This window comes from Lepeophtheirus salmonis, chromosome 7 (genome assembly GCF_016086655.4).
Source record: "Lepeophtheirus salmonis chromosome 7, UVic_Lsal_1.4, whole genome shotgun sequence".
In the NCBI taxonomy this organism is placed as follows: Eukaryota; Metazoa; Arthropoda; class Copepoda; order Siphonostomatoida; family Caligidae; genus Lepeophtheirus; species Lepeophtheirus salmonis.
Window position 1 is genome coordinate 2,086,067 of NC_052137.2, and position 72,089 is coordinate 2,158,155.

The 72,089-nt window shown below is 30.7% G+C and overlaps 2 protein-coding genes and 2 non-coding genes across 5 annotated transcripts in view; 1 reads left to right on the forward strand and 3 right to left on the reverse strand.

Annotated features, from left to right (window-relative positions):
• The first annotated feature begins 6,555 nt into the window (after nt 1-6,555).
• LOC121121564 (4-aminobutyrate aminotransferase, mitochondrial) lies at nt 6,556-17,465 on the forward strand. Of its 2 annotated transcripts, XM_040716520.1 has the most exons (8): nt 6,556-6,634; nt 6,732-6,879; nt 11,115-11,276; nt 12,110-12,187; nt 12,566-13,104; nt 14,517-14,768; nt 14,833-14,999; nt 17,219-17,465. In XM_040716520.1, exons 2-8 carry the CDS (start codon nt 6,750-6,752, stop codon nt 17,373-17,375), a joined length of 1,485 nt encoding a protein of 494 aa, XP_040572454.1. In that variant the 5' UTR covers nt 6,556-6,634; nt 6,732-6,749; the 3' UTR covers nt 17,376-17,465. The 2 variants fall into 2 exon arrangements, with proteins under 2 accessions (XP_040572454.1, XP_071746055.1); XM_071889954.1 differs by lacking the exon at nt 12,110-12,187.
• A 4,675-nt stretch (nt 17,466-22,140) lies between these two features.
• TRNAW-CCA (transfer RNA tryptophan (anticodon CCA)) lies at nt 22,141-22,212 on the reverse strand. The gene has a single exon. It is a non-coding gene; the product is annotated as a tRNA-Trp (tRNA).
• A 5,756-nt stretch (nt 22,213-27,968) lies between these two features.
• TRNAW-CCA (transfer RNA tryptophan (anticodon CCA)) lies at nt 27,969-28,040 on the reverse strand. Its single transcript has one exon. It is a non-coding gene; the product is annotated as a tRNA-Trp (tRNA).
• A 35,816-nt stretch (nt 28,041-63,856) lies between these two features.
• The window catches only part of LOC121121166 (paladin), a 10,031-nt gene continuing 1,798 nt past the window's right edge, over nt 63,857-72,089 (reverse strand). The window contains exons 3-6 of the mRNA XM_040716032.2: nt 71,597-72,089; nt 69,985-70,080; nt 69,769-69,915; nt 63,857-64,500 (exon numbers count right to left, since the gene is read on the reverse strand). The exon at nt 71,597-72,089 is cut by the window's right edge and continues 6 nt beyond it. Coding sequence (XP_040571966.1) covers nt 64,331-64,500; nt 69,769-69,915; nt 69,985-70,080; nt 71,597-72,089 — 906 coding nt within the window. The 3' untranslated portion in view covers nt 63,857-64,330. The remainder of the gene's footprint in view (nt 64,501-69,768; nt 69,916-69,984; nt 70,081-71,596) is intronic.

Here is a 72,089-nt window from a genome sequence, read left to right on the forward strand (position 1 = left end):
AATCAAGAGTTAAATGTCTAATTTTTTTACATCACATTCTTGTGTAAAAGTTGTAACTTGTATAAGCAAATTGTACAAGATGCAACAAAAAATAAGATGCATCATATTAAATGAAGGAGTTAGAGTACTTGTGATGAGAATAATACTACAGGGGCGTCCGCAGGGGGTGCGCTGGTGAGCCTGTAAACATCTCCAAATTAAGGAATTTTTGCTTTTAACCAGAAAACTTAATATTTGGAATTATTTTTTAGAAATTTTAGTTTTTTGTGAATAGCTGTGAATTTTAGAGTTTTTTTTACTTAATTTTTTCCTTAATTTTTTTTACTTAATTTTTTCCTTTTTTTTTACAAAAAAATTAATTTCTCAAATTTTTTCAAATTTCTTTCAAAAAAAATTAAATTTTTCTAATTTCTTTCCAAAAAAAATTAAATTTTTCTAATTTAAAAAAAATCATTTTTCAAATAATTTTCCCAAAAATTTTAATTATTGGAATTTAAAAAAAAAAAAAAAACAAAAAACTTTCTAATTTCTTTCAAAAAATATTTAATTTTTCTAATTTCTTTTAAAAAAAATCATTTTTCAAATAATTTTCCCAAAAATTTTAATTTTTGGAATTAAAAAAAAAAAAAAAATCCAAAAAAACGTCCCTCCAAAAATATAATCCTGTAGACTCCCCTGTACAATAAATTGAATATTCCATCATGGATGATCGATATATTAATAATGCATTTTTTGGCCACTTTAATACAACTGACTAAAATATAAGTATTTTGTGGTGGATTATAAAGTTCAAATGCCCAAAGTTATATTGCTCATAAATAACATAGTAACTATGTTATTTCAATGGATGGTAATGAAATCATGTTGTGTTAGAATGAGCAATATTTTTTATTATATACGACATTTTAAGTAGTGATGGAATCACTTAATCAATTAATTGGAATCCATAATCGGAGAAGTTATGTTGAATTTGCGATTCCGATTCTTAATTATTATTATTTATTACTGGTATTTAGCTATTAATTCCTTTTATAAGTAAAGAAAAACAAATTAGGAATTTTTGCTTTTTTAAAGAAAATTTAATTTAATTTTTTAAAATTTTTTCCAATAAATTTAATATTTGAATTTTTTTTGAAAATTTTTTATAATATAATTTTTTTCAGAAGAGGTGGTGATTATAGAATTTCAAAAAATGTATTAGTTGAAATTTGTTTCCAAATTTTTTTATTTTTTGTTGCCAGCTGTGGATTTTGGAATTTTTTCACCAAAAAATTAATTTTTTTGTCAATAGCTGTGGATCTTTGAACTTTTTTTACAAAAAAATTAATTTATTGAGAATAGTGTGGATTTTTGAAAAAAAATTCAAATTATGTATGTGAATGAAAAAAAAATGGATTTTTTTCGCAAAGAAATCCAAAAACCAAGCCTGCCCCTACCCCACAAAAAAAAAAAAGAATATATATAATTAATCTTGTGGACATCTTAATAGCAAAATTGTATTTTTTAACTATTATTTAAAATATTAAAGAATCGGGAATTTTTACTAAAATCACATTTTTTTTTTTAAATCTTTGCATCACTAATTTTAAGAAGAAGGAATTACAACTTGAATTCAATATATATACTAACATTTTATAGGCCTTTTTGATCAATTAAGGGCTTTAATCTCAAATTTATGAGATGAGTTGAGATACCTAAGAATATTAACTATATTTGAGGCCCCTTGTTTAAGTTATGGTTGTTATATGATCCTGATATGGATCCTTTCAACCATAAAATATATTAATTTCTAATTTTGTAAGGATGAAGATGAATTTTGCTACTTTTATGTACAATTTGCGGTGCCTCTAAAGGATTTATCAAGAAAAATTGTTGATAGTATTGAGAATAATTTGTCGAAGAATACAAATACAAACAAGACTTAATTTGAGAAAAATTATTCAGGATGTGTAAGTCAAAGGTGGAGTCGTTGGAGAGTGCAAGGAAAATTGTAAAAGTACAGTTGGATTCAATCTGAAATTGCAATAGAACGATGATCTTCGTCTTTTCATAAACCTTCTTTCTTGTCATTGCGTAGTTACCTAAAGGTCTCAAACTCTCGAAGTTGTATATCTAGGACTAAGAATTCATACTTCCAATGTATCAACCCAAGTTATGAGAAACATAACTTGGGACTTGTAGGATCTTTTAATGAATTTTATGTGTATTTTTCTAGTATGATACAATAACATTTGAATATTTAAATATGTTGGTAATAAATAATAATAATGGTCTTCAGTGATATTTATCAAAGAATATGAATATTCTAACTCTATATATTCATTCATTTCAATTTAGAATGAGAATTTTATTAACTTTATTAACTTGATAAACAAATATTAATGTAAATTCCTTTGTCAATGGTTAATTCCATCAATTAATTTATTTATTGAATAAATGTATGTAAATACATATTTTATGAGGACAGAAACGGCTCTAAAAAAATTTATTCGACACACATGTAATTATCTAATTTGGTTAAATTTGGTTCGTATAGTAGGGGCCAACTCTATGAGAAGGTTTCAGGAAATCAAATATTTCAAGTCCCTGGTATTATTTCTCTTAACTTAATTGTAATTTAAAAGTTTTGCATTCGTGAAACTGTTTTGTCTATCTAAATCAAGGTTTACCTTTCAATTACAGATAAATACAATCTTTTTTATTTATTTTGCTCATGGTGGGTATGAGTCCATTTCTGTTGATCTTAAAAACACTAATAATCCATGGAAAAAAAATCAAAAAAGTTCCAAAAGAGGATTTACATAATCATAAAAGTCAATGCGTCAAAAAATTGATATATTGAATAGGTCAATGTCTAGTCATACGCCCTCTACCAGACACTACAATTCTAATGGAATAAAATAAGATACTTAATGTCGTTTATGTTAATATAATAAAGTAAAATATGTTTATTAGGATTATCACACCATGAATATGATACTTATTATCTTAATGTTCAAATATATCAAACATATTCCACACACACATTTGGAGTGACACATTTTTAATTTAGATGTGCTTTTCATATGCTTAGATCGATCTTAATTAATTAAATACGTACATGTTCTCTAAGACTTAGGACAAAAGAAGAGATTTGAGATACTTTATCTTCAACAAGAGATGCTCAATTTCTGATAGATACAGGGATGATGATGGAATGAAAATATATCCTAAAAAGCGAACCAAACCAAGCTAAGATTATTACAAAAGTAGAGTGAGTTCCTTTTTAGGATATGAATCTATTTATCTATATATAAAAATAAACATATTCAAGGGTTGAAACTATGGTGGGATCCATTCACTTTGAGTTTAAATACATATCATCAATATAATCCTACTCAGTTTTAAAATAATTTATGCCTGTGATGTATCTACGTCCTGCTTAGAAAAACAATGATAAAACCGCATTTATATCAAAAACAGAGACAAATACACACTTTAAACATAAAATAAAAGTTGATTAGAATTTGAGTTATCTACGTAAAGTCATCTTTAATTCTGATTAGGTCCGATCCCTGTGCTCTGGAGGGCAAGTTTGATTTTTCGCTAATAAGTTAATTTTTTCATAGAACAAGATCGATTCCCCGTGTCTCAAAGTTTTTTTAAGGTATGGGTTGTCGATTCGAAAATGCACACAAAAACAAACACACACACACACCACGAATGATTATACTAACAGAAAAAGGAAAAACGGATTTTAAATACGAATTAAAAAAGAGGATGGGCGAGTTAATCTTAGTATTTATCTTCAATCTTAATTAGGCTTGAAGAAGGAACAAGCAAGTTAGCAATGCAATGGCAATAAACAAATTACAGGGTGAAACATTTGAAAAATTTGGTTAATGCTTACCAAAATCAGTATTTTTCCATGTGTTATATTTTCAAGAGTTTCAAAGGGGGTGCAGGTTTGATTATATTTACATCTAATGGATAGACACAACAAAAAATGTTGTATACAAGGGGATTTGACTGTAGAAATTTACCTAATATATAATTATAGTTTATAGTGAATTGTTGTAGTTTAGAATTTTAACATAAATAAAATCTTTTTAATTTTGCATAGGCTATTTTTATGATAGCGTGTTCCTGCTAGTAAATATTAAAATAGAAGAAAAGTCAACCTATACGGCAGTGGTTTGAATAAAAGAAGTGCTAATCACTTAATTCTTTCGTTACTCATGGATTAATTAACAAGTATTAACATAATATTTTGTCTATTGATAAATAAAAAGCAATTTTTTTTGTGAGGTATTTGAGTATCAGTTTAAAAAAATCTTGCCATTTTTTCCACTTAGACACTTTTCTTTTTTTCCTTGACATTTTTTTCCCTTAGCATAATTTTTTCCTCTACTATTTTTCCAAAAATTCCTTGATGTATATGGACTTCAAAGACATTTCCCAAGTTAGATGGAGTGAATGTAAAACTATTATGTCTACTTACTATACTTAATCAATGCCATTCAATCTGACTAATAAAAGGAAAAAAGGCATATTTTTCAAATCAACATAAATTTTTCCAAAGAAGGGATTTATTTTGACGTGGATTATTACTTTTTTCTAACTCAAAAGTAAGCCAAAAACCTTTTAAACAAAACAAAAACATAAAAAATACACACTCAAAAAAATTCAAACCGACAATTCTTTCATGCCAGTTTTAATATGAACAAATCACTACAGATTCGTATCAAAGTTTCAGTGACTGTTGGAATCGAATATGAACTTAAAAGATCTATTGATTTTTTTTGACATCTGTAATTAATTGATGCAGTGAGTCGAAAATTTATTATCAATATAGTGTGTTTTTTAGTATTGTGTACCGTTATAATTTTTGTTGGGCCGAACTATTTTGGTCCTTTAATCCAGTTTGTTCTGGACTGGTTTCAAAGAAAAAATGGGTTTGGATCGCTCTATCTAAAAAAATTGGTCTTATTTATAATTCACGTCTAGACTGAAATCTATTGATGAATTTTTAATGATGTCATCATTTGTGTTTCAATCATGCATCCGCTATGAGATCGTTATGATTTATTGTGGATCAAAGTAATTCAGTCTAGACAAGTCAGAAAGAAAAATTCGGTCTGGATTTGTCTTGTAACATTAAAATCGGGTTCACTTAAAATTCAGTCTAGAGGGATTCTATAGATGAATAACTGTTGATGATGTCATTTGTGTTTCAAAATTATGAACATGAATCTACAATGACGTCGAAGGAAGTTAAATGTGTTGCATAAATCTTATATCTACAAATCAGGAATGGGAAGAAAAAAGTGAGAAATTTGTTAATATGGAAAATAATTAGTTAATGTGCATAATAACTGAACTAAACCGTTAATGTACATAAAAAATAAGTAATATGCAAAATAACTGAACAAGACCGTTAATGTGCATAATAACTAAAAAGGATAGATAATGTGCAAAATCATTGAAATCATAAATTTCACATGATCTTCCGAGACCCTTTCCAGAGACACAAATTTATGCTCGGCCCATTCGATATGCAGCATGTCCACAGGGCTTGATTAAGAGTAAGCACCCTTCGTCAATTCATGTATTACAATCAGAAATGCCATCCACTATAACGAAGGGTGCTTACTCTTAATCAATCCCTGTGGATATGTATCATATCCGTAAGCCGAGCATCAATTTGTGTCACTGGAAAGGGTCTTAAAATAACGTCATTTGGACAAATTATCCAGCAGAACTAAAAGTGTAATAATTGAAATTTACTTTTTGAAATGTTTTTTTCGAATTATTTAATTTTTGAATTTTTTTTTCTAAAAAAAGTATTATTTTGAAAATAACTGTGGCTTAAGTAAATGCGAACGGGTGTGGATTTTTAATAAAAAAATTTCCAAAAAAGTTTAATATTTGAATTTTTTTTTCTAAATAATGTAATATTGTTTGAATAGCTATGGGCTTTTGAGTTTTTTTGATAAAATTTAAATTTTTGTGAGCAATTATGAATTTTTGAAATGTATTTTTCGAAATTTTTCATATTTGAATTTTTTTTTAGGAAATGAAATAGTGTGTGAATAGCTGTGGATTTTTGAACTTTTTTCAAAAAATTTAAAATTTTTGTGAGCAGCTGGGGATTTTTGAAAAAACTAATATCAATTTTTGAAATTTTTTTCCAAATAATTTAATTTTGGAATTTATTTAAAAAAAATATAATTTTTGTCCCATAAACCGATTTTTTTAATTTTTTTCCAAATAAATTTAATTTTTTAATTTTTGTTCCAAAAATTGTAACTTTTTGTGAATTGTTGTAGATTTTTAAAATATTTTTTTGAAAAAATTTAATATTTGAAATTTTTGTACAAAAAATATCTCTCTTCTGTTGGACTGGAACAGAATATCCGTCTAAAAAAGTCACTTAAGACCGGACCGATCAAAAATGCAGACTCATATAGAGTCTCAACACTAGTGTTCGCACTCTTTAATTTTGGTTCAAGTTAGTACAGTAGAAATGTCGCTCAATGTTCAAACAAGTTTTCCCTTTTTTTTATTATTTTTTTTTTCTCGAACGTGTTTATCTATATACTTGCATTCAAAAAGTTTTTCATTTGTAATTGTTGGTTCAAATAAAAGATTTAAGGTTATTAAAAATTGCGAATATTTTCGTTCTTCTTGAATAAGAAAAATTGAGTCCTTACTGAGGCAAAAATTATATATATATTTTTTTGTGTTTTTAGCCTTGTTCTGTGCGTGTAATGGCATTTTCATTATTGAAAAATCGAGGAACATTATATACAAAGTGCTTGCGTTATTTTCACATTGGATCCGTGATTCATTCAGCCTCAATTAAGGAGCTGGAAATAAATATTCAAACAGACATTCCAGGTAAGGAATTTAGATGGGATAATTGTTCCCATAGAGAAAGTAATATATACAGGCACAAATTGGGAAATTTCTTGATATATAATTCGGCTCTTAAGAAAGAAGGAGTTAGTTGAGAAGCAGGGGCGTCCGTAGGATTATATTTTAGGGGGGCTTGGTTTCTGTATTTTTTTCAAAAATATAAAAATTACCATTTTTTCTCAAAAAATCTAAAAATTACAATTTTTTCCAAAAAAATCTAAAAATTACAATTTTTCTCCAAAAAAATCTAAAAATTACAATTTTTTTTTCAGAAACCCATTGCTATTAACAAAATATTTCAAAATTATTTTTTTTTCCAAAAAATTACAAAAATCAACAGCTGTTCACAAAAAATTTGAAATATTTAATTTCAAATACTAAATTTTTCCGAGAAAAAAAACTCAGACATCCATAGCTATTCACAGAAAATGTAAATTTTTTGGAAAAAATGAAATATCCCAAAATAAATTCTAGTAGAAAGTAAAAATTCCTTTTTTGGGGGAGGGGTACATCCCCTACATCCAACCCCCTGCAGACATCCCTGAGAAGATACGGTCTTTTGGGTCGGTCAAATGGGAAGTACAGTACCACTTGTTGATCCTTAAAGAAAGTAAAATTAATCACTCGTGACGTCATTGAGGATGTATTTCCTTTTTTGTTATTATTCTGTAGCAGGGGTGGACTTGATGGGTTTGAGCCCTCTAGAATAAAATTAATTACAGAACTAACTAATAATCGAATATGTTCGTATTAAATAGCATGAACATAAGGGCGTTTTTATTTTTTATCTATTGAAATGTCGGGGCCGTCAGGCCAAAATCCGTTCCTTTTGATAAATGAATACAATTGACAAAGTTTGACCAAAATTGAAGAATGTTTAGATATGGCTCAATCCCGACTTCTTTCTCGATTATTGTGAAAAAAAATCGCCAATCAGCTTTTTGTGTTTTATAACTTTTTCATGATAATCTAATTTACTCTGTAAAATATAAATATTCACAATGTGAATTACAATGCAGATTATTTGAAGAGAAAGCTATGTGTTCCGTGTAATGTTTTTGCATTTTCCAATCTTTCTCCTGCAAAACAATGATCTTTGTTTTGGTTCCATCAGTCCTTAGTTTCATTTATTGGTACTTTTCATAGTTGTCTCAAATTTCAAATTGCCCTCTATTGTGTCGTTATATTTATTTTATCACACAACCTTTCCTCCAAAAATAAACAGAACAAAGACTCGAAATTATCAGAGGATGTTAACCAAATCAGTCAAAAATACCAACTGTTACTTATCTCTCAAGTCCTCTCCAAGAATATTGTCATATTATTTATCTATAATTTTAAAATTGTTTATGATATCCAAAACTTCTTCATAAGAATAATGAGATGGCCAATATATATATATATATATATATATGATGAACAATCAACTAGAAATTGTGTTCGTTTCCCTTTGGAAACGGAACATTAGTATAAAACAGCTTATTCTTTCGTTTAAATTTCAACAAGAATAAATTATGAAATAACAATGACGTATCAAATGAATCAAGAGTAGACAAGAAAGTACATAGGGTATAGTTGTATTAGCGAGATAACAATGTGCTATGAAGCATAATTCCTTATATGCACATCTGGATTACTTTTTTTACCATTTAAATTGATTCTGTATATAACTATTCTCGTATTACAATGATTAATTATAATCGTCTAAGAATTTTTAGTAACAAAAAATACACGACAAGACTTTGTAGTTTCCTTACAAAATAATTACCATGGATACTAATTTGAACAAAGATAGAAATGATATAAATATCCAAAATATTTTTTAAATAGTATTAAAATAATTGTGTGATGTACGTACCGCTTATAAAAACAATGATAAAAACTTTATTTCCAAAACGGAGACGGATACAAACTTTATAAAAGTTGTTCAAAATTTTGAGTTACGTACGTAAGGCTATGTGTAATTCTGATCAGACCAGATTCCGCGGCTCAGGAGGGCTAGTTTGATTTTTCGTAAATGAGTTGATTTTTTTATACAACAAGATCAATTCCCTGTGTCTCTCAGTTTCTTTAAGACATGGGTTGTCGATTCAAAAATACACCAAAAAAAATAAAAAAAAAAAAAATGAATTATTGGTCAAAAAGAAAAACGGAAAACGGATTTTAAATACGAATTAAAAAAGGGAATTGGAAAGAAGATGGGCGAGTTAATCTCAGTATTTATCTTCAATCTTAATTAGACTTGAAGAAGGAACAAGGCAAGTTAGCAATGCCAATGAAAATAAACAAATCAGAGCATCAACCATTTGAAAAATTGCTTTATGCTTACCCCAATCAGTATTTTCCCATGGTCAAACATATGTTGCATTTTCAAGAGTGTCAAAAGGGTTTGATTATACTTACATCAAATGGACAGAAACAATGTAGTTTTCAAGTGGTTTTATGTACAATATAAACTTACATATTATATATTTATAGTAGATCGTTTCAGTTTAGAATTTTAACATAGATAGGGTGGGTGGGTGCAGGGTTTGTACACCCTTCAAATGAAGTATTTTTGCTTTGTACTAGAAAATTTAATATTTGTAAAAAAAATTAATTTTCATTGAATAGCTATTGATTTCTGAAATTTCCTTTCAAAAAATGTAATATTTGAAATTTCAAAAGACCTACTAAGCATTTAGGGTGTTTATCTCTAAAGAAAAAAATATTTGGAAAGAAAAATGAGTAAAAAAAAGACCAAAATTCAAAGGAAAAATTTATCCATACAAAATTAAAATACTTTGCTACGAACAATATAAAAAATATCATTCAGATGCTTAAACATTGCCTTTTATATGACAAATTCCAAGGACTGACAAAGAACTAGATACAGCCAGATAAAGAGTGGAGTTGGAAATTAATAAGTGAGTGCGTTTTCATTGACGTCATCATTTAAGGAGACGCCATCTTGGGAGCTCAAATTTGATATTCTTACTACATAAAATGTACTAATTCTGCAATAAACCTTGATAGAATTCCATCAAATGTCTTTATGAATAAAAAAAGTCATTAGAGCTGCTCCATTGAACACTACTTGATGCCAACGATCCACACGGACACTTTAATTAAAGCAAACGTTGATGTAATAAAAATTCCTCAGAAATGGTTAAATTTATACCAATTTTTTTTAGATGGATTAGGGATAAGAAAAGCAGATCAATTGAATTCTTTCCATTAAAATAGTTAATTTTTATCTACAATATGAAAGGAAGATATTGTAAGGATGTAATAGCATATTTTTAGTACATTTTAGTCTCAAATATATAATAAAACGTGGGAATAGAGGGATAGATTCTTAAAAGTACGTAAAGGCTTAAGTCCTTTTATTTGTTGGCTCCATTTTGACATCCCATAGTTCACCATTTTCCTTAATACTAATGAAAAAAAAAAAAAAAAGAAGGTTTTCATTCTTATAAAACTTGGTTGTTTAGCCCCAAAAATGGCCAATATCCAAATTGTGACGTCGAATGAGAACGTTCTATGAGTTTGGTTAAAAATGAAATTCTAACCATATGGAATAATCATCACGCATGCAGTTTAGCTTGTTTACCTTTCTTTTTCCCTCATGAGGGATGGAGTACAAAATGGGGTTGACTCATTTTTTCCTTTTTTTTTTTTAAATTTGGGAAATAAGCTTGATCTAAATTTCAACTGTTAATAAAGAGGGATTTAATAGCAGGGGTGTCTGCAGGATGATATATATATATATATGTTGGAGGCTTATTTTTTGGAATTTGTTTGAATTTTTTTTCAAAAATTCATAGTTATTCCGAAAAAATTATATACGGTTCTACTTTCTTTTATTGTTAACAGGGTTCCATGGTTTACATCTATTAGTGGGGGCTACTTTTTTGTGTGTGTTATCTACGGATAGTGTTAGGGCATTTCGGAAATAGCCATCACTTTGGGGTTGAGGCCGCTGTAATCGACATTATTGCTTCCATACTCTATTCAAAAGAAATGTGTAATATATATAAAGATCTTCATAAAATACATGGCCTTAAATTGGTTTTCCCTAATCTTGTTCAGTAACAAGTTTTTTTTCCTATTGTTATACTACCATAAAATAAAACACGTGCTTGATTATAAATAATTTTTTTTTTTTTTTTGTGACAGGTATTAATATGGAGTTGTAATTTTTGAATTAAATCTTTTGACTCTTTTTACGCCTATAGGACCAAAATCAACAAAGTTACGAAATGATCTTTTGGAATATCAACAAATCTCCTCTGTTTCTCTTATTTCCGACTCTCATAAATCTCTTGGGAACTTCTTAGTTGATGTGGACAATAACACCTACTTGGATTGCTTTATGCAAATTTCATCCATTCCATTAGGTATCTATAATCAATGTCAGGCTTGGACCCTTAGATATTTTCATTTCTGGATAAAATCCGTTTAAAACCTTGTGAATTCAAGGAATTTTCATAGTTAGCTATATAATAATTTAAAGAGTTGTATAAAATATTACCTAAAAAATAAAATAAACTGAAAATTTGACCATTTGAAGAATTTTGTAGAGGAGAGCAGCTGAGTTGTCATGACCTTCTATGAAATTAGCTACAAACAGCTGTTAGACAAGGAAATCAACACAAATTCCACTCCTTATATAATAAGGATATAATGTTGGTATTAAGGTGATGTGATCCTTTAATTTCAATAATAAAAGTCCATTAAGGACTTACCCTTATAACTCCGGAGCAAACCGTCAAAAAACAGCAGTACTAATGATTACTTCATCCTTAGATGTTCTCTCTTCAAGAATTAAATAAAAATGACGACCTCTTTAAAAAACTAAAAAAAAAAGAACTGTTTAGTTGTCAACAAAACAAAAAAACAAAATCATATTTTATGCAACTCTAATATGTCAAGATACCCTCAGTGCCCCTAACAATCAATTCAATTTCAATAAAAAATGATCACGTGGTCGTAATTTCACCAGTTCCTTTCAGCTTTTCTTTTGGAGAGCAATTAACAAAAATTAGCAAAGAAATGAGCGTCATTTAATTTTTTTCCCCATTAATTGTTCAACTTTTTTCCGTTCAAGCACTCCAAAATGAAAAGGAAAGCATCAACGTAGCTCGTTTTTTGCTTAATATCCAAGCCTGACTAATGTTGTTTTTACTAAAGACTGTGTGAATTGAAAAGATTGATTTATTTGTGTTTTCAGGTTATAATAATCCCGAGTTAATTGCGGCATTAAGCACACCTGCAAATATTCATCAATTAGTTAATAGGCCTGCTATGGGTAAGAATTCACCTTTACAAGACATAAGCATATCTTATCAGGGGCAAGGGGTGGGCTGGAGAAACTGTAGCCTCACCCAAAATTAAGAAATTTTTGCAAAAAATTTAATTTTTTGAGAGTAACTATGAATTTTTAAAATTAAAAAAAAAAAATATTTATATATTTCTAGAGAATAGCTTAAAATTTTTTGAAATTGAAATTTAATTTTTTTACATTTAAAGTGGATTTTTTAAATTTCTTTAGAAAAAATTTTGTTAAATTTTTTGAAAAACGTTTTTTTTTTCGAAATAAAATTAATTTTTGATGTTTTAAAAAACCTAAGCCCACAAAAAATATAATCCTGGGACACCCCTGCTTATTTATTCAACTTTATTCCAGGATGGTTTCCAAACGAGGAATGGATTGAGTATATAACCAAAGTTTTTATGGCCGTGGCTCCTTCTGGCATGGATCAGATCTTTCCCATGATGTGTGGCACATGTTCGAATGAAAATGCTATGAAACTTTGTTTCATGAAACACATGAGTAAGGAAAGAGGAGGTCGTACAGAGTTTACGGAAGAGGAACTCAATTCTACGATGGCCAACTCTCCTCCAGGATCTCCGTCACTATCCATTTTATCATTTAAAGGAGGATTTCATGGACGAACTGTGGGACTACTAAGTGTCTCAAATTCCAGACCTATTCATGGAGTAGATATTCCTACTCTGAAATGGCCAAAAACGGACTTTCCCAGATATAAATATCCTTTGGAAGAAAATGTAGACTTTAACTTTTCAGAAGATAAAAGATGCCTAGAAAATTTGGAAGAAACTATTCACACTCAGAATAAGCTTAGTGCTCCTATTGCTGGAATAATCGTTGAACCTATTCAATCCGAGGGAGGAGATTACCATGGGTCAAAGTTCTTTTTCCAGGTATAAGTGTGTTTCATTTCTTATACTGAGAGTCCATTTTCTTATGACCCTTCTTTCGATTAATTAAACATTTTTGGACTTATCTCTTAAACATATATTATGATATTGACAATTGCTATTTAGACACAACGTAAAAGAACACAAAACACAACTTTGATTAAATCATTTTGCCCTCAATAACGCTCTTTAATTGCCCTAGTGACGAGCAGACCTTAATATATTAGCCAGGGTTAACTTTTGTCAATTCTTCAGTTTTTAGCTACTTTGTTCATCAAGTGAAAAACTTGCTAGCTGGACAAAAGCTTGAACTGAGATATTTAACTAAATATTTGGTTGACTATATCTTTGCAAATATTGAAGCTAAGAGTTACAAATTTTGATATCCTCATTAACATCTTAGTGACTAGACTGTCAGTTTATTCTAATTATTTAGACCTGCTGTAAATGGCAAATTTATAAAATCCATTTACCAGATAGTGCATTTTCGCAAGCTAAATATCTTACATTAGGTGCTAAAATATGTTATCTGGTTTGTATTATTTAATATAGTCTATATTTAAAGGATATATAAGTATTATATTGAATTTATCTTACTATATAAATTTGGAGATTAGAGATACCATGTAGTGCCTGTCATTTCCACTCATGTAAGACACCTGACTTTTTAAGTCTTTAGCTTTTGACACTGAGATATTTCCACTTGCATTACAGATGACTGATGCTGCCGGTGTCTTTATTCGCCCGTTTCGGAGATTACATTTGGTTAGCCATTAGCAGTTTGAAGATCTTGAGAATTTTTTTTTAGCAGGTTTTTTTACACTGAATAAATTGATAGCACGTTGAAGAATCAATTTTTTGCAGATTTACAGCTTCAGAATCTCAATATGCGGTTACCCCAAAAAGTTATTAAACTAATTATTTCATATTTTGCTGGTTAGTATGTTTTTGCACTGGGTCAACGAGTTAAGGACACTCAAATTTTGTTTATGTTTAGCACAAACACTGTCCTCAATATACACCCATTTGCTATGATTGAGTTTTGAGGTCAGACGAGGATAGATACAAAAAGGAGCTTTGACCAATAATAAGTATTTTTATGAAAAAATTTCTGACATTAAAGACATCCCAAAGCCCTCCCCTTCAATTAGACGTTTTTTTATTCGAATTATATTTAATTACTTGTAAATTTGCGACACTTTGGTGTTGGTGCAAAGTGTCTCTGAGATCTCAATGGTTTTAGATATTTGAAAACTTTTCTTTTGTAAATACAGAACAATCAAACCGAATAATAACTATTTAGGAACTTTAGAAGTGCACTTCATCATACTTCTAAAAAATCAATAAAAAAAGCTTATCATTATTGAATCTACATCCGGTAAATTATAACTATGTATTTAAATGGAATAAACTAGGGAGTGGATCACATTGCTCACAAATATGGTATTTCCCTTATCATTGATGAAGTTCAAACCGGTGGTGGTACAACTGGAAAGCTATGGTGTCATGAACATTTTGATTTGGAGCACGGTCCTGATATCGTAACCTTTTCCAAGAAAATGTTAAGCGGGGGAATTTATCATAAAAAATCTCATCGTCCGGAACATCCTGGTCGAGTAATCAACACTTGGCTAGGGGATCCTCACAAAGTTATAATGTTGTCAGAAGTAAGTATCCTGACTCAAAATTAATGCAACACTAATTAAGTAATTACTGTCCATACTTATCAAGGTATGGAAATATATTCAAAAACATCAGTGCCTAAAACTGGCCCAGGATTCTGGAGAAGTTATGCTCAATGGATTAAAGGAACTCGAAAAGAAGTTTTTAGGAATTATTAGATCATCAAGAGGGATTGGAACATTCTGTGCATTCGACTGTGATTCTGTTCAGACAAGGTATGGATTTACATACTTAATATTGGGTGTATTGTGTCAGTCCCATCGTTTTTGGTCTAGTATCATCTGTTCTAAGGACTGACACTTTACTCAACCCTTCAGATAAGCCTGATTGAATTTAGATTAATGACACAAGTCAACAAAAATAATATTTTAAATTCCATATTCAATTCCAATAGTACAATACAAACTGATGAGTGATGATGAATATTTCGATTGTATTTTCTCTAAAATTGGGCTTTTTGAAGAAATAAAATATCAGTACTAAAATATACCGTCACTTAATCTAAAAGTGCCTAAAATCAGCCAATTTAATACGCTCAATGATATATTATTGGTTGAGTTTTTAAAACATACAGTGGAGAAAATAAGTATTTCATCCCTTGACGAATTTGTTAGTTTCTCAAATTTTAAAGATTTCCTAATTGATTGAGTTCCGGAGGTAGGCCACTCAATGACCTTAATCAGGGACATCTGCAGGATTTATATTTTGGAAAGAGGGGGGGGCTTGGTTTTAGGATTTAATTTTTTTTGGAAATTAAAAGAAAAAAAAATCAATAATCCATTTATTCAGAAAATGTTAAATTTTCAATAATTAAATTTCAAATATTAAACTTTGTGGAAAAAAATTTCAAAAATCCATAGCTATTGACAGAAAATTATTTTTTTCGGAAAAAAAATTCAATAACCCACAGCTATTCAAAAAAAATTTCTAAAATTAAATTTCAAATATTAATTTTGTTAGGAAAGAAGTTTCACATGTACAATTTGCCCGATTGACCTTTTTTTAAGATAAGAAATCTCTCCAAAAAAAGTTTTACTCATTAATTGGCATATATATTTTCATCCTAACCAAAAAATTTATAGTAAAAAGGAAACATTCTTTAATTTAGGAGGGGGCTACATACCTTCCAACCACCCCTCCGGACGCCCCTGTTAATGTACTTCTTCTTGAGCAACTTCCATGCTGCTTTGTTCGCATGTTTTGGATCAATGTCTTGCTGGAAAACACATATACGACATATTATGAGTTCACTGTCCTGAGGTATTGAGGCTATCGCCAAAAATTTCTCTGTATATCCTCCCTTCGAGGCAGTGGAGTCATCCTTTTTCCTTATCAGAATGTTTCTTCCCCTATGCTTGACCGTGTGGGTGGCGCTCTTGTGATTATCCTCTTATTTTTCTTCGCCCAACTATTTTTTTTTGTTCATATAATGTCTCGTACTGTTAAAAAAAAATAACCATTAAAATTATAGACCATTCTTTCCTTTGTCATTGGGCAAAATTACAAATATCGGCAAGGGATCAAATACGTATATCCTCTACTTGTATATGATCTGTTAAAGTGAAGAAGGCTAAAGTAGTTAAAGTCATTTCCCCTAAAAATAGAGCCTGGATTACATTTTTATTCTTCAGCTAATTATCTTCTACATATTTCTATCAACAAATAATTCTAATTAATCCTTTAGAGATGCTCCAAATTACCCTTTTGTGGTTGCAAAAATTACCTTTCATAATGAAAGAAAAATATTTTATTATGGACTTTATTTGAAAGATCATATCCTGGCGAAATAAAGTTGGCTTGGTTTTTGAAAAGTTTGAATATTTTTTTTTTAAAGAAAATTAAAATATAAATTTTTTAGTAAATTTTTACCAAAAATCCACAATATAAATTTTTTGAAAAGAAAAATCAAAAATCCATTGCTTTTCTCAAGAAATTAAATTTATTGAAAAAAAAATCTATATCTACAGCTGTTAACAAAAAATTGAATATAAACATAAATTTATTAAATGTTGTTTCTAATATTAAATTTTCTAGTAAAAGCAAAAATTCCTTAATTTTGGGAGAAGGACACAGCCCTCCAGGCCAACCCCTGCAGACGCCCCTGTAACATAATTGAGCATTTTAACTTATCTCATAAGTTTGAATATATAGTTTATGGTTGAAAGAAAAATATTGAGGAAATTTTTGTCTACATCTATTTATGAAGTAAAAAAAATGGAAAATTCTCAAATTATTGTTATTTATTGTTTTTTTATTAATACCTTAGAAATTTAGTATTTTTGCTAATTTCAATCAGATCATTATATTAGTACTAATATTTTAAATTATAGCCGATTGTTTTTGCGTAGATACACGAATAATGATTATAAAATATGTATATAAAAAAAAATGAGGTTGAGAGTTTGAAATTACTTCTAATATTCCGTTATTATAGGGACAAACTGATTCAAAAAATGTTAAAAAAGGGAGTCATTATTGGTGGCTGTGGAGAAAAAACGATACGCTTTCGACCATCATTAATTTTTGCTCCAAAACACGCTGTCCTCGTTCTTCAAAAATTGGAAGATGTTCTTCTTGATATAAGTCAATAAATAAAAAATACAGTGTGTTAATATATTTGTTAATTTAAAAATATATATATATATAATATATTTGCAACTCGAATTGACCATATTATGAAACATTGAAGTTATTCTATATTTATTTATGGTTTCAAGTAATTTGTTAATGAAAGGGAATCAGTGTTTTTTGTTTTGTTTTTTAAATTATAATCTATATATAAACATTCGAGTTAGGTCCAAGATGCTACTCTGGACTAAATTGATGAATTATTCAATCCATTAATCCTCTGTTTTCCCCCCTCAAATTCACGGAACGAGTTCATCCCTGGGATCTTTAATCTTAAAAACGTTGTTAGTGGTAATTTTATGAATAATATAAAGTTACTTATGAAGGTTTGATTGATCTTTGTCTAGTTTCAAGTCAATTGAGACTCCTAAAAGCAACATTTTAAGGCAATGCTTCTGTGTAAGCTACTAGGGAGATAATTCACTCCTGCGGTGTCCGGTAAAATGATTGTGGTAAAAAGGTTGCGAACAAAAACGTTGGGGTAATATCATCGTGAAGCAATAGGATTGTGAGTAATTTCATTGCAAGACAATGATATCATATGCATTTGCGTTGCAATTTATTGCATATTCGGAAGATAAAACTATTGAATGATGAAGAAACATGCTCGGATAGAACCATTCTAATCTATAATACAACTTCACCCACAGGTTGTGTAGGTTAAATACTAGACCCTGAGGCAAGTTGAATTTATCCCCCACCGCTTCCCTGAGCATCATGGAACCCTTCTAATACCCCAAAAATACACCCTGTTCCACAGGTTGTACAATTGAAGTGCTGGTCCCCAAGGCAGTTTAAACCGCACCGCCGCCGCGTTTCTAAGCACCAAGGAACCTTTCTAACATACTATAATAAACCCTGGCCCACAGGTTGTGTAAGTGAACTGCAGGGCCCCGATGAAAGTTGAATTTATCTACCACCGCTTCCCTGAGCATCAAGGTACCCTTCCAATATCCCAAAATACACCCTAGCCCACAGGTTGTATAGGTGAAGTGCTGGGCCTCAAGAGAGTTTAAACAGGTTGTGTAAGTGTTTGTGAATAAGTGAGGATGTTTGAAAAAATTTAATATTTGAAATTTTATTCCAAAAATCTATTTTTACAATATTTTTTTTTAATTTTCTCTGAATAGCTATGGATTTCTCCTTTTTTTTACAATAAATTTAATGCTTGAAATTATTTTTTTTGCAAAAAATGTAATTTTTGATTTTTTTTTCAAAAAAATTGAATGTTTTCTGTATAGCTATGGTTTTTTGAATTTTTTGTGAATAGCTATGAATTTTTGTAAATTTTTTCCCAAAAAGTTGTATTTTTGTATTTTTTTTTCAAATATTCGAACACCTTCTCCCCCAAAAAAAAAAATATATATAAATGTCTTGCCTGAAATCTCACTCCAAAAATTAGTAGCATTATTGCTTTAGATAATACTTTACAAGTAAAGAAACACAAAGTTCAGTGGTCAAATGTCGCCAATCAGAATGCCCACTATTTTCTGTTCAGCCAAAGAATGCTGTATGAGGATTACTACAAATCCATTTTATATATTTGGCTCCGACACCACGATAAAACAGTATAAGCTTAAATGAACAAATTGAGTACTTTTTACTATTATTTTTCATTCTTATTAATTCATTATCTAAAATAGCAGTTTGAGAAAATTTTGTAGACTATAAAATAAACTATAAAATTAACAGGGGGTAGTATGAGACACTCTAATATTAGTGTTGTTTCAGTCATTATTGTGAAACGACGACCATTGTTAAATCCAGTCCACCTTTTTGGTCCTTAAAAAGGTAAAATCGATACCTCATGACGTCATTAAGTGTGTTTTTTATTTTTTTAAATTACTCTGTTACATGATAAAATAAATTATATAACTATGTAGGCATATATTATGTTCGTTTTATATTGTATTATAATGAAGAAAAAAAAAATATTTTTTACAAAATATGTGCAGTAATCTTAATACAATTTTCATATATCTTATTATAAACCATTGATATTTTTATGAAAGAATCCAAAGACCGACTGTTAAACAACGGTCCCAAGGACCAATAGTCGTAATGACCGTCATCTTTTGGGGATATTGCATTCAAGCTAAATGTGCTGTCCATATGAAGAAGCTAGAGGTATGTATAAAATTATACTATACGTTGATTAAATTTGTTGTCAAACATATATAAAATAGTAAACAGAGAATACAATTTGGTAATAATTATCAGTTTCTAAGTTGAATAATTTTTTATTAACATATTGAGGTACTTATTGGAGTTTTTGGGAATAAGAAAAATCCGGTTTATATTGAATTCGTGTACTACGGAGACTTTTTTAATACAAAAACCCGTAAATTGTAAGAAATTATCTTTCAAAGTCCACTTTTCACTATTTTTCCTATGTTTTTTTTTTCGTATGCTAAGGACTATAAAAAACTTTTATTCATCATAAACCCTTTAAAATAATGTATCCCAGACAAGATACATGTAATTTGATTTTAAAATTTGATCTTAATCGTGTATTTACTTGATTTTTTAATCGGTCATTTCATTACTATAAAGTTTAAATAATCGGAACTTAACCTATATTTATTCTGCAACCTTTTTAATTTCAAGTATGTAGAACAATTAAAAACCAAAAGTTTGTAGTCTAGATATGAAATCAAATACTTTCAGGACACTCCTCATGTAAAATTATACACTTTTATTATATGAATATATAGACATAATATGAACGAACTCATGAGCAACTGCAAAAAATTTTGTTTTTTGTCAAAAAAAATAATTCCAAAATCTGCGTAATGGGAAATCCGCGGTGTTTGAAACCACGTTATGAAGGGGCTTCCTGTATATTTTTATTGCTGTGTGGTGTAATATGAGACACAATAAGAGGGATAACCTCTCGAACCTGTCGAAGTTTCGAATATTGTCCTCAATTTGTAAGATGTGCATCCCGAGCTAACACCACTTTGAATTTTGTCATTGATTTGTCAATCTTTGTAAATTCGGAGGTATTGCATATAACTCATTGGTTCTCAAATTGGGGTAAGAGTACCCCTTGGGATACTTGGAGGCACTCCAGGGGGTATTTGAAATAATATTTTACATGTGGTACATTTTTCAGGGGCGTCCAAAGGGGTGGGCTGGAGGCGCTGTAAACCTCTAAATTGAGATTTTTTTTGTTTTTACTAGAAAATTTAATATTTGATTTTTTTCTCAATTTAATTTAATTTTCTAAAAAATCTGGGAATTTTTTAATAAATAAGTAATAATTGAATTCTTTTTTCAAAAAATTTAATATTTCTAATTTTTTTACAAAAAAATTTAATTTTCCGTTAAACACTATGGATTTTGATTTTTTTTTTCTTTTTAAATAATTTTTTGAAAATGTGTTTGAAATATTTTTTCAAAATTGTTTATTTTTTGGGAATAGCCATGGATTTTTGAATTTCCATTTTTCTGAACAAAAATAAGTCAATTTAGTTTTTTACAAAACACAAGCGAGACGTGGAGTTTAATCAAAAAAATAATCACCCCTCTTCTTCATGTGGAAGTTGCTATATACAATTGTTCACAGGATAGATATATCTCTACCGATGAGATTTAACTAATTATTAATATTAAAATAAATGTCCAAATCATAAAATTAGACAATAAATATACTAATAAAAAAAATGTTAGAAATAAATCCATCTTAAAGATTTAGAGCAAAAGCTAATTATGTAGTAATGTCCGGCGATATTAAAAACATCAAAAAATATTTTGTCCACGTTATTTATGCTTATATAACAACATACTATTATCATGAAGGATATACACAATTGCTTATTATAATGCTACACCCAATGCAACTACACCGTTGTTGTGACCATTTTAGCAGGAGTTTTTGCCTTTTATGAGTTTTCTGAACACCATTTCTTGGAGCCTATCATGAAGGATATACACAATTGCTAATTATAATACTACACCCAATGCAACTACCCCCGTTGTTATGACCATTTAAGCAGTTGTTTTTGCCTTTTATGAGTTTTCTGAACACCTTTTCTTGGAGCCAATCAACCATGGCTAAGCCTTAAGTGATAAAAAAATAATATTTATTGACTATGTAATATTGGAAAACTTAATGATCATACCCAAGTCTTTAAGTGAAGAAACTAGTCTCAGACAAACTAGTTGCGAACCATTCAAAGCTACTACCCCCGTTGTTGTGACCATTTAAGCAGTTGTTTTTGCCATTTATTGAGTTGTGTATCATAATTCTTGATAATTTTAGATAAAATAGAATCATATTTTATGGTTAGATTTAAAAAAAATTGAATACTTACTTTTAGATAGTACAAAATTCAGAGTTCCATTTCGAAATTAGTAAATATTTTATGCTTTTTACTGATAACTTGATCGTCATTTGGTGTGGATAACTCAAAGCATTTTTATATGTATTTCTATCAATGACATCAGTACCAACATCCTCCATTAATTTAATGATGGTTCCTCGGGAAGGGATAGATTTACCCGTGTATTTCTCCATAAATTTTTTGAAATTAGGTACTTTAACATTCGATTCAAGTAGACAAACATAAGTTATAATTAATAACATTATTTATTTGAATCTTTAAATTATTTGACCACTTCTATTTTGGATTCCTCAATGCTTCCTCGCCCATGAGTCCCTGGAACAGGCAGGGTCACACTTGTCTATGATGCAAAAAATATCAAAATCAAGATTAAAAAAATATTTGACCCCGACGTGATTCGAACACGCAGCCTTCTGATCTGGAGTCAGACGCGCTACCGTTGCGCCACGGAGTCTATTGATTAATTGGTTTTTTTATTTATATATTCAATAGTTAGTAATTTCATAATGTTTCTTTTTCCATTCTTCTTGATATTTGATTTAAAACGACGCGTAGACAGACATTTAGGTAAATTAAAGTTATGAGTATATAAATCTTTTTCATATATGAAGTAAAAAGCTTTAACCCCTTTTAAAAATATATATGTACACAATACTCAAACCAAAATGTATATTTATTTAAATTGTAAACTTAGACAAAAATTGTTCAACCTTCTTTAAATATTTATCAATAATCATAAATATATCAAAATTGAGAATCAATAAAATTAAAGATAATAAATTAAACTTATTTAAAATTGCACAAAAAAAGCTTTCATACAAACAGCATTTTTCTTGATTTTAATTGCATAACTTTATTTTCAATTGATTCTGGATCTTTAGTTATAAACGACAACATGTCTGGCACTTTTAATTTCTTTATTTAAGGCTTCTGCAGCTTCTTCAGAATATAGGCCAATGGAAAAAACAGGAGTCTCAATCACCTTTTTTAAATGAATAAAGACTTTATCGATAAAGGGAGGCATCATGTACCAATTATATAGATTGACATAAATTTCCGCCGTTTTGATAATGTCATCATGAAATTTATCCACATTAATAGGATTGTTTAAGGTAAACTAAAGTAATTTAAGCAAACTTTGAGGAATTTTGAAAGGCTCTTCCTGCAGTGTTGCCATCATTACCAGTTCCACTTCCCACTCTAGGTTGATCTAAAATAAAGCTTTAATTATTTTTTTTAATAAATATTCTTGAATTTCTTTTAGCAGGGCAATCTTTTTCTTCCTTGGTCCTTGCACTCCCCTTTTTTATCTCCATTTTATATCCTGAATGGAGGAAAAATTCCAGAATCCAACAATGCAGGACAGAAATCCCAGACTTTATTGCTTTAATATTTGTTGATTTCTGTATTACTTTATTTAGATGATTCATTTCAGAAGGTTTTGCTCCACATATATTACATGATTGTGTGGACTTTGTATCAGTAAGGACATTAATGTCCTTACTGATACATCCAACATAGTGATTTAAGGTTATTTTGTATTTTGAATGTGATCTCCTTCCCTACAAAAATAATAGGATAATAAGTAAAGTCTATACTTTCTAAACAGCAGTTAATTTGGTGTATACCTGTCTAGAAAGTTCTGATGTTTCATTTGAATATTGTAAGCATATAGGCCTGCACTAAAATTTGCTTGATGGGACAGGATTTTTCCACGCTATTATTTTCATTTGATGAAGTTAAGTCAAGTATTTCGTATTTAGAAGACTCTATTATTCTTGTAGCAGTATAAGTTAAAATACTTTTAAGGGAACATTCTATATTAATTTCACTAATTACAATTTCATCAGGATAACCATCTTTTCTGGCTTGTACAATTTTATTAAATGAAGGGAAAATATTCACATTGTGTACGCATTTGATTGTATTTTTTTATACGCATTTTGTGACAAGGCCATTTGTATTGATAAAGCTAAAACTTCATTAATATTATATGTAATTGGAGAATCAAATGTCATTATTTGTCTAATTTTTGTTGATCTTGTTGGAGATGCAATAGACTGCTTCATTATGAAGGCAAAATCTTTTTTTAGTAGGGTTATTTTTGACAGAACGGGGAGGAGTCATAGCTAAATAATTTTCATCTTCTTTTGGACTTAATTAACAAATCATCCCATTGCAAAGTGGGATGACCATTTCTCTTTATATAATTATCTGTACAATTACCGTGGCCTCCAGGGTTTCAAATAATTGTTAAAATTACATTTCCATTCAACCCTTCACTCTTACATGTTTCCATTCTGTCATAGTGACGGCTATACTCATTTTACTCCCAGTTTATACCAATGACAGTAATTGATTTAAGTTTTATTTTCTATTGTTGTCAATAATCAAATTGATATCTATATTATTAGATTTAATATTTAATTAAATAGTATAGATTGTAAATTATTGATATTAATGCCATATTTCTTTACTATACATACTCAATAAGAGAAGTCTAGGAAGCTTAATTTCTATAATTGTGAGATTTATATATTATTTATAATTACACGCTTGGATAAATTATAAAGAAGGTATAGCAAGTAATCACAATAATGAATCACTGATCTGTCATTGCTTGCAATGTGACGTAGCATACATTGATTGGCTGGAGGAGTAGAACATGTTAAAGCTTGCAGGACACTCCCAAGCAAAATGGTTATTTCGGAAATGTGCACAAATATGAACAAGTTTTAAAAAAAATAATTATACTCTTCATTAAGGATGTATCAACCTACCCTAATTGAGTTTTTTTTGTGGGTGATTCAAAACGAGCGATTTTTGGATTGTAGAAATAAAATACATAAAATTTTATATTATGCTCAAAACTTTATTATGAACCGAAAAAACAATCCTTACAATTATATCTAGAAAATAATCCCCTTCATATGTTGGCCTCAACTGTCCTTTAAATGGTTCATTCTTTCGCGCCAATTTTCGACTAAGCGTTCGAGCATTGTGACCAGAGTCTCACGAATAACTCGCTCAATATTTGCTTCCAATGCTTCAATCGTCGCTGGTTTATTCACATAGACTTTTGCTTTTACGTATCCCCAAAGAAAAAAGTCCAAAGGTGTGATATCACACGATCTTGGTGGCAAATTCACCGGGCCAAAACGTGAAATTAATTGCTCACCAAAATGATGTCCCAATAAGTCCATTGTTACGCGCGCTGTGTGGCAAGTGGCACCGCTTGTTGGAACCTAATATCGTGGAGACCATGTGCTTCAATTTGAGGTACCAAAAAGTCTGTTACCATGGCGCGATAACGTTCGCTGTTGACGGTAACATTTTCTATGCTGCGAGCTGTACGTGGCCTACCAGACAACGGGACATCCCAGCAAGTTGCTGCCCCTTCAAATTTTTCGATTATTCTGCGAATTGTGGATTCTGAAGGTCGATTATGTGGACTATGAGTTGGGCGTAATTTGCGAAAAACTTCTTTTACAGAACGCTGATTTTCATTGTACAATTGAACAATTTGTACATGTTTTTGTGGCGTATATCTTTCCATGAAGAATTGTAAAACAATACCGAGTAAAAATGACGTATGAATTTAACAGAACTCGCGCGCGCCTGTCAAAAAATCCCTACTGGAAAAAACCGCTCGTTTTGAATCACTCTTTATAAATAATTTTATGTATTGAAATCATAAAAAAAGGAAAATTTTCAAAACACAATTTTTTTAATATATAATATAACAATATAAAAAATACAAAAAATTACTGTAAAAAAGATACACTTTACTAATGAATTGATATATTTTTATTTAATAATTTAACTCCATTATAGTGTGTATATTATTGGTATATTCTCATTCGTTCGATATGCTTACGAAATAAGTTAAAAAAACTCCCATATAACTGTTCATTAAATTGTTTTTTAATTTATGAACAACAAAATAAAGACACATATTAATGAGATGTATACAAAAAAAAACCTAATTCAACAATATTAATATTTAGGGGTTTCGGCCTTTTTTCTGTCAAATGACGACAAACGAATCCAGTTGGGTGAGTTTTACTTCTAAGTGGTGCTATACTATGTCCTCCACCACTCTAAACATGGTTTCAACGAGTAATTGATTTGAGACTAGAGTAATATTTTTTTCTAAAAAAAGGTTCTTTTGTATGAAAGTAAAAATGCTCTTTTCTAAAAAAAAGGCATCAAATTATCACTTGTGAAAAGCTCAAGGTGACATGGTTCCATGTCTGGTATTTCAAAATTATTTTTGAATATTGTTTTTATGTGTATACTGGAAGTAATGAACTTCAAAACTTTTACAAAAATATATTTTCATAACCGGAATGTATGTTTATTTGAGTATTCAATAATAGACTATGATCTCCACTATGACTTAGTGGAGATTACCAAACACCATTAAAACATTTTTTCCATGATAAAAACTTAAACAAAATTGAAACTCACCCTTATTTGAAGGGTCAACCATGTCGGAGATTCTCAATGTCAATTACAGAGCTATCAATAATCAAGATAACATCAAAATATTTAACAAAAAGATGCATCCATAACTAGGATCAATGTAAATCTGAATGGTCAACTATTTGTGAGAGATAATCCAATCTCGTTTTTAGATTTATCAAACATCAAGAAAATATTAAAATCAAAAGCAATGCAATATTCATCTATGACCCCGACGTGATTCGAACTTGCAGCCTTTTGATCAGGAGTCAGACGCGCTATCATTGCGCCACGGAGTCAAACTTTATTAGTACTTTAAAAATAGACAATCATAACCTTTTTTAGAAAAAGTCCTTTGATAAAATATAAACACCATTTATTACAAAACGTAGTTTGAGAAAATATTATTTTTTTAAAAGGTACTTTGAAAACTATAAAAGTGGCTCTTATCTTATTTTCTAAAAAATTATTTTAAAAAAAGTCTAAATTTCTTTAAAAACTCAAATTAAAAAAAAGGGGAGGGCCCACAAATTTATCTTTGCCTCAGGCCAAACTCTCAATGATTTCGATGACCTTCCCTGCAATTGTAAGTCAATAGATGTAAAAACAATTCTTTTACCTTGTTGAAAATATAGAATAGTTACTTTTGATAAGTGTTCAGTAGTAAGAAAAATTACATATTATGTCGTTTGCAAACAATGCCAATGAATATACTTATATGTAAATAACTATAATTATATTTTATTGTTTTTTATATATATTTATAGATTATCTTATAAAAAAAAAAATCAGACTTTTATTCACATGTAATAAGCTAAGTATCATTTTTGACACCTTGGCCATTCAAGGTATAACACATTTCTGGCCATCCTAGTGTTTAGGGATTAATTCATGGATATGAGTTTCCGATTTGCAGTGGAGTAGGAGTCGAGTCCTTCTTAACGTGATATTTTTAAATGGTGTGGTTAGAGGCTGAGAGTTATTCCTCTTCCCCGATATAATTCCGACGGCATCTGTGTAGATATTGCTCAAAAATAAATTCATACCTGAAATGTGTTTCCAATTTGGTTGTTAATCAAGTCGTATGAAAACTTAGATGGGGATCCCAAATCCTGTCGATGTCTCTACAAAATAAATGACTGAATGAGGGAGACTATGGAGAGTTTTGCCTATAACCCTACCGTATGAAGATATGAGGGTCCTCACTCTTTAATGGAATCCACTTCCCAATAAATGAATTGTGTTTCATGGCTGGGAATTGGGAGTTAAATTTGACTTATTGAATCCCTCTTTTGTAGGAGGACTATGAAGAAGAATCTCATCCTCATTTCAAGGTGAAATGATGATAGATGAATCGCCTAAGCTTTCCAGTCTTCGCACGTGTAATCTTCTCATGTATTTGTGGCTAAGAATAACAATATACGAGTTTCCAAGATCCAACAATAAAAATACAGAATTCCATCAGTAAAATCTAACCTCACAAGAATAAAACATGTTAATGAGAATGCAGCTGTCTGCAGATTTTTTTCTGTCTCTAGTTTTTTTCTTCTAGGAGTCTTTGTATTTTGACAGTAAAATGGTAATTGAGTTCTTAGCCTATACTGAAATCCCTTTTGAGTTTGTCCATTTGTTTCATATATGAAGTAATTAGCTTCAAAAACCAAAATTGGAGGTTTGTTAATTTGAATGGTCAACCAGGATGGAGATTATTTAACCTCATTTAAGGATTCATCAAAAAAAAATTATTGACCCCGACGTGATTCGAACACGCAGCCTTCTGATCTGGAGTCAGACGCGCTACCGTTGCGCCACGGAGTCATACTTGATAGTGAGGAATTGTATTTTAAACAAAATAATTTTATTCAAATTAAAGTTTTCTAAACTCTTGCATAATTTTTTAATTAATCCAGTTTAGAAGCGAAAACTCAATCGACATTTTTCGTAGATACAACATATCTTTTAAGATTTGATATCAGTTTCATATATGAAGTAATGATAGTGATATTAAAGATATAAAAATAAAGATTAAAAACAATTAAAATAAATTATTTGACTCTTACGTGATTCAAACACGCATTTCGAGTCAGACACACTACTATTGTGCAACGGAGGCATGGAACATACAAATTCAACCTTTCTAAATTCTTGACTGAAGAATGTTATTTTTTTAAATTGATCTGAATATTTGGTTAGAATTGACACTTACATGTACATATTATTAATAAACGTAAATCTGCTTTCAAAGTAAAACGTAAATAATCCAACATTTTCCACTGACGTAACATTTTTCCTGACAACAATAGTTTATGAATAAAAGTCATCAAATTAAATATTGACAAGGCTTAGAAAAGTACATATAAAAGAAAGCTTGATCTTTTTTGAAAAAATCTCATAAAAAAAGAATAGTAAACATTCCTTTCTAAAATTAAAATGAATACAATTTATTAAGAAAGGAGGCTATATTTACCCATAAAGGACCCTAGAAAAAAAACAATGTGAATATTTATGTAAAAGTTAAAACTACAAATCCTTTTTTTGGCACCCACAGAATAACAAAGCCCAATTGAATGACATGCATAGACACCTTTTTATGTAATTAATTTTGTCCTTTCTCAACTCAAAACGTTACATGTCCCTTGCCTATATTTTGAAGATACTTAACCCATTAATGACAATTGTCAACTTTAGTTGCCAACACAAAAACCAGTTAGAATTATTTTCATCAAAATAGAATGTGGATTACATTTGTATTCTTAGACAACAAATTATCATCAATTTCTATCAAAAAGTAATTCATATTAACCCTTTGGATGCGTTGCAAATTACACTCTGAAAGTAGCCACAATAGATTGTCATAATATAAGAATAATAATTAGATAGGTTTTATTATTAAGAGTACTAGGAGCAATATAAGTCTCTTAAATCAAATAAAGAACCTAAACTATTGCTACAATTAATTAGTATATTCACTGGGCTTTATGAAAGGCTCCCATTAAAAAATCTATATTTCCCTACCCACAAAATTTGCTTACATTACGTCATAAATAATTGTGTTTATCGATAAATATAAATAAATAAATATAAATCTTAAAAAATATTTTCTTTTTTCATAATCAGAACAAAATAGATATTCCAAGCCTATGCTTAATTGTATTTAAAATGCTAATATAGTTTTTATTTATTTATTTTATTTCATTAATTGACCACAGACAAATAAAGTTATATTTTACAAATTGAGAATTGATATACATATATGTACAATAAAACATTCTTATTATATACACATTTTATCTTATAGTTTATATAAATTCAATAGTAATATCCACAAATTTTATGGAAATTCTGATATTATTACAAAATTTATCACAGATAAAGGAAGAAACATATTATAGTTTCTTTATATATTCATCACTCCCCTGTCAAGCATGGAAGGGGATGCCTTCATGGCGTAGATGCAGAATTGAATTTTCAGGATCACTGCGTGATGATATATTTTGTTACTGGAAGCTAGTGTGAAAAAGTTCTTTCATTTTTTTGACTAAAATATATTTGTTCATTAGAGCAATATTTGCAGCTTGAGGGGACTGGGGACCAATTTTTTTTGCCGATGTGCAATTAGCCGAATGCTCTTTTCCGAACTGACATTTCATCGATGGACCGTTTGGGGGAAATCATATATTTGTATATTTTAATTCAATTTAAAACGGTGATAATATAAATAGGTCTTCTGACACATTATGTATTCCTGTTTAAAACACTCAACACTTAGATAACAAAGTGGAAATCAATGTTCTTACTTACCAATATGAATAATCCATCATGTACAAAGATAATTAATTGATAACAGAGAAGTAGTTAGTACTTCTTTCATTTGAGTTGCTTTCGTGTACATTATAATTAAATTTATTTAAAGTACTACAATAATTATATAATGATACTTAATGAATGTAATTAATGAAGAAATATTCATTTATTTATATTATATAACATATGAGCAATACATATATATGTATATGATTATATCATTTTAAAGTGGATTAAAATATACAATCACATATATCAATTTTCGGACAAATTTCCAAAATAGTCCTTTAGCAAAATGTCAGTTCAGCAAATTGTCCATCAGAAAAAATGTTTTGGATCAGTTATCCTAGATCCATATATCTTAATGTTCTGTCAAAAAGATCCATCCATATCATCAATAAATCAGAACACCCGAGCCACTCTTTTAAAACTCATAACTCAGAGAATAACGTATTTTTACCCTACGAGGTTTTGTGTCGATTCACATTTCCAGTTGCTAAGATATTAGGTGTTAAAACAGTTTTCCTTCTAGAAAAGAGAGGGAAGACAAATGAAACCTACATAGTGAATGATTTCTTTCGGCAGATTAAATTACTTACGAGTGTATGTATATATAAAGTTTTTTGTTTTTAAAAGGTAGGCCTAGTTCAGCTGTTATATGGAATTGTCTTCAGTTTTATTGAAGAAAGTCGATATAACAGGTTGATGAAGTAATTAAATGGAGTTTATAAACTCCATTGTTTACCTATTTATTAGTGTTGGGGTTCGGTCTGGGAATCTAATAATGGTTTGAGACCATTATATTTTTAAAAGTTCGGTGTCGACCTGTTCAAAAGAAAATTTCGATCTAGATCGGTTCATGGGGAAAAATTTGGTCTAGTTTGGTCCCCGATTTTAAAGATAAATTATTTATAACATGACATCATAAGTTTTTCGAGTACAATGACGTTATACGAAGTTTAAACAGAGATAGCTCGGATTTCGCCGTCTCTTATATGTATACAGTATTTGTTCTAGAATGTATTGTTCACTTTTGACATTTTTTTTTGAAAAAATTAATGACGGTTCATCTAGAACAAAATGGTCTCTCATAATATATGAGACCTACAAAAATCGGTACATCAATTGAGACCGAATCAAATCAGTGTACAATGTGAGAAAGAAAAAAATCCGTCCATGGTCTGAGCCGAAAAATCTGTCTAGAAAAAATCACATATGACCGAACTGAAATTATTTTTTGGTGGTAGACCGAGTCTCAACACTATTATTTATATTTGAACTAATTTATTTTCTTTTTATAAATTATCACGGGACTCTAAAAAATCAACACTCAACCTCGATAAATTTCTGTTAAAAAAATAAATTAAATAAACTCAACTCATATCAATATTGCAGCTGAACCTACTAGAACAAAATACTCTTTTGTGTATGAAGAGTATTATATACACCTCAAATGAAGTCTTTTAACGTAAAAACAATTAAAAATTAGAAGGATTTTTCCTTTTCAAACTAAACTCATTAAATAACTTGTTTTAATTGGTTAAATTGAATGACTACAACGTGTAGTTTGAAGTAGGACTCTGATTGCTTGCTGATTTCCCCACTCGATTTAAGCACATCTCTCTCCCTCACTTACTCTTTTCATGATGATTGTGAATATTTAAGTATTCAGTACGATGTGGTAATAATATTCCTTTCTAATCTTCTTTCCTATTTTACATTTTAAATTATTATTCAACTAAAATATCCTGATGAATCATGGGTTTGAAGAAAAAAAAATTATACGAAATGAATTTGCTGACTCCTATAAAATAAGACTGATGTGTGATGAGATTTATTTATCATTCCTCCTCCTTCAATACCTCATCATCATTATTAAAAGGCTTTCTAATTTCACCATATTCAAAACTATTCATCAAGACTCTGATTATTAGCAATCTTTTCATATACTTCTATATCCTCAAAGAGGGCGATCTAAAAAAGTCTGCATACAATGGAGTAAATACTTATGATATAAGGAAGAAATAAGGACTCCTGAAGACTTGCTGCTGTTCAGGATCTAATTCCTTTACTTTTTAAGAGTCACACATATGTAGTTAATGGCATTTTTAAAAGTCCTAAGTATCACAACGGTAATAAACAATATCCTTTAAATAAATAACTGAGAAGGCGAGCTTCAGAGGTTGCGTAGATAGTGATAGACATAAGTGGAGATTGCTCCACTGAGTATTGTGAGTAGTGAGACACGATATTTGTGTTAAAAAATGTCAATATTTTAAGTCATTCACAAAAAGGATTCTGCATATTATTTTAAAAAGTAAAAAAAAAAAAAAAAAAAAAAGGGATCGTATATTTATATAATGTGAAAGTTGAAAATTTAAATAGAAACTGCACTGCTATGTTTTACTATTTGTGCAAATACTAAATTATGAAGGGTAGATAATAAATAGTTTTGAAAGTGTAAGCGAAGAAAAAGTTAAGATTGTATACTCAACGATGCAATGTTATAATTCATATTTAATTATTTTTTTATTGTTCAAAAATAACACTATATTTTATAGCTTTATTAGGAGGATAAAGGACCAAAAAATGTCTTAATGTAATGCTACCAAATCTGCATATTAATTAACAATAAATATCCACCAAATTATTCGTGAATGTAAGAAACTCATTGAATTGATTGTAGCATTTATTGTTATTCTTATAGCCATAATAGAGATATACCTACAAAAAATATTTATAGTGTAACTTATTACTCAAATAAGTAATATTCAAGGTTGTGTCCGGTTCAAGTTCAGCGGTTCTATCGGTCTTGGTTCTTTCATTTCAACGGTTCCGGTCTATGTACAGCTTTATCAGTCTCGGTTTCAATCTTTGGTCTCGATTCTTTTTTATACTGGCTCAGTTTGGTAACAGGTATTTAAAAACAAAAGGAGTTGCTAGAAAAAGTTAACCCTGAATAAAGAAATATTATAGTTATCATATTATAGGGGCCCGTCAAGATTAGTAGTGGATCTGGATCCATAATCTACCCCACCATTCCCTCTTTTATTGACACCGTCTGGTGCCTAAAACCACTTTTACAGATCCACAAGAAGCCCGTAGCTATTTGAATTTCCGATACAATTGTAAAAAATCATTGGAAAACGCTACAAAAGGAACCTCTTAAAATTGACTTATTGATTTTAGCTAATTTATTTATTATAACATACATTGTATTTTCTTTATACATTCTGAGTAGGAACAAAATCACAAGAACGGAGATCGATAAACAATATGTTGCAGTCTCGGTTCCGGCTCTAGTGGTTCAAAAGCCGGAACCACTTGAACCGCTAGACCGATAAAGACTCAACCTTGGTAATATATTATTCAAAATAGCATAATTCTAAAAATCTAGCCATTTCATTGGGATTTTCACAGGGGCGTCTGAAAGGGGTGGGATGGAGGGGCAGTAGCCCCCCAAAAGCTAAGGATTTTTTAATTAAGTTTATTTGTTCAGGATGAAAAAATTTTACACGACAATATTGGAAATGTATTATTTTTTCCAAAAAAAAAAATATAATATTTGAAATTAGGGGATACAACCCCTCCAGTCATCCCCCCCCCTGTGGAGGCATTTGGGCATAGAATGCACGAACTAATCATTTCTACAAAAATTCTTGCTAACCTATTTATATAGTTTTAATAATTTTTGGTCGTGAAAAAAAAAAAAAAATATATATTTACTCCGAAGAAAAAAATTTAATGAAGAAACTGAAATTTTTATTTATTTATGGAAACAAGGAAGATTCCTTTTTTTTTTTTAAAGAGATAATTTCAACAAATCCTGGGACGGATCAAAAATTTAATTTTTTGAAATTGAAAACAGAAAAAGTATTTAATTTATTTAAAAAACCATGCACCCCAAAATATAATCATGTAGCCGCCTTTGGTTTGAAACCGCGTTATGTGGGGCTTTCCTGTATACCATACGAATAAAAAGCCAAATATAGTACAAGGTAAGGAGAAGAACCATCAAAAATGAATCTTGCAAGCTACAACAATATTTCATTGGAGCTCACATTTACATCCCAAATAATAACCTCTAACGTATAATTAATAATTATGCATCAGCATCTTGGATGATAACTCATTAATTAATGAGTGATACATGGCTTGCTTTTGCGTTCTCATTCATCAAACCTCATGGATACAAGGGAATTAAATTAACCAAAAAATATCTTACACAAGTAACAAAGGATGCCCTCAGGGGAGAAAAGAAAGAAGGAGAAAGATATTTATGCCTCTAATTAAGTTATGAATATGACAGTTATAAATATAATAGATCTTACAATATCTACTGGATGATTTAATACACACTAGGGTGAATTTACTTCATTTATAGTTAGTACGAATCTTCAAAAGACAACTGTCAAAATTTCATGACAATTTGTTCGATAGCTTGTGAGTGATTGGCCTAAGTGTCACACTTCTTTTCTTCTTTCCAAAGGAATAGATACGAAATATTTTCGTGTTTTAATTGTAGAATGCTTCTTGATGGGAAAAATACTGTTCAATTTAAAAAATGGTTTGAACAGTCTTATGGAGACAACTCGTATTAAAGCGAATAGTAATTACAAAAAAAAAAAATTATAATTTTCAAAAGCCAATTTTGACGGAAAACAAAACATGTTTTCTTTGTTAAAGCGGGACTTTTCAGCCCATGTTTTACGTAAATAAAATAAAAATCAAACTTTGAGCCCTCAGCTACCCCACATTTCTTCAAAACTAGGGCAAACACTTCTAAATTCATAACTTTTTTTAGAATTCTGACAAAAAACAAACATTCTAACTTAATAAAATACAATCCCAACACAATTCTGACAAGGGTAAAAATTAAAAAAAATAATACGAAAAACAAAACAAAACGACACTGAAAAGTTTGGCCAAAAAGTCCAGTTCATAATCAATCAAACTTCCACCTTAAAAGCCATAGGAAGATTCGGATCCCTGGCCGATACCCAATCAGTTTTTTCTAGGCTTTGACTTGTAGATTGTCTTTTATTTTTAGTTTAGCAATCTGCAATACACCTGTTGTTTCTCCTGTTGTAAGACACAGTAAACAGACCAGAGTAGTTGCCCCAGGTCCATGAAGACATCCAAGTTGATCAAAGCAACGAGGTAGAAGATCAACAGCAAAAAGAAGTGCTCCGTGGGAAGTATAGCTCATGAGGCTGGCGTGTCTCGAGAAACCAAGTATATAGTGGTCAGGGAGGACCTGAGGCCGAAGCTGCATCGTCTACAAAAGAGGCAGCTTCTCAGCAAGGCCACAAATTCCAAAAGGCTAATCCGGGTGAAGGTGCTTCTAAAATTCCTCAATTGTTGTACGTACGTTTATATTCTTAGGACCGAGGAGGAGATCTTCACTGTGAGCTAGCTTACAAGACCCACAAAGACTGAATGCTGGGACATTTCCTGAAATGAGTGCAGCGTGTTCAAGGGAATGTCTTTAATCCCTTCCCCATATAGAAACACTTCCTTCACTCTCGTGATGTCGTCATCTTAATATATTTTTTTATCAAGGGCTTCGCCATATATATTTGTTTAAATCAATTGATGATAAGATTGGTCGTAAAAGTGGAGAGGATTTCAAGAACTTAAAAAAAATATAATGAGGCTCACCCTAATACACACATACATAGGAAGAGAGAGAGAGAGGAATGGACTAGATAAACCCCAAATCTCATTTCCTGCAAAGTTAATTAATACATTGTTATAATAATATATAATATGATTATAATTTTATGTTGAGTAATATATTTTCTTCATTTTGGGAAGAAAAGTTATTCATATGAGTGCTTACTATATATCTCCTGTGAATCTCCAAAAACTCATAAATATATATACGTATATAATATTAATATGTTTGACGTATGAAGGTTAGTATATATTAAGACGTAAAAATATATTCATACTATGATTTGAATTCAAATAGGTTTGCTTTTTGAACTGAGTGTATAACTTGTATATTTAATCATTTCAAGCTAAATAACTTTTGACTAGTATAAAAATAATTTAACCTACACTTACATTCCTTCAAAGCCTAATGCGAATACTACCCTGGGGTATTTACCTACTTTAGTAACTTCAATTAAAAAATGGTTATCTTAGCAATATAAAACTTTAGAGGTAAACGTCGACTGTTTATTTTATCATTAATATAGGAAGGTTTAGAGGTTATTGTTTTACGTTCTGGTTCACGAGCAAGAAGCCGAAAGGGAGAACATCTCAGATCTCCTCGATGCTGAAGTTGACGAGGCGAGGAATATGGACATTGCGAGTGCTTCAGGAGCCTGGTTTTCAAGGTGGCAAAGGTGAATCAGGAAGTGGACAGAACAATTTAAAGAGGGACTCGGAGGTCCTGTCCATCTTGGAGAAGAAAATCAAGGAGGATCCCACCAAATCCATGATTCGCCTCATCTACCACTTCTCTTTGGTGTCTAGGAACATCAGGAGTGCCGTTAAGGGAAACTTGGAATTATCCTCATACACGAGGACCAAAACCACCTTTTGACAGAGAACATGAAGCCCAGGAGAATCAAGGTTCCACATTTTCTGCCCAACCCATTTAAGTATGCACGTGACCATAATTATGTCCAATTTTAAATATAACTCAGGGGGGTAGGCTGGAGGGGTTGTAGCCCTCCCCATATTAAGGTATTTTTGCTTTTTAGTCGAAAAATTTAATATAAGAAATTTTTTTTTGTAAAAAATTAATTTGTTGAATTAAAAATTTTTTTTTTTTTTGTGAATAGTTGTAGTTTTATGAAATTATTTTCTGCAAATTCAATATTTCAAAATTGCCTTTAGAAATTTTTCTTCAAAATTTTATATAAGAAATTTTTATTCAAAAATGTAATTTTTTGTAAGTAGCTATAGATTTCAGATTTTTTTAATAATTTTTAATGAATAACTATGGATTTTGGAAATTTTATATTCAACATTTTGAATTTTTTTCAAAAAAATATAATTTTTATGAATAAAGGTGGATTTTTGAAATTTAATTTGAAATGACCATAATTATGTCCAAGTTTAAATATGTAGCCCTCCCCATATTAACGTATTTTTACTTTTTATTTGAAAATTTAATATTTGATTTTTTTTTTTGAAATATTTGTTGAAATTTTTTTCAAACTTTTTTTTTGTGAAAGTTGTAGGCTTTTGAAATTATTTTTTCGCAAATTTAATATTTGAAATTTGATTTTTGAAATTTTCATTCAGAAAAGGTGCTCGACAAATTTCCATTCGCGCACTCCAAGTAGTTGGGCGTCTCCAGGACCACCGGCTACGCTATCAGCAAGTCCGAAACGTTGGATAGGAAAAATGGCTCAGTCAAAAAGGCCAAATTAGACCTGGAGGAGTTAAAGAAAACAACCCATGCATATCCCCTCAAGTCCATGAGGGCCCATGCAAGAGATGTCAGGGTTTCACAACAAAATGTACAGACACCTATCAAAAAAGTGCGTGGAAAGACCTTGTTAGAATGGATGGTCACTTTTGACATCAACAATCAAAGAAACCCATCTTCTCCGTTCCAAAAATCTTTTGAATGAGTATTTTGAGTGCTTTTGTGATCATTTTTGATACTTTTGGCACAGATATCAAACCCCTCGACTACACATTTTGAGTGCATATCGAGGGAAGACCTCCAGTGTTCATCATCCAAACACCGAGGCCATTAAAGCCACTGTCAGCCAGCACTGGAATGTTAAGACAGAGGACGGGTGCCTGGCCTTCCACCGTCACCTGGAAGCCATCATTGCCACAAACAATTACTCTAATCAAATATAATTTATTAATATTCTAAATAATATTATTTTTTGTGTTGTTATTATTACGCAATGAGCTTTAGTTATACTCGCTCGTTGCTGCTTTGATATTTCTAACTTTTCAAGTAGTTCCAGAGATCCAAGATATCAAACCCATACTCAAAAATGATTCCCGCACAGACAAACAACCTTTGCTTGATTAATATATATTATTATCGAAACATTTGCCATGTTTAGACTTCAGAATAATAATAATACCCAATCCATTGTCCTATGTAACATTCTAAACAATTTGCACATCTGTTTACTGCTTTTCTATTTACTTTTCTGAAATGTGAAGTACATTTCTCAACATCTTGATAACTTTGCTTTATTTTAAAATGATAAAATAAGGAAAACAATAGTTAGAATCATTAATTAACTATCAACTGAAAAACTATTGCCAAAATGAAATCTAATATTTTGTATTCACATTTTTATCGTAGATTAAAACTATTTAAAAAAAATACTTTAATGGAAATGTTAAGTTAAATGAACAAATAAAGTCATATATTCTAATTAATGATTATTATTGTACTTTCTTAAGCTAGGGGATACATATTTTAGAGAAAAGTGAAGAAGTGATTTAATGAAGATTTTATGAGTTTAATAATAGATCATTGGTCTCAGTTTTAAGTGTTTAATATATATTTGTCTTTAAGTTGTTTTACTATTCTTACGGATGCGAATATTGGCTAAATTGAGGTGAGTGTACAAATACCCGGCAGATAGAATGTCATAACAAATATGGTAACATTGAGAAACAGCATATCTGCTCACAGAGATAAGTAAGTTTGTAAATATTAAGCATTTTCAGTATGTCAAAAAACGAAAAAAGATTAGATGTGTCATTTTGGTCTCCCACATTAGCATCGTTACTCCAAAAATAAACGTTCTATCCTCATCGAAACTCTCAAGTACTCTGCGGGATCTTTGGAGAAGTTTTTTTTAGACATGGAAGAGTCTTTACTTCTTGCTGGATAAAGAATAGGACTTTCGTGATTATATACTCTATTTTAAAGTCCTATTTTTGTGTAGGGGGAGACATTACAAGATTGGTTGAACGATTCTCTTATTAAGCTGTGCAAAATTATTGTTGAGATTATTTGACTCACTTTTACCAACTGATTTTTGGCCTTTTAATGCTTCTTATTGAAGAAAAGGTTGCAAGATCAGGGGTCCTTAGGGGGTGGGCTGAGGGGCTGTAGGGCTCCCAAAATTAAGGAATGTCTGCTTTTTAGTAGAAAATGTAATATTTGAAATTTAATTCTTCAAATTGTTTTCCATTTTTTTTCAATTAATTTATGAAATTTTTCTCACAATGACTTTTCAAAAATTTTATGTTCATAATATAATTTTTCAACTTTTTTTTCCCTTTAAAAATGCACTTTTTTTAAGCAACTATGAATTTTTTTAATATTTTTCCCAAAAAATTTAATTTTGTGTTAATAACTGTGGATTTTTTTCCTTTTTTCTCTCGAAAAATTAATATTTGAAATTACATTTTTGCAATTTTTTTTCCGAAGATTTTATATTTAAAGTCTTTTTGAATTTTTTTTCTGGATTATGAACTTTTTCAATAAAATCCCAAAAAACAATCCTCCCCCTCCAAAAACAATAATTCTGTGGACACCCTTGGAGTTACAATAAATGACGTTACCTCAATTGTATCTTGCAACTTTGCTTACATTTGAATCGATTCTAAAATCTCTGCCATTGTGTAAATAGGACCCTGACCGGTAAATATATTCCAGTCTTTTAATTCCTTGTAATTTCATTTCCATGTTGTAAGTGAATAACAATCAGGGGATTTATTCCTACCTCCCAAAGTGCCAATTAGTAATAATATCCACGGATTCCATTCCAACTCATAATTAAAGACTCCATCAACAGCATAAGGCAGGGTTGCTCATAAATCATATGCACCAGTGCCAACTGTCCAGACATCCCTCTACAGTGTTACATAGAGACAACAAACTAGTTTAAAGATATGGATCCGTATGATGTCTCTAAATATCACTTTTTAAAATGGTAATACATTTTACCAAGATTTTATTTGAGGGATTGAAAATAAAATGAATTAAAACTTACTAGGAATGTACTTGCCTGGCACATCAAATGGGACAGGTAAATGATAACATATTTTTTTAAATGAATAGAAAAAAAATAAAATCATTGATGAATGCCAAAAAGTAATTTTATTGAGCTTTAACAATTAGTTTGTTATATAGTATAGGTACATATATTTTGCAAGGAAATTTACAAATATGCACAGTTTTGCATAAATTGGATAAAATAGCTAATTCATTCCAACTATTCTAAAAAAATCAATTCTATTTACTTTTAGCTTCCTTGTATAAGTGGAGGTTGGAAATGAGTTTTTTAGGAAAATATGATGCTATTATGTTAAGAAATGTACCAAAATATGAAAAAAGTTTTTAATGTACTGTATTTCCGATATACAATTTTGATTGTAGTAAACTTTAATAACAAAAGATTGCACCCTTTCTTTGTGAAATTCATCTTATGAATTGAATTAAAAGCCTGAATTAATTAATATTAGATATTTATTTATAGAATAGTGAGAGAAAAAATAATTTGGAAAAATATTGGTTAAGCATAGTTGATATTTTTCATTTTGGGGGCCTAAACAAACAAGTTTTATAAACAGGAATACCCTTAATTTTATTTAATACATATCAAGGAAAATAATGAACTATTTCGATGTCAAAATGAGACAAACCAATGAAGGACTAAAGCTTTTATGTTTATAAAAAAATATACCTCTAATGTCTAGTTTTATTATATATTTTTATTACTGCACATCGACTGGATAACCACCTCTCCCTAAAGCCATGATAACTCCAATAAAATGAGGGAACCCGAGTATCAGATAACCAATGATAGTGACAAAAATCCGGTGTGGAATGAGCATGTTAAAAAAAGAAACCAAAAAATGAACATGGTAAGCCTGTCAATTTGAAAAAAATGTTTTGGGGAAGAGCATGAATAATATACATGACATTTTTTTTATCAGCTACAATCATCTGTGACAAGGGAGGAAAGAGAAAAAGATATAAACAAGGATATTTGCTGGAATTATTCAGAAGTAGATCCCCAATTCTACTTTGAGTCCAACAAGGGCTAACAATCATAACTCCGCAACAAATCATCAGGGGTACGCTCCGTCTTTTATGAGGACACACGAATGTTCAATCAGGGTTTGAATATAACTCAATCTATTTCCGAACGGATGTTCACTGCTCAGGAATTAAATAATAAGGACAACTACTACGAAAAGAAAATTCATTCTTCCGATTACCGATTTTCATTACTACCTAGTAATGTAAGTCATGTGTATTTTTTAGCCGGCTCGTTGTTTTTTTTTGTATTGGTAATTTGAAGAATGCATTTTCTTTTCCACAGCTGTTGTTATTATTATTTAACTCCTGAGCACTGAACTTCCAAAGTTATAATTGTAATTCCTTGGAGGATTCAGAGTAGGATTGGGATCGACATCGGAGTTATTATCGCCAATGCCCTTTTTTATTTCCTTCTTCTCCTCCTCTCTAATCACAACTGATTGTATCTGATTTCATACAAAACAATCCTCCCATTGTAAGGTTACCATGTTGATTTTCGGGTTATTTTTTTTACACCTGATTTGCATCACTAATTTATACCCCTAAGACTTGGGATATATTTTCATCCATTAAAATCACATATGGAATAACAAGGATCTATAAAACCAAACCAAACCCTAGACAGGGACTTTCCCCCAAATTAATGAATATTAATTTTTATAAGAAAATTATATATCTGAAATTTAATTTTACAATTTTTGATTTAAATTTCTTAAAAATTTAATATTTAAAATTTTTTCCAAAAAGTTTAATATTTGAAATTTATTCCAAAAAGTTTAATATTTGAAATTTTTGAGAATAGCTATAGATTGTGAAATTTTTTTCGAAAAATTTCATATTTGAAATTTTTGTTCAAAAATTTTTAAATTTGAAGTCTAATTTAAAAAAAACAAACCAAAAAACAAGGCCCCCAAAAAAAAAAAAAAAAAAAAATCTTGCTATTTTACTCTATAAAAATTTTAACATCGATTTGAGAAAACGTCATTAATATAGCCAGTTTTAAACGGGATCCATCAAGAGTAAAATTTCTTTTTTTATGGAGGTGAGTTGTCCATATTTCCCTCCTTATAAAACTCTGCCGATATATGAATTTTTATTTTATTATATACCATTTCCTACTTTTTTCTATCTATATCTCTCTCCTCCCCCCCTAATCAATCGGAAAAATATTAATTGTACAAATCTAACCATTTTGTAGCAATTTCAGTACATATTGTTATGTTTATCATTGGCGTCCATCATTATTCAAAACAGGTGTTAAGTATATTTTGTTCTTACAGTCATTTGATAAAGTTTTATCAAGACTCATTGGAAATTTGTCTCTTTCTTGTAGTAAAAATACCAATTATGAGTCCCCAAGAGAGAGTTTCCTTGAATTATCATATAATTTATGACATCAATGAAAAAGCTATGTACGTGTTTATTATTATACTGATACGCATTTCGCCACTTGGCTTTATAGCATTGGTGAAGAGTGAAAACTGCACAAACCAGGCAGGGCTATTCCTGGGGCATCTGTCAATAACTACTATGAAGGGTAAAATCCACCACTTTCTCCATAAAAGTAAAATATATCTAATTTTTTTTCAAGATTGAAAAATCTTTTTTGAAAATTATTATCACATATTTTTTCACGCCGTTCTGATATTGAGCTACTCAAAATGTTTAATATTTGAGTAAAACAATAACTTAATGAATATCCAAAAAATAACTCCTAGGCTTTCAATTTAGAAAAACACGAGGAGAAGGCAGGAGTGAGACCTTTGGTACTACTGAATTAAGACCCTTGTTAATATCACCTGCCTGTTATATAATTTTGGGCAGAGAAAATGAATTACTACTTTAAAAAAAGGAGAACCTTCTTCATTTAAAAAAGCATTCGTGCAGGGAAAATATCATAAATATATAAATACATATATTTTTATATGATTTTGAATTTTTAAATCAATTTACACCACAGAAAGGCGGGAATTCATCATTCAAAAGGAGAAGTTAAGACAACAACGACATATTAATTAATGAAAAAAAGAAGTTATAAAGAGTACATTCGTTAAAGTAGTCGCTCTTAGTGGCAAGGATGGTTTCCAGCGGAGGACAGCCTGGCACCTGCTACGGATATAGTCCTTTGTCATGGCGTCCCAGTGCTGGCTGGCAGTGGATTTTTAGGGCCTCTATGTTTGGATGACGCACACTAACGGCCTTCTCCTCGACATGCCTCCGAAAGATGTAGTCGAGTGAGTTTGCATCAGGGCTGTAGGGAGGGGGGAAGTGTCAAAAAAGAAAAGAAAAAAAGAGTGAAAAATAGCTCAAAAGAGTCTTGCAACGGAGGAAATGGGTGTTCCATTTATTGCTGGTGTCAAAAGTGGCGACTCCGCCCTCACAAGGCACTTTCCACCCACTTTTTTGATAGGTCTCTTGACAGTCTGGTGTGAAATCCCCGAGATCTCTTGCATGACCCCTCCTGGACTCAAGGGGATTGGCTGGGCTGTTTTATTTTAACTCATCCAGGTACAGTTTTACCTTTTTGACAGAGCCCTTCCTCCTGTCCAATCTTTTGGACTTACTGACGTAAAATAAGTTCTGTCTGTTCCGGACACTAAGAAAAAATCCATCTGGATGGGTTTCATTTAAAAGTGAGTCTAGAACTATTCTATTGGTGAACTCTACCTATATTTAATTAAATTAATATATCATGAAATAATGAACCCTTAGTAGGTTGGAGTTGTGGGTTTGGTCTGAAAATCCTAGACCGTTATAAGATCCTTATGATTTTTAGGGGAAGGAAGTAATTCAGTCCTTCAAAGATGTTTGGTATGGACCGGTCTTAGAAGAAATTATGTGTATACTGATTCTATATATAAATTGTTTATAACGTTATCATATTTGTACAACTCATAAATTTGGTAAAAATCGGTACAAATATTGAAACCGGGTTTGAACCTAATTGCAACACTAATACGTACTTACTTACAAAAAATATATTTATTTGTCCTTATATATAATTTACCAATTCAACTTTATACTTTGAAGTAATCCTTAATATTAATTAATTATTTCTTTTTTTAGAAGATTCCATTAAATCCATCTTGTTGCTTTTTTCTCTCAACGAAAAACTAATCAAAATAATGAATTAAAAATTAAAGAGAAATCAATTCTGATTTACTTTTTGTTATTCTTTTGTAGAAAGTTTTTTTCTATTTTTATTTTTGCATTAACTTCTTTGCCTTCATCATTATATATAAGTTGATCTATCATTGGATGTTTACTGGGTGCAAACTAATTACTTGTATAGTTTTTTTAATAAATTTTTGAATGTTGTATATATTTGTTATAATTAATGTTGTAGGTACAAAAAATAAACTGCCGATATACTAAAAATAAGAAACCGAAAATGAACGTGGTAACTCTGACAATCTGATGAATATTAATTTGGGTGAGACCAGCTTAGCTGTCCTGACGTTTAATTAGATTATCTGTTTCTGAGAGGAAGGAAATAAAAACAAATACTTTTTTGTATAAAGCTATAGGGGCGTGTCCGGGGAGGTGGGGTGTAGGGGTGCTAGACAGGCTCCCATATTAAGGAATTTCGCTTTTTATTAGAAAATTTGATAATTGAAATTACTTTTCAAAATATTTAGTATTTTAATTTTTGAATTTTTTTCCGAAAAATTTAATTTCCTGTGAGTAGTTATTGGTTTTGAAATTTTTTTCTAAAAATTTCAATATTTGAAATTTTTTGTGAACAATTGTGAATTTTTGAATTTTTTTTCCAAAAAAAATAATTTTTTAAGAATATGGATTTTTGTAATTGTTTAAAAAAATTGAATTTTTGTGAATAACTGTGGATTTTTGAAATTTTTTTATAAAAAATTTAGTATTTTAAGCTAGATTTTTGAATTTTTTTCAAAAAATGTCATTCCCTGTGAATAGTTAATGGTTGTTGACATTTTTCTGTAAAAAAAATTTAATATTTGAAATTTTTTGAGAGCAGCTATAAATTTTTGAAATTTTTATCCAAAAATTTAATTTTTGAAATTTTTTTGACCAACTGTTATTTAAAAAAAAAAAAAAAACCTAGTCTATTATAAATAAACTTAGCCAAGAATTAGGATGAGTTTACCAATGTTGATATGAGGATTTTTTCATTCCGTTCGATCGAGGAAGTACACCATCGAGACCATACTCTTTAACTTATCTTTTAATCCACAAATAATCTGGAGTTAGAATGTGTCCCACAACAATTTAAGTGCTTGTCTTGAGATTTGTGTCCCACTAATGTGTAAATGATTGAGCAAGTGTATTACTGACAAAAGGGGTATAATATGACGTCACATTTGTTTCTTTTAGGTACTTAAAAATCGACAATTTTAACTAGATAAACTATATTAAACTATGATTAACTCTGCTGAAGGTGTAACAGAAAGTGAATCAATGAACTATTTTCCTTTAGCTGACGTTGATAATATAATCAGAATCTGGTGTTTTTTCTGGAATCGGCATCGGCAAAATAATGTTAAATTTGCAATTCCGATTCTTATTCATTACTGGTATTTAACTATTTATTACTTTTCTAAGTTATGAAAAAAAAAAAAAAAATATCCCCCTCTCCAAACATAAGTTTTTGCTTTTTTCTAGAAAATTTAAATTTGAAATTTTTATCAAGAATTTAAAATTTGATATTTAATTTCACTTTTCTATTTTTTTTCCAAAAAATTTAATATTCTGTAAATATTTACTATTAGTTTTTACAAGTTTTCTCAAAAATAAAAACAATACATTTATTTTTATTTTTTACGAACAGCTCTGGATTTTGGAAATTTTTACCAAAAAATTTAATTTTTTGTGAGTAGCTCTGGATGTTTGATTTTTTTTCCCAAAATAGTTGTAGATTTTTCATAAAATTTTAAATATCAATTGTATATTTGATTTTTTTTCCAAAAAAATTTAATATTTGAATTTTGTCTCAAAAAATTTCTTTTTCCAAAAATCTAAAAACCAAATCCCCCCATATAATATAATCCTGTGGATGCCCCTGATAGCAAAATTGTACTTTTTAACTATTATTTAAAATATTAAAGAATCGGAATCAGTGCTAGGAATTTTAACTATAATCGCATCGGAATTGGCATTCGGACTTTTTTATAATCGTACTATCACTAATTATAATACATCTTTATATCTGAATACATGCAAGTATAATTCGTTCATTAACCTGAGTTTGTAAGTAAAAAACAATATATTTCCCCAAAAAATATCTCGTATCTTAATAAAAATTCGTATGTTGTTGCACTCTTATTTCGAGGTATCACTGTATCCTTGTTTCTACTCTTTGTTATAGCTGACATTCATTTCTGTAGACTGAAGATTGTAATCTACTACAGCTTTACTATGCCCAACTGCTAATCGAAATCCCTTAGTCGTCTTTGACTATTTCTTTCTCTATGGTCCTACGCTTTTTAACATTTCTTTGATACTACTTAAAAATTAGTCACTTAAAACCTCGTAATTTTGAATAGTAGAGTGTTCAAATTTCTAGTTCACACCTGGTGAATATTATATATATATATATAATGATGATTAAAACAAGAATAAAAAGTTTTTTTTTTCATGTATTTTTTTTTAAACTTAAAAGGAAGATTTTTTAGTTCATTAGCAAATTATAAACAGATGTAACTTGGTAAATTTAAGCTAAGTAGAACATGAGTTAAGATTGACATATATACATTTTCATGTTTATGAGGTTATACATATATAACTAAATGAATCTTTACACGCAATCTCAATGTTCTTAATTCTTTTTTATTTCTGGGCTGTTAACACAAAAACATGCTAGAATTATTTTTTTGATTACATTTGTATTGATATTTTGGAGTTATCGTTGATTTCTAAAAACAAATTATTCTTATGCAGCTATTTCGTGCGTTGCAAGTTGAACCCAAAGTAATCATTCCAATAAAATACTTAGAAATGGGTTGTTTTTATTAGAAGGGAAACATTTTAGCCCAATATAAGTCTATTGATTCACATAAAGGCTTTGAATTATAGCTAAAATTATTGTGTATCTTAACTCATGCCAAGTATTTGTTCTTATAATGCCTACACCTTACTCAAATATGTTTATGAAACATTGGACATTGTGCTCTAGAGAAATCTCAATATGTGAAGGCATATAAATAAATGAAAAGAAATGATATGTTATTTTTGATGGTGTTTCTTCTATGTTCCTTGAATGGGTTCGATAGAATTGCACTGACTTAGTATAAGAAAACATTATTGTATTACCTTTCACTCCATCTGACCTAGGAATCTTGTGATAAGTCCATATACATAGTATATTTCTTTTTCTAGAGCACGTTGTCCATGAGCTACGTCGATTCCACAATGGCATTTTGGCGTTGTTGGATAGACGTCTTTTTGAAAATAAAGCTCGGGTAGAATAAATCAGCTGGTATATAATAGATTAAATGGGGATGCCCTTGGTTTGAAGAACAAGTTTGGACTATTCAGAGTTAATCTTACTCATGGTGTTTTTGAGATCAACTGAGTTAATTGAATTAAATTAAATGATTGGTCAAAAGAATATTTAAAAAAAAAAAAAAAAAAAAAGACAATAATCATTCCTTATTGGGAGGATTATCTTGTTAATACAGTCATTTTCTTCACTTTACCATCTCTTCTCTCTTTCTCTATATCTTCTCGGCTATAGAGTGATGAACCAAAACTTGCAGTAGCAAGACTAAATGTGAATTTGATGAAGTTAGGAAGGAAATACTCAAAACAAATCTCTGATATGCTTAAGTACTGTATTCAGCTATATATTTTACTTCATATGTCCTCATTCACAAGCAGCAATAACAGTCTCGATACGCAAAGGGACCGATAGGCAGCTCTTGACGATGAAGGCCGTGTCCATGGTGTACCACACTGTCATAATGACAGCTCGGGGCGCATTCAAATTCGGATGAGATATCCCCCAAAACTGCAAAGTCCAGGATATTGATGTCAGAGCTGAAGGAGGGCTACAGGGCAAAAGTTAGCCCCATTGTTAGTTCATCAATTTTGGTTCTTCCTTGCTGTACGGGACTGTAATGGAGTTTTTGATGTTGTAGGCAGTCTGGATGGAGATATCAACGGTCTCTACAGCCTTTGTGGGACTGAAATCGACGCAAAGGAGATTGCATACTCGTAGTCTTTTAACGGGTCGTCGAAAAAAACAATCCAAATGTTTGTGTCCATACATATCGAGTTCTAGGTTAAGAAAATAGGTTTTGTGAATTTCTACGAAATTTTATCCATTACGTTAGTACAAGTCCTTTTCGCAATGGAGTTCCGATGAGAAAAGATCTCCGCTCTCATCGACGCACACATCTCCACTAAGGAGATCGCCGAACAGATCAAGTAGCCGGCAAATCCCTCAGAAGAGTTAAAAGGCCTTTATAGTCGCAAAAACTGCGTGACAAAAGGCTTGAGAGGGCCAAAAACTCTTGAACACGAGGAAGTGAAATCCAGCTGAATCGTTGCATTTTCAGACGAGAAGATCTTCATGCTGGATACGGTGTTTAACCAGCAAAATGACCGGGTATTGACATTCCCCGACGTAACCCTAGATGACTCCGGCAGGTACGTGACCACCACAAAGCCTGCTGCATGCAAGATGATGATGAATCTCGTCGACTCTAAGCCAATCTGCTTCCCCACCGGATATCGTCTTTATGCTGATGATTTACTCGACATCCTCAAGAAGAAGGTAGTTCCGTGGCTCTGGAAATTATTCTGGGAGGGGTCTGTCGTGTTCCTAATCAGAAGAATACAAATCTATTTCATATAATCTATTTATATATATGGTGCAAGGTTATTGGAAATACGAGGTTATACTATAACGCGAGGACGACTGATGTTTGACTTCCACCACGCTTTTAATACTGACGTCATAGCAGATGAGGGGTGACGTGTTTTTGTCAAAATATCTTTTTCTTGCTCAGCAGTCAGAATGATACATTAAATTGAACATTTTAGTAATAGGGACTTTATCGACTATGAGTGGTTGCGTGTTTTGTCAAAATCTGCCTGTCTTGCCCAGCTGTCGGTACAATACATCAGATTAAAAATTCAACCAAGCCCGATTACATGATGGTCTAACCTTGTATTTCTATTAACCTTGATATGGTGTATATAAGAAATTAAACATATATGAACCAAATAGTTTTTCCCTTGTTTTAGCTGCCGTTGTGGTGCAAATAAAAATAAGGAGGATAAAATCGTAATAAAATGCTAATTCACGTTTTGGGCTCAACTCTGAAAATAAGATAAATAATATGCCGAAAAGTAAATGTCGTAACAACTAACCCCCTACTTATACAGGTTTTATATATAAGTAGCCCTCTATATAATATTTTCTCCTTAACCAAGACCTTATTATGTTTTACGATATAAATTTTTTGCCATTCGTGAAGTTCTTTTAATGGATATTTGATCACTAATCCCTTGTGAGAAAGCCTTTGGAAAAACTTCGTATTTTTGTTATGTCCTGAGGGATCTCTTTAATATTATTATTCAGTCATTTTATTAGAATTTTTTATTTGGAGTTATAAATCCATTATTAGTCCTATTTTTAGTTTAAAAAGAGCTCTGATTGCCAAAAGCTATTGGGAAAGGCACTTATTATTCTGTACATACAAGGCATTGAAATATACATATATATACAATCGTATAGAATTAGAGTCAGTCCCATTAACTTTTGAAGCATTAAATTAGGAGTACTGTGTGAAAGAGTTTGTTACTCATGTCACAAATATTACGACAGTATGATGGGGTCCAAGTCCAGACATTAAGAATGAAGTCCAAGAAAACAGCTTTTGCCCCAATGTAAAATAGAGCTAGACTAGTGATGGATTTGATGTTCTCTAATTAATTTATGATATATTTTATCTTACATAATTTTTAGAGAATATATTATACTCTATTAATATAGTTATTTATACGGAAGTAATATATTAATAATATACAACAACCTCTCTTCTTTCAAGCGTAAATAAATCAAAATATTAAAGTTAAAATAGCTACGCTTTTAATAAAATATAACATTAATACAGTAGACTTATTAAATTCCTACTTTTCGAATATAAACTCTTTAAATTGTGTTAGTATTTATTTTTTATCAATTATATTCGAAGACGGCTCTCCGGTCTCTTCACTAGGGTTGGCAACTCTTAAGAACCGTATATTACTCCAATATACCTTTCCGTCTTGAAGATATTGGGTATTTTCGTGAAATTACTTTCCCAAAGTTATTCCACAACTTTGTAATTGGGTTCTGTAGCCGGACTCGACTTCTTATTACTAATTCCAATAAACTATTAAAATGGATGTCGTAATACGGTCTTGACTTCACACGTAAATACATCTTCCATCGTCCTTTAACATCGTTTGTGGGGTTCTTCAAAGCTCTTTTATGTGTAAGGACCTTTGATTGAAGATTTTGACCATGAACTATTTGATTAAGTGAATATGCACACTCACGTGGTGTATTTCTATATGCTAATAAGTTCTAGACTCAATTTTTTGTAGAGGATATTCTTCAGGTTTTTCATATTTTGTACAGTTACCATAGATTCATAAATCCATTCTTCTTTTAATCTTGTAGTTATTTGGAGCCTTCTCCAATTCTATATCCTTCACACATTTTATTTATGTATTAAATAATCTTAATTGTGTTTCTCTAGACCTACGGACTTTCGTTAATTTGGTCTCCTTATGAGATGCCATCCTTGAATGTTCTTTCATATAGGATTTATTCTGGTATCTCAGGCATAACAATGCATAAATATGCTGTTTTAAGCACGACGGCTGCGCCATATAATGATGGGTCTGATGTTATCTTACAAACTGACAATTAATTTTATCTTTTACAATTTTACACAATATAATATATTTATAGTTATTTATATGGAAGTTATATAGTAATATTATATCACAGTTAGACAAAAAGAAAATCGTAGGGCAGACACAGCATATTCATTAGGTGAATCTTTCCCTTTAGAGTGATATCATTTGACACATTTGTTGGGTTAATGTTATATATAAAAAGTAAAAAATTTAGTAATTTATTTTTAATTTTTCCATGGATTCCATATTTATAAAAACTATGTTTAGTTTTTCAATTATTTTCTATAGTTATATTCCTGTATTTAGGCTCCCAATGACGTCGTTCCTTATGGTAGTAAACTTTCAGTGGCTCTGTTTGTTCGTTAGTCACCAGGATTACGCCAAACTTACAAATAAATTTTGATCAAACTTAGTACAAAGATTATATATGGTCATAGTAAAAGACCAATAAATTTGGAGGGGTCAAGGTAAACGTAAAAAATGTGTAATCCACCATAACTTTGGAACAAAATAAAATACATAAATAAGTCAATTGGATTTTAGGCAGAGATTTTGCTTTCTACCGAGTGCCCATTCCAGTAATAAAATTGTTTTGCCCTACCTCTTTGCTTAATGTTACCCCGATGTAAAATATAGTCAAAGGAGAGGCCAATACAGATTCCTGGATGAACAACAATTATTTGATAGCAGCTAAGGAGGTCACTTGGAAAAAATATTCCGAGAAGACAAAGTGTGTACCATCTGAGAGTCAATAAGAAGGCGTCTCCTCCATGATGCTCGGAAAAAGGGCAATTAAATATTTGTCAATTGTAGGACAATATTAAACCTGTAAAAAGTATCAATATAAATTCTAATACAGCCTATATCTTTGATTTTTATACTTATTGGTACTCTATTTTTTGATCACCCTTTCCATAACGACTGTTGGTTCTTACGACCGGTCCTTATTTTTTTAGATATCGATGACTTATTAAGAGAACATATTATATAATTTATTCTGTTATATAACAGAGTAATATATAAAAAAACAAAGTACCTCTGAAAGACGTCACGAAGAATCGATTTTGCTTATTTTAGGATCGGTAAGTGGGACTGACGTGGACAATTGGAAATAAGGACAGATACGACATTAGCAACGCTATTTTCAATATAACTCGCGACTTTTTTTAATAAAAGTATAAGAAAAAATCAGCTCAAAACATTATTTTTAAATTTGCTTTTCCTTTAGACTGACCACTGTTTTATCTCAAGTAACATATTATAACGTTTATTACTCGAAATTTTTGCTTTTGTACCCACAGATTTATTTGAAAAATTTCACATCTTCATGATTATGTATGTGTTTTTTTTTCACCTTATAGGATCTAAATGAAAAAATAAAAAGCATACAATATGGTTGTTGATCGTAAAAGGAAAATTGTACGAGAGAGAAATTTACCTATGAACTTAAAGCAAACGCAGACCTCCTCACTTTAAAATTGACTTAACTGAGTTAAATCCTTTCCTCATTTTTCAGGATGTAGTGAAAGATGGTCCGGATTTACCTAAACGCCCATGTATTTTACCGATATTCCTTCCTAGTTGATATAGCCACCCAAAATGTAGGACTATTCATCAATAATCTGAGGGGATTGCTCACAATTTAAAAAGACATCATTCGAGTTCAATCATGTAATGATATGGACCTCATTTTTCACCCTTTTTCGAGCCATTTGAGCGATAGGTCCTGCTTCCTTGATAAACATTGTCAACTTATAATGCTTAGTGCATACCTTGTATATATATATATTTTTAATTGGTAATTATTTAGAAAGAAAACACTCAATGTTGTAAGTTATGATTTTTTTAAATTTAACAAAAGAAATGATTAAATTTTTCTCAAAAATATTTGTTAAGATTAAAATTTGTAATTAACTTTGTTTTGAGGAAGACGAATTACTCTTATTCATTTTTGTATAGATAAAAGAAAGGTCTACAGCTGAATATAAATGCAATGTAGATTTTTATTTTAGTAGTGAGAGTAATAAAGTAGACAAAGTTATTTTTGTTTTCACAAATATACACTTTGATTGAAATATAAGTTCTGTAATTTTGGCCGGTTGTAATAATAACTCTCATAAAAGATTTGTTACTGACTTTATAGAATTTTTTTTATTTTTATTGTATCATTGCCTATTGTTGTAATAATAATATTAATTTAAGTCTTTTAAAATATATATTCAATGTACATTTATTAGTAATAAAAATATTATTTTTGCAGATGTTTGCCAAAACTTGCAACTCATATATGTATACAATATACATTGTACAAATATATTTATTTCTCTGTAGATACCTCCTTGTGTCTTTTGCAAATATTTTCATACCTAAAAATAATTTAACCCTCCTTTACTTTTCACTTTCAATCAGTGATTCTTATACGTGTGTTTAAGACGAAACACTCGGTTTTAGGGTGAGTATAATGTAATAAAGCTTGAAAAAGGTTTTCTCATTTAATTTGCACATTCAATAGATTTAGACAGACAATTTGCATTCAATCCATCCACCATTGTTGGCAACATTCTGTTCCAGCTTGTCCTGAACTTTTTTTTACAGCTGTTCTTGAATAAGTTCTGACCAAGTTGGCTCAAGCATCAACTTAACCAGCTTCAACTTTCTTGTTCCTGAATTGGATGGCACTGAGACTACCCTTCGAACCCCCAAATATGCCGTAGACCATTGGTGCAGGATCAAGGGAGTGAGAAGGCATACACTCTTTTTTCTTCAGACGATTTAAGTGCTTTTTTCCCCTATTGTAACCCCTTTTCTCGCTATTGCTCGGATTCAAGGCTTGTCTGGGTATCCTCTTATAACTGTTAAGGCCAAGATCTTCATAAACAAGCCTCCTCATGGTGTTCCTGTCTATCTCAAACTTGCATGAGAGTCTCTTGGTTGAGCGTGTCCTTCCCTTCTGTTCCCTCCACACGATTTTTTATAGCCTCTACAGTCTCATGTAATCTTGCTGGACGTATCCTAATCCTTGGAAGGGTCTTAGCTAACCTCCACTCCAAGGTCTGCTATCCATTCTGAGTTGTCAGATTCATGTTTGTCATGATGATAATCAGAATGAAATGCTTAATGACTCTGTTTTATAAATATTATCTAGACGTCAATGGATTAACTAATTGGCTTTCAAGAGCCAAACATAATGATTCATCATTTTTTAGGCAACTGATAGAGTGTTTTGTCTTACGCGAACATATCTGGTTTCTTCGCTATACTAGTGGGAGTATAGCGGATTTTTCAGATTTATTTGTTAAACTATAATCCAATGTTTTTTTAACGCCTTTTATAACAATAGTCAATTGGAAAAGTTGATTTTAATTAAAGTCTATGTATTTAAAAAAAAAAATATATATTTATTATAAAATTTAAGAACTTATTAAAAATTGCAAAAACACAGCCTGAAGGACTTTTATTATACATTATTTTTGTACTTCCGTCTTATAATAAACAAAACCCTTTATACTAAAAACTTTTTATCCAACATATATCTGAACATGATATTTTAAATATGAAGCTTTGAGCTTTAGTTACACACGCACACTGTTAGTTTGTTATTTTTTAAAACAAGTAGTCACACAGTACTAAGGTATTAAGTGTTGACTCAATACATGAGTCATCCACAGAAAAAGAAACAAACAAAATTTGTTTTAATATTATAGATTTATCTCTATTTTGAAACTTCAAACATATCGGCAATACTATTTCAAGGTGGCCGGAAATATACTTAAATTACTGTGGTACTAATTAACGACACATGACAAACCTTTTTTCATTTCGGCCAATGTAAGAAAATAGAGTACTGTGTTTTTTCTTTTTTCTCGCCAAGTTTCATTCAGATAGCTCGAAAAATGAAATAACATGAACAAAATCGGAGAATCACTGCCACTCTTCATCAAGCTCAAAATTTATTTTAACAAAAATACCTTCACAGTAGACAAGCTTTACAACTGTACGAATGACCGCCACATTGTCAAGAGTCGAGAAGGGTTCAGAAGCATTGTCGGCACAAAATATCCTGCCTCCATTATGGTCCTTAGTGGAACTTGCAGTAACGAGAAGATCACACCTATTTTTTCAAATAAGGACTTTCTTTCGACACGGAGGCCTACTGCAAGGTGCTTAGGTACAATCCCTTGTAATGTTTGAAAGCCAATTATCCCAAGGTTGATTATTAGTGGCAGAAGGATGGAGTTCTCTGCCACAAAGCGAAGAAGAACCAGGCCTTTTTAAAGCTCAAATTTGCAAATTTCTGGCCCTTGGGCTTCTAGATCTCATCATCTCCCTACCTCAACCCTCTGAACTATTATATGTGGAACACCGTGGATGAAAAGTCTAACAGAACCCATATATACTCCTTCAAGTCAGCCGTCAGGGAAACATGGGAAGCCCCGTCCATGGAGGAGATTGGATCAACTTGCTCCTCTCTAACTCCCCCTAAAATAAGTAATCCATGGGATTCATATTGGGGGAGTTAGAGCCCTGGTATGGGGGCGTCAAAATGACACCATCTTTTCTTTAAACAAGTTTTGGTCTTGCAGGCCTTGTGAGAGGATGCCGAGTCTTGTTAAAACAAGAACTCGACACCATTGGCCTCAGCTCCCATCCAAGGTATCACTTGGTCACACAAGAGTTCACAGTAAATGTTTGAACACACCCTCTTCTTAGTCTCGAAGAAGATGGTGAGCATGATAATGTCATTGCTCCCCATGACCCTAAGGGTCATGATGGTTACCGAAAACTACATGGTTTTAAAGACTTGGAGGACATTATCTCTCTCTTGGACAAACCATTTGTCGTTCAGGATGTTGTGGGATCTGAAGACAGTCCATTGTTTCTCATGGGAATAAAAGATAATTCGGTTACCATGGGACTTTAAATCATAAAAGGATTTTCTTCCATGGGCAGGTCGGGTGGCTTTTTCTGTAGGGATATATCGTTTATAGAAATGGCATTACTCTATACTCAGTTAAGTGTTTATGACCCTGGAGACTGTTGCTCGGCTTACTTGACACTTTTTGACTTGAACAATAATTGGAACTTAAATCAACGTTTTACGACTATAAAGAATATGGGAGTGCGTTTTTAATCATTTGTGGCCTTTTCTCTTATGTGTTCATTCTCCTTCCAGTGGCTGTAAACGTCGTAGACTGTTCTCTTTAGATATCTGAGTATCTTATTGATGTACGCTGGGTTGTACAGTACTTCCGCTCGTAGGGAATTTAATCTGTCGTAGGGATAAGTTATATTATTGAAGGAAAATAATTCCCTACGCCCATCCCTACGTAGGGATAGTTTATCCCTACTCTTTCTTTAGTAACTACGAATGTGAATCCTCACGCAGCCTCGTGGAGTAAACATACTATATAAACCATAAAATAACTATGGGAGGGAAGAGTTTGAATTTAGTGGCTTGGTAGTTTAGGTTTATCGCTGATTTATATGGAGATGATCGACAGAACATTCGTATAATGGATCTTTATCCACCCATTGTTTAAACGAATCCATATCTTCTCATTTTAATTTCATTTTCATACGCTTTGATGTTCGGGGATCTCAAACCTTCAAAGTAAGATCTTTGTCTTACTCATTGGCTCTCATCTCCTTTAACAGGCGGATCATTCATTGTGGAGATACATTTTAACATAAATTCCCGATATAGTGACTTCCAATCTCGTAGATCATTTACTTCAAAAATACATCAGTCCTTCCAGGTTTTTTATGGAATCCTCTTATACTGATAAATTTCTATATAGACTTAGAGCAAGAATTATCAAATAATAGAGCCGATAAGGAACCCAGGGAGTTTTCTTACTCTATTCAAAGCTACTTCATTAAAAATCATGAATATATAAATAATAAATTCACTTCAATTTTTTTTCTACTCTTTTGAAGTAGCCCTGATTTGTCATTGATAAACATAACAAACAAAATACCCATCTCTAATACAATAATAAGTGTTATCAATTTCATTTAGATGGCGGAGCGTTTCATGTAAATATAAGTCATATTAGAGGAAAGAGTTTGAATTGAATTACTCGGTAGTTCTAGTTTATCCCTGATGTAGATGGATTTTTTCTTCGGTAAATTAGAATATACGTATTTGCATCCACTCATTGTTCTAATAAATTAACTACCTTAAATTGTATATTCTAAACACTCGCTTACATTGAATTTGATGTACAGAGTTTGGAGGAAGATATCATGACTCAATCTTTGGATATCATCTTCTTTAATGGAAGCATCATTCATTTTTTTTATGAAGATACAAATTAACATCAAGGATCCTGATAAGGACTTCTAACCTGTCTCAAGAATTAATACATCAGTCACTCCAATATACAATTTGAACAACAGTTATTTAAATCAATGACACAGTCCGCTAGGACAAAAGCTTGCTGTGTTTGAATAATAGCTTAATTTTCACTTGATATCCTAGCAGATGTAGTGGCTTTAGAAGCGTATCTTTGTTGTTTCCGTCCAGGAATGGAGATATATTTTTGGAAGATTTACTATGAACAGTAACAGGCACCAAATAACGTTATTGAAGTTTGTTCCTCAATCCCCTATGGCTGTATCTTGTATTTTCGAAATCCCTTCATTTGTTAATACTCTCACAGACAAATCACTATGCAGAAAAAAGAGTGAACAAATCCTTGAATAATCAGAAGGTACTTCGTCGTCTAAGAATAACTCTTAGGCAGGAACTTTTGGAATATTCGCCCTGGAGGGAAGAATGAAGTGATCTGGAGATATTCGTGGAATCAGTTTCATAACCAAAATATAGCCTCTTTAAAGACTGTATTTTTTTCTTTTTTCTAGAAAAGAAGTCTTCCGTCTTCCATTCACTTAGAATTCAGGGGTATTTAAGAATATAATTTAAATACTCGCTTTTTATGGGGGTAATTTAAATATTTGAGCAATTTGTTTTCAACGTCATCAATAAACAAACACATTTATGGCATAATGTATGCGTAGGGAACATAGAGATCAAAAATGGGAACAGGTGACCTACCTCAACAAATTACCCTCCGGCCTTTCCCCCCGTCCAACTACCCCTCGTCCTTTAACCCCCGACCAACTACCCCCTTGACCCTTTATCCCCCCCATCCTTTTCTATTTTTATTATTGATAAGTACAATTAGTAAATGATAGAGGGCCAAATTAATAAATGAATGTTATGGCTGTTTGAAGCGGTTTTTGAGTAGTGCAGTAGTAATAATTTTAGTAGGTTATTTATAGGATGAATTTAGGGATTGATTATATTGAACGAGGATACACATGATGTTATAATAAATGTCTGTTAAGGATTTTGGGATAACTCCTTAAATACGGTGAAATAGAGTCATTCATATCCAAAATAAATAGGCTAGTTAAATCTAATTTTTAATATATGTGTTTCAACATCACAAAAATCAAATAGAATCATCCAAAATCTTCTCAACTAATATCAACGGCATATTTGTAATGGAAAGATTCAAAATGTTGACTTAGATGCATGAAATTATTATATCGTATTTGATGAGATGTATTAATTAATAATAATACGTATCACTAATATTTACATTATTAAGTTAAATCAAGGTCTCCTTGGTGAAATTAAGAATTACGTTTGTATGGCTGTTAAAAGGTTGAATATTTGTTCGTATAGTTGCTATTCATTGTAATAGGGGGTGAAATGCTGGGGGTAGATGACTTAGAGGTGAAAGGCTTTGGGGGGAAAAAGATGTAATTGTTCGGGGGTTAAAGGACAGGGGTAATTGGTGGGGGTGGGGGTGAAAAACCTACAACCATAAAAAATATAGTGTGCTTACTTGCTGAAAAATTGAAGGGAGAGACAGCTGATGAATACAAACAACATAAGGATCAAAACATTCAAATATTATATACTAAATAGCCGTTTCGTCTTACTTAATAATGTGATTTTAGGGGCCTAATGGATAATGAGGGTACTCAACTTACTTCAAATTATTCTTTTATCAAAATGACAAGTATAAATATAAAATCTGTAAAATGTGAAATAGTTCAGTACTAATGTTATAATAAGTCATTAACCTCAATTTTCAATCTTAGAAAGGAGGATCATAATTCATCTCTAAAAGGAATATCTACGATTGGTATTTAAATTCGCCTTGAATCGCATGAAGCCTATAAGAACACAATGAAGAACATTTTCATAATGGATTTTTTCTTATAAATTCCTAATATTCTCGTTTTTTTCTAGTACATACTAATTTTAATAAAATATGTTTTAGAATATTTAAAATAAATAAACATCTATTCAATGAAGTATAATTTATTCTAAAAAATATTACATACTAATAAGATTAAGTTTTTCAACATATTAGTGATGTTTTTCAAATTATTGATTCTTAAACTGTATAAAATTCGTGAGGACACTACGAATCTTAGTTCCTTTTACAGTCTCAGTTTCTAGCTTTCCCAAGTGATACAGTTTTATACTTGCATAACACCGAGAAATGGCTTTTATAAGGGAAAATACATGATTAGATTCTGGAGATGAATCAAATATATGATCACTAAGGCATGAAAATACCTAATTTTTACGAAAATCAATATTTATCAAAACTACAATGATAATTTTAAAAGTCAGGCTGGAATCTCTCGGCAAATCCCGTTTTTAGAATTTAACAGTCTTTCAAACATCTTTCCAGTTTCTAGACAAACTTCAATTACATCCTTAGAAGGATAGGTTAGTGCTGTTTGTTGCGATCATCCCCAATTTTTTGTTTTATCAAGGCATAATCGACCCTGAATTCGTTGTCAAGACACCAGAAAGATCCAATGCATTTTTCACAAAAGATTGTTTATTCCAATTTTTTCAGTACGAATCTGGCAATGTAAGGGATGCCCACTCTTTGATAGTCCAAAATGGCTAAGCAAGAATTAGGATGAAGCATGTGTAGTTGCTTTAGTCATAGTCGATCTGCAAGGGGGCTTTATCAATTAAGCCATTTTACGAATAAATTCCATATGGTTGCTATCCATATTTATCTGGCATCTTCCTTTGTTTCGCTGGGAAAATGGAAAGGTGGTGTTATCTTGACTAAAGCAATTTCTTCTCGTTCCTGCTTTAATCTCATGTTGGATATTCAATCTTTTATAAGCGTAGGAAAACTGTCTGACCCAAGGATTATTATTATGCCCGTTGGCTGAGCGAATTGCAGGGGAAAAAAGTTCCAAGTGATCTTGACTGAATTATGTATATTTTAGATAATTTGTTATAAAAATATTTGATCCTCGTGATTCTAGAGAGTAAGCACTCTAAACTTTATACATTTATGGTGGGGAAATGAAGGGATTTTTAATGGTAGCCCTACGGTTGTGTCTTGCACAACTAAAGTCAATGATGGTGTTCTTCCGGGTCTCCTTCATTGTAAATACTGGTTTTGAATTAAAATTTGAGCAACTAACTTAAAGCTAAGGGTCAACTTTTCACTTTAAATTTAAATTACAGAGTTAAATGCTTTCCTTATTATTCAGGATGTAATTAAAGGTGCTCCGGGTTTCCGTTTGAAAATGACCAACAAAGGAAATAGGGCACTTACAAACTGTTTTTCTTAGTTAATCGCTAAACTGTATTTTTATCTACAAATTACCATAACCTTAATGTAAATATGAGACTGCTCCTCTAACAATTTTTAAAGGAGACAAATAATTTCCTGTATATCACTTCAAGACTTGGACAATTAATAGCAAGCTGCAAAGAAAAATATTCCAAACAATGTATTTCGTATTTTTGAGAGGGAGGGACTTCAAACACCATTGAAGTATTTTCTCTTTTATTTGATGACAATCAACTTTTTTTACGTATTTTGTGTACAAATAATTTTATGCTACAATACCTTTCCTTTCTTCCTTCAATAGTTTAGGGAGTGGGCTTTAAGAAAGTGAGAAAATATACTCATATGATTGCAAGTAAGAAGAAAAATCCTTAGGAAAATAACGATAAAGAAGGAAGTTTCAGAAAATAAAAAAGATAAACTATTTGTCAAATAAAAAACTAAGATATTACTACTATTGTCGAAACACCGATTTGGATCTATATTTTGGCCCAGACCGCCATTTTAGAATATCAATCAAATTTAATCGCATTCAAATCGTGGAATGATTATTTTTTGGTTTACATCTATGTATAATTTTTTTCTGTCTCAATCTAAGCCTAGAACGATTTCTTTCCTTAACAATTGATGGATCGATTTCTTTTGTTATCAATCGATGGACCGATTTTCTTCCTACTCCTAATTATTAAGTTGTGTAAATATGATTTACGCAATACATTTAACTTGATACAACGCCATCGTAGGTACTTCTTTATAATTTTGAAGTACAAATGACGTCATCAACAATTCATTTAGACCAAGTTTTCAATGGTATTTTTTTCTATCGTAATTTTTGGAGCAATTTTATTTTGTCTCTTAAGCGATGGAATGATTTTTTTCGATCTGAATATATTGACATATGTTTTTCTGTCTCAATCTATGGAACCATTTTTTTCGATCTTAATTTAAGGTCTGATTTGTTTCTATCTTAATCTTTCGTCCAATTATTTTCTGCCTCAATCAATGGACCAATTTTACTGCTCTCAATAAATATACCAATTTTATTCTTTTTCAATCTATCGAATGGTTTTTTTCGATCTCAATAAATAGACAGAGGGTTTTTTTTTGTCTGCATTTAAGGACCAAATTTTTTCTGTGTACATATATAGACTAATTTGATTCGGTCTCAATCTATAGAATGATTTTTTTATCTCCATATATTGACAAAGTTTTTTTGTATTAATCTATGGACCAATTTTTTTCGGTTACAATTTAAGGTCCGATTTGTTTCTGTTTCAATCTTTGGGCCAATTTTTTGTGCCTCAATCTATGGACTGACTTAATTCTTGCTCAATATATGGAATGATTTTTTTTCGATCTTAATATATAGACAGAGGTTTTTTGTCTCAATTTATGGACCCATTTTTTCGGTTTCTATATGTAGACCCATTCCGTTTGGTCTATATATATATATATACGAATTTTTAAGGTCTCAATTGATTGAGCGTTTTTGTTTGATCTCAATACACAGACTGATTTTTTCTCAGTCTCAATTTATTCACCAATTTTATAAATTCTCAATCGATAGACCGGTTTTCCCCCACTCCAGATTTATTAGTTTTATAAACATTATTGATGCGACACTTTTAACTTCATTTGACATATTGTAAGGCGATATTCACAATTACACAACATAACTCACGTCCTTAAGAGTTCATCTATAGAATTGATCTAGAACGAATTATAAATCTGACCGAATTAGAGCGAATTTTTCTTTCTAAAAGGACAAATTAGTTTGGTCCATTAATAATTATAACTGTTTCAGACCGGTCTTGGATTTTTAGATGGCAAGCCAGCACTAATTTTTATAGATATAGAACAAAAGAGAAAGAGAGAAATATATATAAAAACTCCATTTTTCTTTCCTATCCTCCATTGACAAAGACATTTATACACAGTGATGAAAATTGAGTCTATTTGGGACATGTTAAAAAACAAAACCGAAAATCAACATGGTAACCATGACAATTTGAGGAATGTTTTGAAAGAAGTATAGATGTCATGACAAATTATATAATGATGGCCTCATCAGGGGAGCTTGCATTCAATTTTAACAATAAAATTTAAATGGTTTATAACAAAATTATGAGATTTACAATTTCTTATACAAAATAAATCTTTTTTATTTTTGAAAAGTGGGCCAAAGGGTTCCGGTGCCACCATTTCATTTTTCGTTTTGTTCTTAGGATTTTTCAACTCTAAGGATAACAATCTTAAATCACGCAACATTTCAAAATAGGTTCTCTTCACAAAACCTCTTTCCCTTTCTATATTCACATATTGTTAAATTTGATTGACGTTTTTAGAGCAATATTTGACTTATTTCTTTCCCCTTCATCCTGTTATTTTTCAAATAGTTAGTTTTCTTGCATTACCGAGTGGTCCATTAAAATCTGAACAGTTTGAATTTTAAACTTCAACAATATATAATTTATTAATTAACAATAGAATTTCAATAAAACTAATATTATAAATAGATATGTGTATCAGCTCTCTTACACATTAATCTAGTCCCTCTTAGCGGCAATGAGGGTTTTTGGGTTGCGGTGCAGATGTAGTCCTCTGTCATGGCGTGTCAGTTCTGGCTGACAGGGGCTTTGAGGGCCTCGGTGTTTGGATGACGGACACTACAGTCCTTCCCGACGACATGTACCCCAACGGTATAGTCAAGGGATCTTGGCATCAGGCCTGTAGGGGTGGGGCAAAAGTGTCAAAAAAGGGTTCAAAAGAACTTAAAACACTCATTCAAAAGAGTATTGCAAAGGAGGAGACGGGTTTATCTCCATCCTCATTAGGCTCTTTGAACTCATTTTTTGATAGCTCTCTCGACAGTCTGGTTTGAAATCCCAAGATCTCATGTGTGGACCCGCATGGACTTGAAGGGATAGACCTGGGCTGTTTTCTTTAACTTCTTTGGGTTCCAGTTTGGCTTTTTAGACAGAGTTCTTCTCTCTCTCCAACATTTCGAACTTGCTGACGACCCAGACAGTGGTTCTGGAGATGCCAAACTGCATGGAGTGCGCGAATAGAAATTCGCAAATAACGTTCAAGTGTCATTTTGTTGCTCAAGTTTGTTTTGTTTTGTAAAATATTGTTTATACTTTAATATATCGAAATATGAATTAATTTCAATCTCTAAACCTTCATTAATTATTGAATTTGTAGGTGTTCAGATTTCAATGTACTACCCAGTAAAGTAAATTAATCTCTGGAATGGCTCGCGTTTCTCCTCTTTTTTATTCTATCGGATTAATATTATTATTATGATTGAATAGTGATAATTTGACTGATTTATTTTTAAAAATATGATATATATTTAGTAAATCCATTCATATATATATATATATAATTTTTTTATATTTATTATAATTATTTTTTTTCAACATTTGGCTTAGAAATAACATCAATTCCATAACATTTTCTTTTTAACACATTCAAACAGATTGTAAGCTAAATTTCTCATTGTTTTTTTATATTACAAATATTATTTTCCATATTACAAAATATGTTGATGGTCTTTTGAATATTCTATAATTTTCCCTTCTTCTCACTTCAAGATGACAAAAAAAAAAAAAAAAATAATATTAAAAAAATAGTCAAAATTCGTGAACACTGATCATTTGTTTTGTTTTTTTGGTATTATCTTCTTGTTCGAATGTTCTGAATGATTGCAAGGCATCATCATATTAAAAAAAAATATTACAAGTGTTGTGGTTGAAGTAGTAGTAGTTATAGTAAAAAATATCAACAGCTGAAAAGGTCACTTAAAGGGACTTTCCTTGACCCCAGGTGCATTGACCCAAGATTTCGTACAAATCCAATGTCATGGTCTTGTTAGCAATGAGGGCCTCGATATCCTTTTTCAATTCTTCGGGTAAGATTCTCATTAGAGTCTTGGAAGCAAATCTGTACTTGGCACGCTTCTTGTGATCACCTGAAAAGAAAAGTAAAAGATTTAGTAATTAAAAAAAAAAGAGATATATATTTTAGCAAGGAAAGTATTTTTTAATTCTTATTAAATAATTTGATATCACGATTCATGTTTATATGTGTAATGAAAAATCCAAGTAATTACATTTTCCACCTCTATGGATTTGCTTCAAGCCATTAAACAATGTTCCCTCCCTCTCTCCAAATCTCCTTCTCAATCCCTATGTGTGTTTGGAGTGGGTCGTAAATTTGTTTTTGTTTTTTTTTCCTTCTCGAAATGTTGGGGGACATATTTAAAAAATGTTTTTTTTTTGTTAAAAATAAAGGAATACGGATGTTTGAGCTTGATAATGAGATATACCCAATGTTAATTGTGAAATCAAACAACCTCAAGAATAAATCATGTTGATTAAAATGTATAACTTTGTATAAGTATTTTTACTTTCAAAAATGTTTTTCATAAAAAAATGATTTTATGTTATACATAAAGGAAACAGAGTGTACTACGCTATACGTTCTACAACAATGCAGAGCAGTGAAAATGTGCGCATTTTTAAGGCTGTGAGGATAAAGCTGTGTAAGGATCCTTCCAAGCCAAATCAATCACACAAAACCAGCACCATTTTCCTATTTTTTTTTCAAATTTGGAACATATTAACATTAGTTAAAAACTTAAAATCCAAAAATTCAGCTTTTTTATCTTCTGAATCAGGATTTAGAGGCTTCTACGCTACGTACCCTATTTTTAAATCGCTGTATTTTGAATGCTTTTAAAGGTATTGCCTATTTTAAAAACCATTTAATAGATAATTGTTTTATTCTTTTGTTATATTTTATTTTATAAGCAAACAAAATGAGCTTTTACGCATAACGTCACAAGGACAATATTTTGTACTTAAAAAAAAAAAAATCAAAGATGTCCATTTTCAATTTCGCTCAAATTTTTATATGTTGATTTGTAATATATCATAAATATATAGAAAAAGTTTCTAGAGATGCATTCGATCCCACTTAAATACTACAGATGAAAATCTGTGCGTAGGTAAAGGAAAATTCTGTATATTTAAGTTATTATATCCTATTTGTAACTTGTAATATCGTATCATTAAACGATATAAAATTTACGCATTTTCACTTCTTCAAATGTTGTATAACTTTTTTATTAGAAAAAGAAAAATGAGTCCATTCGGCATGTAATAATTAGCTCCTCCTTTAAACTTGCACAAGCTGTAACTTGTATAAGCAAATATTTTGATTCAAAGTCATAAAAATTATCAGATAGGCATATCATATAATATCTACTTTGTGAAGTATCGATATCGTATATCAAGAATCGTTCTATACCACATATTATATCATGGTACAGTACACATATTATGAGAGCCTTGTAGGTAAGAAGACTATTTTTGTCAGAAGATGATAAAATTTAGAAACTTTGAAGGCAATGCGGACAACCTCTAAGCATGGATGACTTGAAACTTTTATTTCTTTATTATATAGAACCTTTTTTGGCTAAAAAAAAACAAAAAAAAAAAACAAATTTAAGAATCACTTTAATTTACGTACATTTCACATATATGATATGTCAACATAACAGCTGACTAGGATGAAAACAAAGAAATTGAGTAAATATGGTTTTTCCTTTTCTGGCGATTTTACTTCATAACAAAGGATCATATGATTTCTTACAGCCCATTATGCACCCTTATATCCGGTAAATATTGTTTATTTGGTATACGTTTGTTATAGGGTAGGCTCTGAGCTCCTTCACGATGTTCCTCGTTTAAAACACTTAAGTACTTAGAAGTCACGTTTAAAAGCAAAACAAAAAAAACCAGTCAATTTCTAAGTTTAACATTGTATATTGAATTTTGATCAATCGTAACAAGTGACAAACTTTGATTTCAACTCAATAAATCAAAAAAATCTAGTTTTCTGATTAATTTTCACGATATAATTACAGCTTGCATTTATTTTGCAACCCTAAAGTATATAAGTCTGTACTTCAAAACAGAAGTTTTAATCTTATGGAGAACTTTGACAATTATGAGATTTTATTAAATATTAATTGTATTTAAATTCTCCGAAATGTTTAATACATTATTGAAAGAAAGGAGAAATTTTTTTATGTACATAAAGTTTTTCCATCATCAAAGACACTATAATTTACGAGCCTCCTTCATTATTATGTATACGAAAAACTTTTTGAATGAAATATTTGGATAGGTAAGCTCTGGGTATATTTATATATGTATACATAAAAAGCCTTCATCTCTTTCCCCTCAAAGAACGAAAAAAAGAAGAAAAAGTTTTGTTAAAAAATATACATATTTAAGAAACAACTTGGTTAAATTATGAGTTATGACGATCCTCAGAAAAAAAAAAAAAAAAAAAAAAAAAATAGCAGAGTAAATTAAGTGTAAAAACTTCGAATTATGTAAATTTTTTATTCTATTTACAAGGGCTAGATATGTATTTAATAACTGGGACCATAGAGGTGACAAGATGGGCGAATGATTGAGCAAAGTTTTCAGCTGACAAAAGGGGTATAATATAACGTCACATTTCTTTGTTTTTCTCCCATTTATAAATATCGGCAATTCCAAATGTGGAAATGATATTCAACTCTGATGGTGTAATAAAACATAGACCAATCTACTTATTTCCTTTAGGTCATGTTAAAATTATAATACACCCATCATTTCAGCTATAAAATCATATATAGTAATACTTAGACATACAAGTTTAACTCATTCCTGAGCTCGCAAGTAAAATCAATTTTTCCCGAAAGAAGTAACTAAAAATATATATTGAGCTGAAAGTGAATCCCTTGACAAGTCTGGTTGAGCTCGTATTTTAATAAAAAGTATTATGTTGGGCCACTTGTATCTCAAGATATTACTCTATCCTTGCTCTACCCTTTGACATAGCTGACTTTCATTGCTGTAGATTGAAGATTTTAATCTACTACAGCCTATCTATGGCAAACTGTCCATCGAAATCCCTATGTTATCTCTATGTATTTTTCTATCTTGTCCTACGGAACGTCAACCTCCTTTTATTTGTCCTAAAAATGTCCCAAATTCTAGAGGACCCTTTAGTATACACGCTCGTATTAAATATTCCTCCCTGTTTTGATACGTATTAGAGAGCAAGGGGCTCTATAGTTTATAGTGATATCTCTCTGTTGATATGTCGTCTTCTAACTGATCATATTTTGAACATCTCTAATTTAGTGTAAAGTACCTCAATTGAGAATTTGAATGACCTTTCTAAAGTTTTTGTATCTTTCAAGCACGAGAATAGTTTGCCACTATTTTTGCTTACTTTAGGCCTAATTAAAGTGTATATTATTCCCATTATAATGAGTTACGATGAATTAATGATTACGTCACTGACGGATATAATGACGTCATTTAGTAAACATTGCATCATGGGACGGATTTTGCGTCCGATTCGGTTGTTTCTTAAAATTTAGGACGGGACATCAAAATTAATCTACAATTAACTATAACGCCTATTCATATCCATTCTTTATATAGGAAATGAGATCTTTCGTAAGTCAAATAAATTCCTTATAAAAAGAGAATTTGTGACATATATTTTTTTTTTGAATCGGTAGAAAAAGAGACTTAAATAAATCAAAGGCTTCTCTAATTTTTTATTTATCTATTTTCTTAAGAAAACGGTCAAATAAAATGTTTTTATGTAGTTACTCAATGTATTTATTCGTTTTTGATAGAGTTGGGGGAGGGGGCGAGAGGGAAGTTGTTATTCATCCACTTTTTAAAGAAGGAGTGAAAGGCAGATTTTTCTTTGCATTCTTTGAATAATTCCTTTTATTCACACTCTGAAGGCCTCAACAATAAAGGTATACCTAAAGGTGAATTACCACATACATCATATGTGTATACGCAATTTATTTCTAAGAACTTTGCATATTATAATTTACAATCCTCAACAACCCTCCATGTCAAAATAAAGAAGGTGTCTGAACAAAAATAATGTGTGTTGTTTGTGGGAGATAAAATGCCCTGAAGTAATTTCCATGCTTCCAAAATTAAATGTATCAATATATATTCGCTCCCATAAACAGGGCTTATTATAAATAACATAACCTCTTCATTGTGAAAGGGAGAGTTGTTAAGTTCCTAGAAATAAATGGTCTATAGACGTATGATAGCCCTCAAATAATTTCTTTTTATTTGCAATCCGTTAACAGAAAAGAAACCTAATTTTTCCCCCAAAACTGAGTCTATACTCCATTTGAAATCCAATTCCTATCAATAAATTATTCTGAATAGTCCTCTGTGTGAGTTGGCTACAGTAATTAAATGTGTGAAGAGCTCATCATCACAATGAACTAATTAGGAATTGATAGATTGTATGGTTGAAGGGGCCTCCTTATTAAGTATCACAAATCAAACAAGGGTTCTAAATAATAGCCAGAAGACATTCCATGAATTAAAAAAAGCAAAAAAACTTTTGGATATGTACAAAGAGTTCTGCCCGGGAAAAATCAGTATAGATTATTTGTCAAAAAAATTTATTCTTTTTAGTTATTAAATATATAGGAAGTAATGTGAAGAACACTCTTTAATCCGATTGCACAAGTTACAACTTGTACAAAATCCTAAATGTACATACCAATTGTATCACCGCACTTTAATGTATACTATATAGATATACTTAAGTTTCCGGTGTACCGGTATTATAGATGTACTGGGATACTTACTCATTTTATAACTGTATTATAATAAATGAAGTATCCCATACTTTAGGCACCGTTATATCGTTTAAAAAAATTGAGCCATTGAATGACATAAGATCCCAAACTGTCCTCTAGAAAAAAGCAACTATAAAAATGTTCTTTTATAACAAAAAAAAAATCAATAATAAAAATTTCTTTTTTTAATAAGAAAGTTTCAAATTTATGAGGATGACCTTCAGACGCAACAAAAATGCAGCAAACACCCCTGTAAGTAATATTATGTTGGTTCTTATATATTTGACCTAGTCCAGCAAAGTCTTAGGAATGATCTGTAGGAATGTCAAACTAGAACTGATTAAACAGAGAAGAAATAAAGTTGAGTGACGTCGTGCGGGACCGAACGTTATTAGTTTTTAGGACTGAGCCACACAGGACACCCAGACTTTGTAAGTGTTTGTGGCCCTGATTGACTTTTTTAAGAAATATTTTAGTCGAATAAGTATTCAAATACCATTATTGGTACAAAATATTGGTATCGTGACAACAGAGGTATTTACTTACCTTGAGGCATGTCCTTGAAGAGGTTGTGACCCGTTAGGTAGATGTCGTGAATGATTTTGCCCAAGTTTTTCTTGAAGTCACTCTTGGCCAAGTTTTGAAGGTTGTCAAGAGCATCTTGAGGGATATCTCTTTCCCATTGTAATTTACCTGAGGAATGAAAAGGTTGTGGTGGTTTTCTTCATATGTAGAAAAAATACTTGAGTTTTTTTAATATACCTTTTCCTTCAACACAGATGGTTCTGAAGTTAACGTGCTCATCCATCCAGGTTTGGAATGTTTTAACGAGCTTTACGTTCTCAGTTGGAGCAGAAACTAGAAGAGGATATATTTATTATATTAATGTGGCCCGTCAACACAAAAAAAAAAACACGGATGATGTTTCTCAAAATTGATTGTGGATTACATTTGTATTCTTATATGAATGATTTTCAATTTTTATTAACAATTTATTCCTATGACCCCTTTCCATGAGTCCCAAATGTACTCTTAAAGTAGCCAAAATAAAAGAATGATAAATTATTGATTAGACTTGAAAGACAATATTGGGGCTAAATTACGTTTTTCAACTAAAATAAAGACTCTTAATTATAGACAAAATTCTTGGATACCTCAACTCACCCCATAAGTTTCAATAGACAATCCATAACTGACCCAAATATGTGAGCAAACTATTTAGTATATGATGTAAAAAAATATAATTTTAAAATGAATAAATTCTCCGTTTCATGATTATTATTCAAGATTGTCTTTGTGTGGAGAAATTGATTGACTTTATTTGAAAAGGACCATATTGGGCCCCATATCTTCTTTCAAATCAAATAAAAACTCTAAACTATAGCTAAAATTATTGAGTATCACATATATATGTTTTTATTTATGAGTTACACAAATAAATTGGAATTTTCTCGTTTTCTTGTTTTGTTCAAGATTGTTTTTATGTTGATGTATCACATATAAGTAATTTTGAAGGGCTTTATATAAAAAAACAAAAAACTTTTGTTCTCGTATACTTTTTTGGAGCAAAAAAATAAGTTTACTTTCACAAAATATTGATATCTGTATATACATATTTGTTTATTCGAGGAAGGTCAAAAAAGAATTTTGACCATACATATTGAGAAGCCCTCAACACAAAAGCATGTTTGAATAATATTTATAGGACTACACTTGTGTTTCATTCTTATGAACAAATTAGTTTTTAAACCTTTGGCTGTGCCAAAAACTGTACTTAAAGAAAGAAAACTACATCGTCACTATCAAATAATTAGAAAGTAATAGTTTTTATACTTTTGAAAGGGGTCATATGGGGGTCAAATTAATTGTCATTAATCAAATGAAGGCTTTAGCATATGGTTAATACTCCTGGGTGTATCAACTACTTCCGAAATTTGGAATATAGTGCCTATAATTGACCAAAATATCTCTAAGCTGTAAAAAGTACATTAGACATTTCTCCTTTATTTGATTTTTGCTTAAGATTGTTTTTATGTTGATAGATGGATATGTTCATTGTATTGAGTACGTGTGATTGAGAAGTATTATATGTAACAATCAAATAAAAAAATGTTTCATCAATGATTTGAAATGAATAAAAATACTTTGATAAATATGTAATAGAAAGCCGAAAGAGGACATAATTAGAGTCAAAAAATTTCCTTGCCAATTTTTCTTTTCTTTTTGTTCTACTTTTTTATATTATTTTTAAAAGCTAAGGAAAGCAATGATTCAAGTACGTTTTGTACGAATAAAAATATAAGAAGGTTGCTTCTAGTGTGCAAAATATGCTTTTGACTGCTTATGGGGAAAAAAAAAAAAAAAATGGACCTACCCTTTCCTCCAGCAAGAGAGAAATCCTTTTTTTCATCTTCAGAAATCCCATCCACTGCAATCCGTCCCTGATCTCTGAGGTATCCAGTGAAACAAATCAAGTAAAAGTATTTCTGAATGTTGTCCATGATTTTGGTTTTAAGGAAGGCTTGAGCTGCGTCATCCATAATCTCATAGGACAATTTGGACTCAGCAATATTCTCTCTCAACTGCTTAATACCAGTTCCAAGAGGCTTGGGGCCATTGCGATCGATGATTTTATCACATTCTCTCTTTGAGGCTGGTCCATCCTCAAAGGCAGCAAGAAGCTCTTTGACGACTTCGAATTCACCTCTGAAGAGAGCGTCTTTGGTCTTGTCGATTTCGTACTTGTCCATCTTGAGAAGCTCAAGGTTCACACCGGGAACTGTTTCAATGAGTCCCTCATAGGAAGCAGAAAGTTGAAACTCTCTGAAAATACAGGTACAGACACAGCCAGTTGTGGATCTGCTTAA

Coding starts and splice junctions, on each gene's coding strand:
- LOC121121564 (XM_040716520.1), top strand. CDS start 6,750: ATGGCATTTTCATTATTGAAAAATCGAGGAACATTATATACAAAGTGC. Junction 6,880..11,114: donor TATTCAAACAGACATTCCAG/GTAAGGAATTTA, acceptor TTACGCCTATAG/GACCAAAATCAACAAAGTTA. Junction 14,769..14,832: donor AAGTTATAATGTTGTCAGAA/GTAAGTATCCTG, acceptor ATACTTATCAAG/GTATGGAAATATATTCAAAA.